Source organism: Hemitrygon akajei, chromosome 2 (genome assembly GCF_048418815.1).
Source record: "Hemitrygon akajei chromosome 2, sHemAka1.3, whole genome shotgun sequence".
NCBI classification, from domain to species: Eukaryota; Metazoa; Chordata; class Chondrichthyes; order Myliobatiformes; family Dasyatidae; genus Hemitrygon; species Hemitrygon akajei.
This window is the reverse complement of record NC_133125.1, coordinates 187,678,317-187,750,405: the sequence shown is the minus strand read 5'-3', so window position 1 is coordinate 187,750,405 and position 72,089 is coordinate 187,678,317. Positions and strand designations below refer to the sequence as shown.

General features: G+C 46.1%; 1 protein-coding gene across 1 annotated transcript; it reads right to left on the bottom strand.

Annotated features, from left to right (window-relative positions):
- Positions 1-16,532: 16,532 nt before the first annotated feature.
- Positions 16,533-39,898, bottom strand: LOC140719181 (zinc-binding protein A33-like). The gene is made up of 6 exons (XM_073033611.1): positions 39,488-39,898; positions 39,314-39,409; positions 38,662-38,895; positions 37,111-37,133; positions 36,896-37,014; positions 16,533-17,160 (listed from the first exon to the last, which is right to left on the bottom strand). The coding sequence occupies exons 1-6, from the start codon at positions 39,896-39,898 to the stop codon at positions 16,628-16,630; spliced, it is 1,416 nt and encodes a 471-aa protein (XP_072889712.1). The 3' UTR covers positions 16,533-16,627.
- Positions 39,899-72,089: the final 32,191 nt, after the last annotated feature.

Below are 72,089 nucleotides of genomic sequence, written 5' to 3'. Positions count from 1 at the left end.
TTATATTCTGTCGTCAAATATGACCAACTGAAATGAACCACTTCACACTTAGCCGGGTCAAACTCCAACTGCCATTTCTCAGCCAGGTTCTGTATCCTACTGCTGTCTCAATGTAACCTCAGACAATCCATAACACCCCCAACCATTGTGTCATCAGCAAACTTACTAATCCACCCTTCTACTTCTTCATCCAGGTCATGTATAAAAATCAAAAGATGAGGAGTCCCAGAACAGATATTGCAGAATATCAATGGTCAGCGACCTCCATGTTGAATATGAACCATCTACAACCACTTGTGGGCAAGTCAGTTCTGGATCCCATGTCTCCTTACTTTCTGAATGAGCCCTGCATGGGGAACATTATTAAATGTCTTACTGAAATCCATATACACTACATCCACTGCTCTTCCTTCATCAATGTGTTTTGTATCTACCACAAAGTATTCAATCAGGTTCGTATGGTATGACCTGTCCTTGACAATGCCAAGCTGACTATCCCTAATCAGATGATGTCTCTCCAAATGCTCATAAATCCTACCCCTCAGAATCTTCTCCAACAATTTGCCCACGACTGAAGTAAGACTCACTGGTGTATAATTTCCTGGGTTTTCTCTACTTCCTTTCTTGAACGGGGAACGACATTTGTAATGCTCCCATCCACTGATAATTCTCCCGTCCCTTATGATAATGGAAAAATCATCACCAGAGGCTCAGCAATCTCCTCCCTCACTTCCCACAGTAGTCTGTGGTATATCTCATCCGGACCCAGCGACCTATTTAACTTAATGCTTTTCAAAAGCTCCAGCACACAATCTTTCTTAATGTCTATATCTTCAAGTGTTTCAATCCACCGTAAGTCATCCCCACAATTGCCGAGGTCCTTTTCCCTGGTGAATACTGAAGCAAAGTGTTCATTAGTACTTCCGCTACCTCCTCCAGCTCCATGCACCTGATTGGTCTTATTCTCACATGGTTCATGCTCTTTCTCTTCACGTACTTGTAGAATGCCTTCTGGTTTTCCTTAATCCTGCTCACCAAGCCCTTCTCATGGCCGCTTCTCGCTGTCCGAGTTTCAATAAATTTCTTCCTAGCAACTGTGTAATTTTCTAGAGCTCTAATGGTACCTAGTTTCTTGAACCTTTCGTAAGCTTTTCTATTCTTCTTAACTAGATTTTCTACATCCTTTGTACAGCATATTTTTGTTTTACTCTACCTCAATGGAACATACCTGTGCAGAATGCCAACATTTGCCACATTTGTGCCATGCATTTCCCTGAGAACATCTGCTCCCAATATATGCACCCATGTTTTTGCTTAATAGCACCATATTTCCCCCAGCCCAATGAAATGTTTTCCCAAATAGTCTGCTCCTATCCCACTCCAGCGTATGGTAAAGGAGATAGAACTGTGATCACTACCTCCAAAGTTCTCTCCCACTGAGAGATCAGACACCTGACCAGGTTCATTTCCCAATACCAGATCAAGTGCAGCCTCTCCTCCAGTTGGCTAATCTACACATTGTGTCAAGAAACCTTCCTGAGCACACCTGACAAACTGCACCACGTCTAAACCCCTCGCTCGAAGGAGATAACCATATAACTGGAAACAATTACAGCGCTGAAACAGGCCATCTCGGCCCTTCTAGTCGGTGCCCAACGCTTACTCTCACCTAGTCCCGCTGACCTGCACTCAGCCTATAACCCTCCATTCCTTTCCTGTCCATATACCTATCCAACTTTTTTTAAATGACAATATCGAACCTGCCTCTACCACTTCGACTGGAAGCACATTCCATACAGCTACCACACTCTGAGTAAAGATGTTCCTACTCGTGTTACCCCTAAACTCTTGCCCCCTAACTCTCAAGTCTTGTCCTCTTGTCTGAATCTCTCCTACTCTCAATGGAAAAAGCCTATCCACGTCAACTCTATCTATCCCCCTCATAATTTTAAATACCTCTATCATGTCTCCCCTCAACCTTCTACGCTCCAGATGCCAGTCAATATTAGAAAAGTTAAAATCACCCATCAAAACAACCCTATTATAATTGCACCGTTCCATAATTTGCCTCTCTGTCTGCTCCTCGATGTCTCTGTTACAATTGTGGGGTTTATAAAAAACACCCTGTGGAGTTATTGCCCCCTTCCTGTTTCTGACTTTCATCCACAATGACTCAGTAGACAATCCCTCCATGACTTCTTCCTTTTCTGCAGCCGTGACACTATCCCTGATTAGCAATGCCACACTCCCACCTCCTTTTGCCTCCCTCTCTGTTCTTTTTGAAACATCTAAAGCCGAGCACACTCAGTAGACTTTCCTGCCCCTGAGACATCCAAGTCTCTGTAATGGCCACAACGTCATAGTTCCACATATTGATTCATGCTCTAAATTCATCTGTCTTGTTTATGATACTCCTTGCATTAAATTAGACATATCTCAATCCATCTGGCTGAGCATATCTTTGCTCTATCTTCTGTCTCTCCTTCCTCACAGACTCCCTACAGACTGTCTCTACTTGTGTGCTAACCGTCCCATCCTCTGCCTCTTCACTTCAGTTCCCAAACCTCTGCGAATCTACGTTTGTAGTTTAAACCCCCACTAATGGCATTAGCAAACCTCCCTCGCAGGATATTGGTTCCCGTCCAGTTCATGTGCAACCTGTCCCACTTGTACAGGTCACCCCTTCCCCAGAAATGGTTCCAATGATCCAAGAACTTGAAATCCTGCCCCCTGCATCATCTCCTCAGCCAGTCATTCGTCTGCGCTATCTTCTTGTTCTAGCTCGGCGCACCGGGAGTAATCACCTTGGAAGTCCTGCTCTGCAGCATCCTTTCTAATTCCCTAAACTAAATGCACAGGACCTCTACCCCTCTCCTGCCTATGCCTTCAGTAGCTATATTACTATGACCTCTGGCTTCTCACCCCCTCTTCCAAGAATAATCTGCAGCCGCTCAGAGACATGCTCGACCCCAGCACCCGGGAGGCAACACACTATCCTGGTGTCTCTTTCTCTGCTGCAGAATCTCCTATCAGTCCCCCGAACTATCGAGTCCCCATGACTATTGCTCCATCTGACTTCACCCTGCACTCCTGAGTCTCAAAGCTGACCACTGTGCTATTGGTCTGGCTGCTGCTGCCACACCCAGATAGGTTCCCCCTCAGCAGTATCCAAAGGGGTAGACCTGTCGCTGAGGGGAATGGCCACAGGGGGACCCTGCACTGACTTCCTTCTCCCTTTACCTCTCTCCGTGTTCACCCATCTACTCCCTGAATTTTGTACTCTGGGTGTAACCACCTGCTCAAAAGTCTTATCTATCAATTGTTCTGCCTCCCGGATGTTCCTTCATTCATCTAACTCCAGCTCCAGCTCCTTAATGTGGTCTTTCAGGAGCTGGAGGTGGCTGCACTTCCTGCAAGTGTAGTCATCAGGGAGACAATCAGGTGCCATGGATTCCCACATCCCACAGGGGGTACATTCCACTCTGCCATCCACCCTGCAGTGTACTACGGGCAACCAAGACCAAATCAGCAATAACCAAAGGAAAATTCTGCCCTACTTACCTGTTTCTTTGGCCTCAGCCTCTTCTCATCGAAGCCTTTTGAGTCAAAGTATCTAAGTTCCCACTCTGACACGAGTCCCCAATCCAACGATGGCCGCTCTGCTAGACCCTCTCTCTCTTTTATGGTTGGAGATAAGAAAAATTCCAATGCAAGGAGAGATAGCTCACTGTGTTTGGTGGTGCTCACCCTTTCCACTGGAGAGGGAGTGTTCAATTTTTTTCAGAAGCCCAGCTTTATTCAGAAGCTCCCAGCCCCTCTCCCAATCACAACCTCGCAAATGATCCGCCACTGTCGACCGCTTCAACACAGAAGGGAAATTTTTGATTCTTTGCAGCTTGTTGTGCACGAACAGAAGAGATTCTGCAGATACTGGAAATCCCGAGTAACACTCACAAAATGCTGGAGGAAATCAACAGGTCAGGTAGCATCTACGGAGACAAATAAAGAGTCGACTTTTCAGTCCAAGACCCTTCATCTGGATTCTAGATTCTTTATTCCTCTCCATAGATGCTGCCTGATCTTGTTATGCATGCAGAGGTTGGTTGTCATGTATGTGTCTAAATATCTTTTAACTAGAACACACAACATTGAATGTACATATCAGCCAGTGATGAGGTGCTGACCTTTTAACCTGCTCCAAGATCAACATAACTCTTCCCTCCCACATAGCTCTCCATTTCTCTCTCAACCACGTGCTTGTCTGAGTGTCTTAAGTGCCCCGAATGTATCCGCCTCTACCACCACCATTGCAGAGTGTTCCGTGCACTCACCAACCTCTGTGTAAAAATCTACATCTGACATCTCCACTAGACTTTCTGCCAATCTCCTTAAAATGATGCCGCCTGGTATTAGCCATTGCTGCCCTGGGAAATACTTCCAATGGCTTCTGCTGACCACCCTCTGTGTGAAAAATTTATCCCTCAGATTCCTGTTAGATCTTTCCCCTCCCACTTTATACCGATTATTTCTTCAGTCCCCAGTCCTGGGGAAAAAGAGGTCTGGTCAATTAATCCAGATACAAGCCTTCATACATAATCACAGCTGACTCTGGATGTAACTTCAAATGTCATGTAAATGTAGCCTTAAAGTAAATATTTGCAAATTTAGGTCAATTGGTTTCATTGGAGGGCAAGATTATGAATGGGAAGGCAATGGGATAGAATCACAGTCACGTGTTACCAGACTAAACCCACACAAGAAGCTGTAATGATTAACTAGAATGACAAGTTATTAGGTGAGGCAGAAGACAAGAGAAGAATAGATCAGCACTATGCGTGGGGGTGGGGGAGACTGGTGAGTCATATCGCTTCTGAAAGAGACTACTGACGAACAAGGAAGCCCAGCTGAGAGCAAAAGCTATAAACAGAACCTATGGCAGGTCGCCCCCGGAGGGGAGATTACAAACTACAGGAACATCTCTGCAGCGGAGCGATAGAGGCTCGGCTCCAATTCTAGGCGCTGCACTTCAGGAAGACAGGATTTCCCAGCGTGGGTCAAGAATTAGAATCAGAATTAGGTTTATTATCACTGACATATGTTGTGAAATTTGTTGTGCGTGGCAGGACAGTGCAGTAACTAACTTTACTGTCTGTTACAATAAGAAAATAAACACGTGGTGCACAATAGTGAGGGATTGTTGATGGTCCATTCAGAAATCTGATGACGCATTGACAGATCCAAACCAGACAGTGATGCAACGATTTTGAACGCTGTCTACGGTACAACTGTAGAAGTTGGCTTGAGACCGCCTCTGTCTGTCGATAGAGTAGCAGTAATTTTGTGCTGCTCTTAGCTTTCTCTCGCCCCACACCCAGTTAAAATTTTGAATTTAAAACTTTTAGTTGCTGATTCTTGAAGGGGAGTAATATGTCTATGTCTAGGAGAAGTGGGAAGAATCTGCATGAACCTACTGACAAAGGTAATGAAAAAGGAAAGATGCCGAAGGAAAGATCTGATGAAAGAAATGCCATCATGGGCTGAAGATATCGTTTGGACACTGAATTCAATTCAAGATCAGAATAGGGCAATTAAAGATCAACTGGAAAAGAATAATAATGAAATGAAGTTATTTCCGGGAAAACTTAAAGATGTGGAAACTCAAATTACTAAACATGAAGAGGAATTGAAGTTAACTAAGCAAAAATTGTCTGAAATTACAACCCGTTTGGAAAAATATTAAAATAAGATTATGGACCTGGAAACTAGGTCTCGCCGAAACGATATACTAATTGTTGGATTGCAGGATTGAAAATTGTTGGATTTTCAAGCTGAAAATGGAGATTTAACGGTTTACTTTGGTAAGCTCTTTCATACTCTATTTCCGACTATTTTATCACAGCCCCCTGCTATTGAAAGAGCACCTAGAGCGTTTACTTCGAAATTTAAGGATTCAGGCAGACCAAGATCTATTCTAGTTTGTTTTCATCACTTTAAAATTAAAGGTCAAATAATGCGACAGGCAAGAAAACGGAGAGTTTTCGGATTCAATGAGTCTGAGCTCCGTTTTTATGAAGAATATCCGAAAGAAGTAATGGAACAAAGATCATGAAACAAGCATACGATAAGAAACTATTTCCCTCTTTGAGTTACCCAAAAAGAATGAAAGTTTTTCCTCCTAATTCTTCTCCATGCATTTTCTTTAACCCAAAAGCCGCACTGGATTTTGTTCAGGCTATACCTGTCACTGTCACTGATGTTACTACCGAATGAACTATCTGAAAAGCTGTTTGATTATCTGTATATTATTCACATTTCGAAAAGAAGATATATGAAGGCTATTTGGATATTTCATTGAGAGATTAATAAAAGAAGATAAGAAAACCTGCTCATTATTGCATCCTATTGGATTTTATTTTTGGAAAGAAGATTTACAGTTTAAGTTTGTTTAAATGGCTAATTAGATACTTGACTGAGAAAAGAGGATAAAAGGATTTGTTCCTTTTATCTAATATTTGGTTTAATGTTTCTTTTTGTTGTTTCTTAATTTACTAATTGATAGTTTTTTCCTACTAATAGGGTTTCTTTTTATATATACATCCGGGAGGGTTTAGTTACTTATGATAATACTAATTAATATTTTTGTAAATTTAGTTTGGTTAAATATATGTACAATGTCCTGTGTATGTTACTAAAAAGGGCTTCTTTGGTTTGTTACGAGTAGGAATGCTTCTTTGTCTGTTAAAAGTTTCTCTCGCCATTGTTTCACTTTAGAATGGCTGATATGGTAATTGTATTCACTTGTTAATCAATGGGGAATGTTATTGTGTTTTGTGAGGCTGGGACCTTGGGGGAGGGGTTGCGCGGGCTTGAGGAGTCCGGAGGGAGACGCCGAGGAAGCAGGACGTGCGCTCGGGAGACCACCGGGGAGTCCGAAGTGGGAGTTTCGGGAGGACGACCACCTAGGAGTCGAATGGTTCGCTGGATGAGCTCCACCGATGTGCACTAAACTGACTGAACTTTGATAAGTTGGCGCCTTTTGTTTTTTTCTTGTATATATATATTGTACTGCCTAATACTCTTTTAATTTTAGTAAACTCTTTAAAGTGTATGTCATACCGGTATTTGTTGTGAGTTTGATACTGCCGGCGGGGGCGCGAGGCATAAACTCGATTCTCACAGCACCTGCGTGAACGGGAAGTGGGGTGGTGAGTGGCTGGATTTCTTTTTCCCCTAGACATATACCAGCCTGTTGGGTAAGTGTTACATATACTATTAACCTCCTTTTTTATTAAAGTTATTAATTCTTTTTTGCGTTTATTTAAAGAAGGCAGATTGATGTCTTTTGAACAATTAGTCGATAAATATTCTCTCTCATATTCACACTTTTTACAATCGCTTGAAGTTAGACTTTTTTTACAAAAGTATTTAAGTAATTTTCCTTGTATATTGGAGGCTGACTTGTTAGATACTATTATGAATATGAACCCTTTGATGAAAAGTTCTATTGGAAGAATTTATAATTTATTATTACAATGGGATAAGCGTCCTTTACTTAAGATTAAACAGGATAGGGAGAAAGAACTCAATTTGACTTTTATATGGGAGGATTAGACACGGATTCTGAAGTTGGTTAACTCTTCTTCGATCTGTGCTCGTCATTCACTGATTCAATTTAAAATTGTACATTGTTACCATTTGATGAAGGCGTGACTTCCCAAAATATTTCCCAATTTTGACAAGTATTGTGATAGATGTAAAACTGAGATAGCTACACTGACACATATGTTCTGGTCATGTTCTATATTAAAACAGTTTTGGAAGTCAGTTTTTTTTGACAATTTCTAAAGCACTACGAATCAAATTACAACTTAATAAATTGAGTGTGCTTTTTGGAATAATTCCTCAAAATATCCATGGTATTTCTGTGTCTGACCAACATGTTATTGCGTTTGTTACATTGATAGCTAGGAAGGCCATCTTGTTGAAATGGAAAGATATACCAGCTCCTACTTTGTCACAATGGTTCTCTCAAGTGATGCTGTGCCTTAGCGTGGAGAAAATTAGAAGTCGAACCTTTGAACCTTTATCTGATTTTGAGAGATGAGGTTCATTTGCTCTTTATTATCATTTCAGTTAACTGATAGATCTCCTCCACGGTCTAAGTTTAAATCTTTTTTTTGATATATCTTTCTTTCTTGTTGGCAGTTTAATGTTTACTTTTTTAAGCTTTCTGTATGACGCATGGCCCCAGGGTTGTACCCCCAATCGGTTTCTTCTTTTTTTCTCACTTTTCTTGCTTAGTAGGGCTTTTTTTATTCACAAAAAATTTCGATTTTTAAGATAATTTCTTTTTTTTGAGGGATTGTAAGTGTTGTTACTTCGATGTACCTGTGTTATTTTTGAATAATAATAATAAAAATAAAGATTTGAAAAGAAAAGAAAGAAGTTGGCTTGAGTGAGGGATTTTGATTGTATATAAAGATAAGGGGGAGAAGGGGACAGAAGGGAAGAGAGGTGCCCTACAAGCGAAGAAAGATCAAATGAAGTTGTACCGAATTTATTGTCGTGTGTACAAGGCACCATTACAGTCTGGAGACACGAGAGACTGCAGATGCAGGAATACAGAGCAACACACAAAATGCTGGAGGAAAGTCTGAGGGTCAGGCAGTATCTGTGGAGGGAAACAGACAGTCCAGTTCTGTTCAGAGGAAGGGTCTCGGGGGGATATGTCGACGCTCCATCTCCCTCCATAGATGCTGCCTGATCACTGCCCAGTCAGAACGCAGACACCTTTCCCCACCTCCTTCCCACCATCCCTCTCCAGCAGCTCAGGTGTTGCAATGAAAATCTTACCTTCAGCAGCATCACAGGAACAGACAATGGCAGAAAACTTAAATCATACAAGGCAGTGAAGAAAGTGCACTAGGACGGGTGAGGGGAGAGTGAACGGAGGAGTTCCATATCATGAGCGGTTTAACAGAGGATAGTTTCCAATAGAAGATCAGGCAGTAAACAGTTTAATGGGGGGGATGATGCTGGAAGCAAAACAAATGGTTTCTGTGTCTGTAATTCTCGATCAGATGGAACTCTGTCAAAGGGATCTGATCAGGTAACTCTTGTAGGGCTGTGGGTAAACCAAAGGGTGGTGTGGGAGAGGCTGGTGACTGTAACAGTAATCAGTATCTTCCCGATTGGGTGGGAGAGAAGGTTGGTTCTCAGCACACTCCCGGACAGTATTCCTGTCTCAGTTGGAAATGCTCGGTGTCACACTGCAGTTAGCGGGATCTTCTTCAGCAGCAAAAATTAAATTGCTGGGAGAACTCAGTGGGTCAGGCAGTATCAGTGGAGACAAGGAGGTGGCCAAGATCATGATTCGGGAAGAAATTAGGCTGCATTGCTGGATTCCAGCATCAAAGTACATTTCTCATCAAAGTATGTTGCAGTGTACGACCCTGGGGTCCAACTTCCCGCAGGCAGCCAGGAAACTAAACAACAACATGAAACATGTTCAAAGAAAACAAACAACCAAAGTGCGAAACAAAGAAGTTGTGGAAACAGCAAAAAAAAGATCAAATAACTCACTGAATTTTAAACATCAAACCACAGAGTCCTTCAAACGGTCCAGGAATGTTCAGTGTGGCTCAATTTAGCACACTGCCATCATTGACTGCAGGCCACAGAGACAGTCCACATCAAAGTGCCCTTGTGAAAATCTTAACCCTGACATCCCCTCGGTACCCATTTAGATAGATAGATAGATACTTTATTCATCCCCATGGGGAAATTCAACTTTTTTCCAATGTCCCATACACTTGTTGTAGAAAAACTAATTACATACAATACTTAACTCAGTAAAAAATATGATATGCATCTAAATCACTATCTCAAAAAGCATTAATAATAGCTTTTAAAAAGTTCTTAAGTCCTGGCGGTTGAGTTGTAAAGCCTAATGGCATTGGGGAGTATTGACCTCTTCATCCTGTCTGAGGAGCATTGCATCGATAATAACCTGTCGCTGAAACTGCTTCTCTGTCTCTGGATGGTGCTATGTAGAGGATGTTCAGAGTTTTCCATAATTGACCGTAGCCTACTCAGCGCCCTTCGCTCAGCTACCGATGTTAAACTCTCCAGTACTTTGCCCACGACAGAGCCCGCCTTCCTTACCAGCTTATTAAGACGTGAGGCGTCCCTCTTCTTAATGCTTCCTCCCCAACACGCCACCACAAAGAAGAGGGCGCTCTCCACAACTGACCTATAGAACATCTTCAGTATCTCACTACAGACATTGAATGATGCCAACCTTCTAAGGAAGTACAGTCGACTCTGTGCCTTCCTGCACAAGGCATCTGTGTTGGCAGTCCAGTCTAGCTTCTCGTCTAACTGTACTCCCAGATACTTGTAGGTCTTAACCTGCTCCACACATTCTCCATTAATGATCACTGGCTCCATATGAGGCCTAGATCTCCTAAAGTCCACCACCATCTCCTTGGTCTTGGTGATATTGAGACGCAGGTAGTTTGAGTTGCACCATATCACAAAGTCCTGTATCACTTTCCTATACTCCTCCTCCTGTCCATTCCTGACACACCCCACTATGGCCGTGTCATCAGCGAACTTCTGCACATGGCAGGACTCCGAGTTATATTGGAAGTCTGATGTGTACAGGGTGAACTGGACCGGAGAGAGTACGGTTCCCTGCGGCGCTCCTGTGCTGCTGACCACCGTGTCAGACCTACAGTCTCCCAACCGCACATACTGAGGTCTATCTGTCAAGTAGTCCACTATCCAATCCACCATGTGAGAGTCTACTCCCATCTCCATAAGTTTGTGCCTTAAGATCTTGGGCTGGATGGTGTTAAAGGCACTAGAGAAGTCAAGGAATGTAATCCTCACAGCACAACTGACCCCATCTAGGTGAGAGAGTGATTTGTGCAGCAAATACGTGATAGCATCCTCCACTCCCACCTTCTCCTTATACGCAAACTGAAGAGGATCCTGGGCGTGCCTGGTTTGTGGCCTCAGATTCTGTATTATCAGCCGCTCCATGGTCTTCATCACGTGCGACGTCAAGGCAACAGGTCTGAAGTCATTCAACTCCTTTGGTTGTGGTTTCTTCGGTACTGGGACAATACAGGATGTTTTCCACTGTCTGGGTACTCTTCTCTGCTCCAGGCTCATGTTGAAGATGCGCTGTAGTGGTTCTCCCAGCTCAGTCGCACAGGCCCTCAGTAATCGTGGGGAAACTCCATCCGGTCCAGCCGCCTTGCTGGTACAGATCTTCCTCAATTGACCTTCCACCTGTGCAGCCGTAATCCTGGGCGTGGGCAAGGTCTCCTGTGAGTGTCTATTTTCCTGTGAGGGAAGTAAGCCTGGTGTGGAGTTCTGCGGTGAGGATGAGATTGAGCTGTCGAACCTGTTGAAGAAGTTGTTCAGCTGGTTCGCTTTCTCCACATCTCCACTATTTCCAAGCACCTTAAAACTGTGCCCTCTTTTGTTAGCCATTTCAGCCCTGGGAAAAAGTCTCTGGCTCTCCCCACGATCAATGCCCCTCATTGTGCCCACAGCAGCTAGAAAGAGAGAGAGAGAGACCAGCCAAACGCAGGTAGATGGCGCTGAACACCCACTCACCTTCCACTCTTGTCCTGGACGATTTCAATCTTGCTTGAGGCTTTTATTGGCGACATCAGCAAATAATGGAGCTAAACATGGGTTCGGGCTCCGTCATTCAGCCACAGACTCCATTCTCAACCTTGCTCTCAACACTTGGATTCAGGGCATTAACAACATTGAAAAAGAGAAAGAATTTTTTTTAAAAACATAGCTCTGTTTATCACGTGTACATGACATGTGGAAACATTCAGTGAAAGGCGTTGTTTTGTATCAATGACCAACACAGTGTTACGGTAGGTCTCTGGCATTAATGAATATAGAATTGAGTCAGTTTTTTTTATAAACAAGCATAAACATTTATTAAACTCTGCTCAATAAAAATGAAAAATAAACAAACGACTAACTTAACCGGAAGTTAACAGCTATTTGGCACTTTAACAAACAGACAACTGGAACAGTTCTTAAAGCGGTAAATTCGAATACAGTCTTAAAGTGGTAAATTAGAAATGACAAAGAGTTTTATTCAGTCAGTTAGGAGAGACTTTCCTGAAGTAAAGAATTCCTCAAAGTAACGACGATCTGCCGATCCCAGTCGAAAGACGCCTTGTCCGAAGGATTCACAACGGAGGAAATAAAACAGAACTGACCTTTTTATTCTGGATGGTGAACACTGCACAAAACCTTCCTGCTCTTGCAGGGGTTATCTCAGATGCCGGCCACTATTCTCGAACGAAGACTCAATAAGTTCGATCCTTAACAAAGCCGCCGGCGACACCAACTTTACTCAATTCTTCAGGCTCCCGTCTACAGTAAAGTCTTCACTCTCTGACTAGACGTTAAAAATAGAATGGACCAAAAACCTGGCAGCGTTTGGCGAAAGGGCCGGCAAAAATCTCAGCACTTTAAAATAGGAAGTAATACTCCATTCTAAAACAAAACTGCGTCATGAAACAAATACGCAGCATGACAGAGTAACTGACCAACACCAAACTCCCTGTGTCACAGCAGGGCTTTCCCGTTTTAAACCTGTAGGCACAGGCCATCACATGACCTCACACCGGTGGGAAAATTACATCATATGACCTCACACTGGCAGGAAAATTACGTCACAGAACAATTACATCGTGCTCACAAGATACTCAATTACATCATGGTCATAAGACAGTCACAAGATACCCACGGCGTACGTAACACACAGTCTGTCCAAGGATTGTGCTGGGATCAGCCTGCATGTGTTGCCACACTTCCAGCTCCAAAATATCATGTCCCCGTCTCTCTCACCTTCACCGTATCTCTCCGGGTAGTTCCAACCTGAGCATCGATTTCTCTAATGGTGCACTCTCCTTTACTATCACATTCCTTCTTCTGTATCCCCTGTCAGGAGGAAATTTGGCTGCACTCCCATTTCTTTTTGAATCAGATGCTTGAAGAACCAAAACAAAAGTGAAAATACTTGAAATCTGCAGCAGGACAGGCAGCGTTTGAATCAATTCCAGGAGAGATCATCGATGTGGAACGCAAACCGTTCCTCTCTCCACCGATCCTGACTGACCTGTTGTGTTTCTCATGCATCTCCTGGGTATAAACTGGGTCAAAAACTGAGCAGGCATTTATAGAATAGGCAGTTAGAGCAGAGCACCCTGTGACTATTCCTCTCAAAAACAAGTATACCGCTTTTGTGGGGGATGACCTCCTGGGAGAATGCTACAGCGACCGGGTTACAGACACTGGTCATGGGTCCGTGGTGCAGAAGGGAAAGAGAGAGAAGAAGGGAGCGGTAGTGATAGGGGACTCAGAAGGGAGGGGAAGAGACAGGAGATTCTGTGGATGTGAACGGGACACCCAGATGGTATGTTGCCTTCCAGGTACCAGGGTCAGGGATGTCACAGATTGTGTCCACAACATTTTGGAGAGGGAGGGGGTGCAGCCAGATGTCTTGGTACATGTTGGTACCAATGACTTAGGGAGGAAAAGCAATGAGGTCCTGAAAAGAGAATTTAGAGAGCTAGGTAGAAAGCTGAGAAGCAGGACTTCCCGGGTAGTAATTTCTGGATTGTTGCCTGTGCCACACACCCGTGAGGGTAGAAACAAGATGATTTGGCAGATAAATGTGTGGCTGAGAAACTGGTGCATGGCGCAGGTCTTCAGGTTCTTGGATCATTGGGATCGCTTCTGGGTGAGGTATGACCTGTTCAAAAGTGACAGGTTACACCTGATCCTGAGGGGGACCAACATTCTCGCAGGCAGGTTTGTTAGAGCTGCTGGGGAAAGTTTAAACTAATTTGGCAGGGGGGTAGGAACCAGAGTGAAGGGATTCAGGATAGGACGGATGGTAAAAAAGTAAAGATAGCATACAGTCAGACTGTCAGGAAGGTCAGGCAGGTGATGGGACTTAGTTGTAGCCAACGGGTGAAGTATCAGATCATTAGGGATGCAGAATCAAAAAGGATAACAAATACGGAACTCAAGGTGTTGTATCTAAATGCACGTAGTGTAAGAAATAAAGTGGATGATGTTGCAGTATTACAGATTGCCAGGTATGATGTTGTGGCCATCACTGAATCGTGGTTGAAGGATGGTTGTAGTTGGCAGCTGAATATCCAAGGTTACAATTTATATCAGAGAAATAGGAACATATGCAGATGGTGTGGTGTGGCTCTTCTGGTAAATAATGGCATCAAATCAGTAGAAAGATGTGACATAGGATCGGAAGATGAATCCTTGTGGGTTGAGTTAAGAAACTGCAAGGGTGAAAGGATGTTGATGGCAGTTATATGCAGACCTCCCAACAGTGGCTGGGAGGTGGACCACAGATTACAACAGGAAATAGAAAAGGAGAGTCAAAAGGATAATGTCACGGTAGTCATGGGATATTTTAACATGCAGGTTGATTGGGAAAATCAGGTTGGTAATGGATCTCAAGAGAGTGAGTTTGTTGAATGCCTGAGAGTAGCTTTTGAGAGCAGTTTGTCATTGAGCCTGCGAGGGGATCAGCTATACTGGATTGGCTGTCATGTAATGAACTGGAGGCGATCAGGGTGCTGAAGGTACAAGAACGCTTAGGAATCAATGATCACAATATTACTGAGTTCAACATGAAAGTGAAGTCTGACGTAGCCGTATTTCAGTGGAGTAAGGGAAATTACAGTGGTATGAGAGAGGAGTTGGCCAAAGTAAATTGGAAGGAGCTGCTGGCAGGGATGTCAGCAGAGCAGCAATGGTGTGTGTTTCTGGGGAAATGAGGAAGGTGCAGGTCGTGAGTATTCCAAAAATGAAGAAATACTCAAATAGTAAAACAGTACAACCATGGCTGACAAGGGAAGTCAAAGCCATTGTAAAAGCAAAAGAAAGGGCACACAAGAAAGCAAAAATTAGTGGGAAGATGGAGGATCGGTAAGTTTTTAAAAACCTACTGAGAGCAAGTAAAAAAATCATTAGAAGGGAAAAGATGAAATATGAAAGCAAGCTAGAAAATAGTATCAAAATAGATATTAAATGTTTTTTCAAGTATGTTAAAAATAGAAGAGAGATGAGAGTGGATATAGGACCACTAGAAAGTGAGGCAGGAGAAATACTAATGGGGGACAAGGAGATGGCTGATGAAGTAAATGACTATTTTGCATCAGTCTTCACTGTAGAAGACACTAGCAGTATGCCTGATGTAGTGTGTGAAGGAAGAGAATTGGGTGCAGTTTCTGCTACAAGAGAGAAGGTGCTCAAAAAAGCTGAAAGACCTGAGGGTGCATAAGTCACCCAGATGATGAGCTGCACCCTTGGGTTCTGAAAGAGGTCACATTACAGATTGTGGTGGCATTAAAAATGACCTCTCAGAAATCATTGGTGCCAGAGGACTGGAAAATTGCCAATGTCACTCCTCTCTTTAAGAAAGGAGGAAGGTAGCAGAAAGGAAATTATAGACCTGTTAGCCTGACCTCAGTGGTTGGGAAGATGTTTGAGTCAATTGTTAAGTACGCGATGATGGAGTACTTGGTGACACAGGACAAGATAGGACAAAGTCAGCATAGTTTCCTTCAGGGAAAATCCTGCCTGGCGAACCTGTTGGAATTCTTTGAGATTACAAGTAGGATAGATAAAGGGGATGCAGTGGATGTTGTATATTTGGACTTTGACAAGGAGCCACACCTGAGGCTGCTTACCAAGTTAAGAGCCCATGGTATTACAGGAAAGATATTAGCATGGGCTTATGGTTAGAACATTGGCTGATTGGTAGGAGGCTGCAAGTGGGAATAAAAGGATCCTTTTCTGCTTGGCTGACAGTGACTAGTGGTGTTCCGCAGGGTTGGTGTTGGGACCACTTGTTTTTATGCTGTGTATCAATGATCTAGATGATGGAATAAGTGGCTTTGTTGCAAAGTTTGCAGATAATATGAAGATTGGTGGAGGGGCAGGTAGTGTTGAGGAAACAGGTAGGATGCTGAAGGACTTAGACAGTTTACAAGAATGGGGAAGAAAGTGGCAAATGAAATACAATGTTGGAAAATATCTGGTCATGCACTTTGGTGGTAATAGAAATAAATGTGCAGACTATTTTCTAAATCATCAGCTCTTTATCACTGACGCCTCTCACCTCGCAGTATCTGACACATTTCCACACTCCACCCCGTCCCTCATCTACCTATCACACCCTCACCTGCCCATATCCCTCCATAGATGTTACCGGACACGGTGGGAGTCTCTGGTGCTTTGTGTGTTACCACCACCACATGTCCCATGTTACCAAGATTCATCCTGACCTCCCTCTGCCAGTCAGCACCACCACCACTTGCCCCAGTTACCCTGTCAGTCCCGGTGGATTTAGCACCCGGGGGAGCCGGGGAGCTCAGGACCCGCCGCCCGCGGCTGCTGCTGAATCCGCAGTGTTTCTGTTCCGTTGACGGATGCGGTGAACGAGTTAAAATTAATTGATCGATAATTCTCACATCGTGTTTATTTCACTCTCCGTACATTTATATTTACACTGACTTACTCCTAACGCTGGTCCCGGGACCCGACCCGTTTACAGACCCGGAGCGGAACCGGAGCAGATTCTCAGCCACTCTTTCATATATCCAATCCCAAATGAAGGATAAAGTTTCTCCGTGAATTTATTCCCAGTGAAGGTGTGGAGATGGGACTTGGTCTCTGCGTTGTAAAATGAAACTGTCCCGGACTCGTAACTGAGATAAACTCCCACCCTCCCGGGGATGGGACCGGCAGGGAGACGGGACACAGGGGAGGTGAAAACCCACATCACGTCATCTTCCCGCTCGATGATCCAGAATCCGGTCTCCGGACTCGGTCTGACCAATCCCTTCCTCTCCACAGACTCTGTGGCGACTCCCAGCCACCAGCGCCGATTCCCCGTCACCTCCACCTCCCAGTAATGTCTCCCCGATGTGAATCCCTCCGATCCCAGCACACAAGGCCGGTCTGTGAACCTCTTCCCGGTGTCAGGGAGATCCCACCGGGTCCCGGTCAATCTCACACTCTTTCGATCCTCAGACACCTCGAGCCACGGATTCGCCGTTTCCACATCCAGGGTGACAGAGACTGGGGGGAGAAGCAGAGAATTAGAGAGTCCCCGGGATCGGGGGGAGACTCGGGCAGCGCGTCCCCGGGGATCGGGGGGAGACTCGGGCAGCGCGGCCCCGGGGATCGTGGGAAGACTCGGGCAGCGCGGCCCCGGGGATCGGGGGGGGGGGGGGGGGGAGACTCGGGCAGCGCGGCCCCGGGGATCGGGGGGAGACTCGGGCAGCGCGGCCCCGGGGATCGGGGGGGAGACTCGGGCAGCGCGGCCCCGGGGATCGTGGGAAGACTCGGGCAGCGCGGCCCCGGGGATCGGGGGGGGGGGGGGAGACTCGGGCAGCGCGGCCCCGGGGATCGGGGGGAGACTCGGGCAGCGCGGCCCCGGGGATCGGGGGGGGGGGGTGGGGAGACTCGGGCAGCGCGGCCCCGGGACCGGGGGGCGGGGGAGACTCGGGCAGCGCGGCCCCGGGATCGGGGGGGAGACTCGGGCAGCGTGGCCCCGGGGATCGGGGGGAGACTCGGGCAGCGCGGCCCCGGGGATCGGGGGAGGGGGGGGGGAGACTCGGGCAGCGCGGTCCCGGGACCGGGGGGCGGGGGAGACTCGGGCAGCGCGGCCCCGGGACCGGGGGAGGGGGGGGGGGAGACTCGGGCAGCGCGGTCCCGGGACCGGGGGGCGGGGGAGACTCGGGCAGCGCGGCCCCGGGACCGGGGGAGGGGGGGGGGGGGGAGACTCGGGCAGCGCGGCCCCGGGACCGGGGGAGGGGGGGGGGGGGAGACTCGGGCAGCGCGGCCCCGGGACCGGGGGTGGGGGGGAGCCGCTGGGCCTCAGGCACAGTCGGGTGGGCGACAGGACCCTTTCCCGGGGTTTTACCCAAACGCAGCGTGTAAGATTCAAAATTAAGATGTGCGTTTCTGACAGGTCCGGGTTAAAGTCAAAGGACAAATGTGATTTAATTATGTCTAGGGACAAATGTGATTTAATTATGTCTGGGTTAAAGTCTGTAAACAAGTGTGATCTAATTATGAATGCAGAAGCCTTGACAAAATTAACTGTTTGTGGAATCATTGAAGTCCTGAGATATGGACTATTGTTATACAGAAACGTGTAAAAAAACAACTCCAAATATGGAATGGGAAAACACTGTGTACCTCCCGAGTCAGGGAGGAGGGGTGGTAAGGAAGAAGGATAAAACCTGCTGCCCTGTTGTGGTGAACTAGATATACCTGTCTGACTGCTCCTGTGGCTCCTCCCAAGACCCTGCTGACTGCCCCTGTGGCTCCTCCCACAGACCCCTGTATAAAGGCGACTGTGGCCTGCTGCTCTCCCTCATTTTCCCCAGGATGTAGTGTTGTTCTTCAGTCAATAAAAGCCGATATCTCACTTCCTAAGTCTCGGCGTGAGTTATTGATGGTGCATCAATTTTATTGACTGAAAGTTACAACATGGAAACCGCTTTACGCCCAGAACGCCTAGACTTGGACCCCCGAGACCCTGGAGCAGCTCTTGCCTTTGAACACTGGCTGGTGTGCTTCCAATCGTACTTAGAGGAGGTTCGTGCCACCGACTCGGCTGTTCGGCACAAACTTCTCCTCTCGAGGGTCGCCCCAAAAGTTTATTCGTTCATCAGGGACATATCCACCTACGAGGAGGCGCTTGCCGCCCTCCGAAGACAGTACCTGCGGCCAGTAAATCCAGTTTATGCACGGCACCGCTTGGCAACACGAAAACAGCGGCCTACGGAGTCGACTGCTGAATTTCTCGAGCTACAGACACTCGCGCGGGCTTGTGACTGCCAAGCGCTCACAGCGGAACAGCATGGTCCGAGACGCTTTTGTGACTGGGGTCCGGTCAGTGTGTATACGCCAGCGGCTGCTGGAAAAAGCTGATCTGACCTTACGCTCCGCGATAGAGACGGCCGATACGATAGAGGCTGCGCAGCTGTACGCCGAAGAGGTCCAGCCGCGCGATTCCCCGGTTCCGAGCGAATTCGCCAACGCCGCTGCCAGTCGCGGTATCTCAAACCCCACGAATTTGCCAGGTATGAAACTCTGTTACTTTTGTGGGCTTCTGAAACATTCCAGAAACAGCTGCCCGGCACGCGAAGCGACTTGTTCCAGCTGTGGGAAGAAGGGCCATTTCGCCAAAGTATGTAAGTCTAAACCGCGCCCGGGGTCGAGCAGCGCTGCGTCTGAGACCTGGGGGCCGCCATTTTGCATGACCGGATGTGGACAACCATCTTTGCCGGCGTCACCAGGCCCCGCCCCCGACTCGCCATCTTGCATGACCGGATGTGGACAACCATCTTTGCCGGCGTCACCAGGCCCCGCCCCCGACTCGCCATCTTGCATGCCCGGATGTGAGCGGCCAACTTTGCCGGCGTCACCAGGCCCCGCCCCCGACACGCCCCGTTCAACGCTGGCTTCCGTGACCCTCGATCAAAGCGCTCCGCACCAGCTCGCAAGGTCGGTGATGGACATCCTGGTGGAGGGGCACAGGACTAGCTGCCTGTTTGACACGGGCAGCACTGAGAGTTTTATTGACCCGGCCACAGTGAAACGCTGTGGACTCGTGACACGGCCGGTACGTCAGAAGATCACCTTGGCTTCTGGGTCGCATTCCACAGACATCCGGGTGGGTTGTGTAGCGACTTTGGTGGTGCAGGGCACAGAATATCGGAACTTTGCGTTCCTGGTCATGCCTCGGCTGTGCGCACCTGTGCTATTGGGGCTGGACTTCCAGAGCCATCTCGAAAGTGTGACTATGGCATATGACGGGCCCCACCCACCACTCACGGTCAGGAATCCTCAGTTTGGTGGGACTTCGCCATATACTCCGTTACCACACGCACATACACCCCGAACCCCACATCCCGCCCAGCACCATGCCGATAGCTGTGCTGCTGACACTATTTGCAACCTCTCCACCCTCAAGATCCCTCCCCCATCGCTGTTCACCAACCTGACCCCCGACTGTAAACCTGTGGCAACTAAAAGTAGGAGGTACAGTGCGGGGGACAGGGCCTTTATTCATTCAGAGGTGCAGCGGCTGCTCAGGGAGGGGATCATTGAGCCAAGCACAAGCCCATGGCGGTCCCAGGTGGTCGTTGTTCGGACTGGGCAGAAAAATAGGATGGTTGTGGACTACAGCCAGACCATCAATAGATTCACGCAGCTTGACGCGTACCCCCTACCCCGCATCGCGGATATGGTCAACCAGATAGCTCAGTACAAGGTGTACTCGACAATTGATCTGAAATCCGCTTATCACCAGCTCCCCATCCGCCCAGAGGACCGCCCCTACACCGCCTTCGAGGCGGGTGGCAGGCTCTATCACTTTCTGCGCGTCCCATTTGGTGTCACAAATGGGGTCTCAGTCTTCCAGAGGGAGATGGACCGGATGGTGGACCAGTACAAACTGACGGCCACATTTCCCTATCTAGATAACATCACCATCTGTGGTCGCGACTGGTCGGACCATGACGCCAACCTCCAACGTTTTTTCCAGGTGGCCGATGCTTTGAACCTCACTTATAACAAGGACAAGTGTGTGTTCAGAACCACACGACTCGCTATCCTTGGGTATGTCGTGGAGAACGGGGTCATTGGCCCTGACCCCGACCGTATGCGCCCCCTGTTAGAACTCCCTCTTCCCACCACTCTCAAAGCCCTCCGGCGGTGCCTGGGTTTTTTTTCCTATTACGCCCAATGGGTTCCCCATTACGCAGACAAGGCCCACCCCCTGGTCAAGTCTACCACCTTTCCCCTCTCTGCCGAGGCCCGCGCGGCCTTCAGCTGCATTAAAGGGGACATTGCCAAAGCAACGATGCATGCGGTAGACGAGACCATTCCCTTCCAAGTAGAGAGTGACGCCTCTGACGTCGCGCTGGCTGCTACCCTCAATCAGGAAGGCAGGCCAGTGGCGTTTTTTTCTCGTACCCTTCAAGGCTCTGAACTTCGGCACTCCACGGTGGAGAAAGAAGCCCAAGCCATAGTGGAAGCTATTCGGCACTGGAGGCACTATCTCGCCGGCAGAAGGTTCACCTTGCTGACCGACCAGCGCTCGGTTGCGTTCATGTTCAGCAACCAACAGCGGGGCAAAATCAAAAATGATAAAATTTTGCGATGGAGAATAGAACTCTCCACCTATACTTACGATATCCTGTACCGGCCTGGCAGGCTCAATGAACCGTCTGATGCCCTATCCCGGGGACCGTGTGCTAGTGCCCAGCTCGACCAGCTGTATGCCCTTCATGCCCAACTTTGCCACCCGGGGGTCACCCGGTTTTATCATTTCATTAAAGCCCGGAACCTGCCGTACTCCCTGGAGGACATCAGGACGATGACCAGGGACTGCCAGATCTGCGCTGAGTGCAAACCGCACTTCTACCGTCCTAACACTGCGCAGCTTGTCAAGGCCACCCGCCCTTCTGAGCGACTGAGTATTGACTTTAAGGGCCCCCTTCCCTCCACCGACCGCAATGTCTACTTTCTCAGTATTATTGACGAGTACTCGCGATTCCCCTTTGCCGTTCCCTGCCCCGACACTACTACCACGTCGGTCATAAAAGTCCTGCGCCAGCTCTTCACTCTGTTCGGATATCCCTGCTATGTCCACAGTGATAGAGGGTCCTCCTTTATGAGTGACGAGTTGCGCCGGTTCCTGCTTGCTAGGGGCATAGCTACTAGTCGCACCACGAGTTATAATCCCCGGGGGAATGGCCAGGTGGAGAGGGAGAATGCCACAGTGTGGAAGGCCATACTTTTAGCCCTTAAGTCACAAGGGTTGCCGGTCTCCCGATGGCAGGAGGTCCTCCCTGAGGCACTCCACTCTATCCGCTCCCTGTTGTGTACGTCCACTAATGCCACCCCTCACGAACGCTTATTCTCTTTTCCCAGGAAGTCTGTCACTGGGACCACCCTGCCAGTTTGGCTGACGTCCCCGGGGCCAGTGCTGCTGCGTAAACATGCGAGGAGTAATAAGTACTCACCGCTGGTCGAGAGAGTTCACCTCCTGCATGCTAATCCCCAGTATGCCTACGTGGTCTTGCCTGATGGGCGGGAGGACACGGTCTCTGTCCGCGACCTGGCGCCCGCCGGAGCAGCAGACCACTACCCCGAGCACTCCACGGTAACTATGCACCCTGTACCCGAGGTGACTCCGTGCGCACCGTGCCCCACACAGACTCCGTATGCGTCTGTTCCAGGGACCTCGCTCACACGCGAGGGATCCCTGACACCTCCTGTTGGGACAGAATTAACCCACTCTCCGCCTCCGGAGCACACACCACCTCCGGCACCTGTGCCGTCATCACCTCCGGCTCCTGTGCAATTGCAGCCGGAGCTACGTAGATCGCAGCGAAGGATTCGACCACCTGATCGACTTAACCTGTAAATATGCTTGGGAATTTTTTTTAAACAAAGGGGGGGTGAATGTGGTGAACTAGATATACCTGTCTGACTGCTCCTGTGGCTCCTCCCAAGACCCTGCTGACTGCCCCTGTGGCTCCTCCCACAGACCCCTGTATAAAGGCGACTGTGGCCTGCTGCTCTCCCTCATTTCCCAGGATGTAGTGTTGTTCTTCAGTCAATAAAAGCCGATATCTCACTTCCTAAGTCTCGGCGTGAGTTATTGATGGTGCATCACCTGTAAGGTTCAGGGTTCCCTTCTCTGAAGGGGCCCAGCTCTGCAGAACTGTTAATAAACTTTGTTTCCTTGAATTTGTCTTGAAGCCATTATTCGGGAGCGTGGCTCATTTCTGACACAGCGGATGGACAACCGGCATCTTCCCGAGGTTTTTCCTGATCAACACACACAAAATTCTGGAGGATGTCAGTGGGTCAAGCAGCATTTCTTCAGGGAGGTATTCAGTCGATATTTCAAGCCGAGACCTTTCCTCAAAAATGGAAAGACGGGGGAAACGGATGTGAGGAAGGGGTGGAGCAACAACTAGATGAGATGAGTAAACACTGGAGGCATTTAAAATGGAGGTAAGGCCAAATTCATCTGTGCTGACCAACTCATTTTAATCATCTGGTTCCATTTGCCCGTATTTGCCCAGTACTCCTTTTAACCTTTCCTACCTATGTAGCTGTCCAAACAACACTCACAAAACGCTGGAGGAAATCAGCAGTCCAGGCAGCATCTATGGAAAAAAGTAAAGTCGACGTTTTGGGCGGAAACCCTTCATCAGAACAGGAGAAAAAAACCTGAAGAATAGATTTAAAAGGTGGGGTGGGGAGGGAGAGAGAAACACGTGGTGATAGGTGAAACCTGGAGGGGGAGGGATGAAGTAACGAGCTGGGTAGTTGATTGGTAAGATGAGCTCAGAGAGGGAAAAGGGGATGGGAAATGGAGAAGGGGAGGGGCGGTTTGGGGGTATTACGGGAAGTTTAAAAATGATGTCCTTGCCCTCAGGTTGAAGGCTCCCCAAACAGAATATAAGGTGGATAAACTGTCTCTGGAGATAAAGACAGTGAGAGCAAGAAAGGGAAGTGTGGTGTTGGAAATGAACCAGGTGAATTTGAGGGCAGGGTGGAAGTTGGAGGCAAAGTGGATGAAGTCGACGAGTTCAGCATGGGTGCAGGAAGCAGCACCAATGTAGTCATCAGTGTAGTGTAGGAAAAGTGTGGGTGGTCACCAGTGTGGGCTTGGAACATAGACTGTTCCATGTAGCCGACAAACAGGCAGGCATAGCCGGGACCCACGCGAGTGCCCATGACTACACATTTTGTCTAAAGGAAGTGGGGCGGGGAGCCAAAGGAGAAATTATTGAGAGTGAGGACAAGTTCCGCTAAGCGGAGGAGAGTGGTGGTGGAGAGGAACTGGTTAGTTCCGGTGTCCAGAAAAAGAAACAGTGAGCTTTGAGGCCTTTCCTGTCCTGATGTCTTTTAAATCGCTGTAACCGTACCCACCTCTATGGCTTTCCTGGAGCCTCCTGAGCTAATGGAAAAAGTCCCATAATATCCAGCCTCTCCTTATAACCCAAACCCTCCAGTCCCAGTAACATCCTTGTCAATCTGTTTCATACCCTCTCAGTTTAATGAGACTCTTCCTGTAGATACGTAACCAGAATTGTACAGAGTGATCCAAATATAAAAGTCTGCTGATGGTGGAACTCCAAAACAACACACACAAAATCTCAGACCAAAACATCAACTCATTTCCAATTCATTTCCATAGATGCTGCCTGACCTACTGAGTCCCTCCAATATTTTGTGTGTGTTGCTTGGATTTCCAGCATCTGCAGATGTTTTCTCTTGTTTAGGGTTGTAAAGAAAGCTTCTGGCACATTGGCCTTCATAAATAAAAGTATGAATGGGGAGCGGGAGTAAGGGGTGCTCGAGGTCGACAGACGACTGGAGATCGGAGGATCAGCTGTTGTAGGTAGGCCGAGACAGTCGGACCTACCTGGACAGTACCTGAGGAGGTAGGTAAAACTGCGCAGGCGTGGGTGACGTTTAAAAAGAGGCCCACTTTTAGGAGCGGGCACTGTCGGTGCGGGCAGCGGAGTGCGTGGGAGCAGAGTGAGCAGAGTGCTGGGCTTTGGCTCAGCGGGCTTCGGCGCAAGGGGACTTTGGTGAGAGGAAATCAGTGAGCCTGAGTACGTGCTTGCTGAGGTATAAAAAGGTAAGGTTGGTAGGTACTTTGTTCATTTATTCTGACTAATCTGGGATCAGGTAATGGGGGAGACAGTTAGAGCAGTGGTGTGCTCCGTATGCAGTATGTGGGAGGTCAGGGTCAACACAGTTGTTCCTGATGACTACACCTGCAATAGGTGCATCCAGCTGCAGCTCCTATCAGACCGAGTTAGGGAATTGGAGCAGGAGCTGGATGAACTACAGATCATTCGGGAGGCAGAGGCAGAGATAGATAAGAGTTATCGGGAGGTAGTCACACCGAAAAGACAGGAGGTAGACAAATGGGTGACAGTCAAGAGAGGCAGAAGGAGCAGACAGAGAGAGCAGAGCACCCCTGTGGCCGTTCCCATCAACAATAAGTATACCGTTTTGGATACTGTTGGTGGGGATGACCTACCAGGAACAAGCTGCAGTGGTCCTGTCTCTGGCACTGAGGTTGGACCCTCGACTAGGAAGGGGAGGAGGGAAGAGAAGAGAGCGGTAGTGATAGGGGATTCTATAGTCAGGGGGGCAGATAGGAGATTTTGTGGGGAAGATCGGGAGTCTCGGATGGTATGTTGCCTCCCTGGTGCCGGGGTCCGGGACATCTCAGATCGGGTGCAGGTTATTCTCGAGAGGGAGGGCAAGAACCCAGATGTTGTGGTCCATGTAGGGACCAATGACGTGGGTAGGATGAGTGAGGTGGTCCTGCGTAGTGAGTTCAGGGAGTTAGGTGCGAAGCTGAAGGGCAGGACCTCCAGGGTAACAATCTCAGGATTGCTACCTGTGCCACGTGTGAGTGAGGCAAGGAACAGAAGGATTATAAAGATTAATAAGTGGCCGAGAGGATGGTGCAGGAGGGAGGGCTTCAGGTTTTTAGATAATTGGGCTTTGTTCCAGGGAAGGTGGGATCTGTTCCGACGGGACGGTTTACACCTGAACTGGAGCGATACTAACATTCTTGCAGGAAAGTTCGCTAGTGCTTCTCGGGGGGTTTAAACTAAATTTGCAGGGGGCAGGGATCCAGAATGTGAGAGAGGATAGCGAGATGAAGAATAAAGGACAGGTGGGGACTACACGGTTCCGGAATATGAAGTGTGTAGTAGAGAAAGGTGAGGCGGAACAAGTGATAAGGAGGACACATGTGCAGAGAGATGTCTGATGGAACATGGAGTTAAATATGCAGAAAGAATAAGTAAATTTAGGAAGGACAACAAAATTCAAGGGGCGTATAGCCTGATGTGAGTTCAGGGAGCTGGGTTAAGCACAATAGGCAGTGATTTAAACAGAGAGAGGAAAATTGGGCTAAAATTTCTATATCTGAATGCACGATGTGTCAGAAGGCGGATGAGCTTGAAGCTCAGGTGCGAATGGGTAACTATAATGTTGTTGGGATAACGGAGACATGGCTGCAGGGAGATCAGACCTGGGAAATGAATGTACAAGGGTATATGTGCTATCGTAGGGACAGAAATGTGGGCAGAGGGGGTGGGGTGGCCCTGTTGGTGAGGGATGAGATTCAGTCATTTGCAAGGGGGGACATAGGATCAGGAGAAGTAGAGTCTGTGTGGATAGAACTGAGGAACAGTAAGGGCAAAAAGACCCTAATGGGTGTTGTTTACAGGCCACCAAACAGTAGAATGCATATTGGGTGCAAGTTGAATAGGGAGTTAACATTGGCATGTGGCAAAGGTAATGTCGCAGTAGTTATGGGGGATTTCAACATGCAGGTGAATTGGGAGAATCAGGTTGGTGCTGGACCCCAGGATAGGGAGTTTGTAGAGTGCCTAAGGGATGCATTCTTGGAACAGCTTGTACGAGAGTCGACCAGGGACAAGGCTATTCTGGATTTAGTCTTGTGTAATGAACAGGATTTGATAAGCGATCTTAAAGTAAAGGAGCCATTAGGAGGTAGTGACCATAATATGATGCTTTTATCTGCAATTTGAGTAGGATAAGGGCAGATCGGAGGTGTCAGTGTTGCAGTTGGACAGGGGAGACTATGGAGCCATGAGGGTGGAGCTGGCCAAAGTTAACTGGATGGATATCCTAGCAGAAAAGACAGTGGAACAGCAATGGCAGGTATTCTTGGGAATAATGCACAAGGTGCAAAATCAGTTCATCACCCGGAGAAGGAAGGATTCAAAGGGGGGAAAGGGGCCACAGTGGTTGACAAAGGAAGTCAGAGATTGCATAGCATTAAAAAAAAGGAAGTATGACAGAGCTAAGGTGAGTGGGAGGACAGATGATTGGGAACTTTTTAAGGAACAACAGAACTTAACTAAAAAGGCAATACGGGGAGAAAAAATGAGGTACGAATGCAAGCTAGCCAGGAATATAAAGGAGGATAGCAAAAGCTTTTTTAGGTATGTGAAGAGAAAGAAGATAGTTAAGAACAATGTTGGGCCCTTGAAGAATAAATTGGGTGAAATTGATATGGGAAACAGAGAAATGGCAGAAGAATTTAATGTACTTTAGATCTGTCTTCACTAAGGAAGACACAAGCAATCTCCCAGATGTATGGATGGGCCAAGGACATAGGGTAACAGAGGAAATGAAACATATTGACATTAGGAAGGAAACGGTGATGAGTAGACTGATGGGACTGAAGGCTGACAAATCCCCAGGTCCAGATGGTCTGCATCCTAGTGTACTACAGGAGGTGGCCCTGGAAATTGCGGATGCATTGGTAATCATTTTCCAATGTTCCTTAGATTCAGGATCAGTTCCTGAGGATTGGAGAATGGCTAATGTTATCTCACTTTTTAAGAAAGGAGGGAGGGAGAAAACAGAGAACTATCGTCCTGTCAGCCTAACATCAGTAGTGGGGAAGATGCTAGAGTCCATTATTGAAGATGAAATAGTGGCATATCTAGATAGCAGTGATAAGATTGGGCCGAGCCAGTATGGATTTACCAAGGGCAAATCATGCTTGACTAATCTATTGGAGTTTTTTGAGGATGTAACCAGGAAGTTAGACAAGGGAGATCCAGTGGATGTAGTGTACCTTGATTTTCAGAAGGCATTTGATAAGGTCCCACATAGGAGATTGGTGGGTAAAATCAGAGCTCATGGCATTGGGGGGAAGACATTGACATGGATAGAAAACTGGTTGGCAGATAGAAAGCAAAGGGTAACGGTGAATGGGTGTTTCTCGGAATGGCAGATGGTGACTAGTGGGGTGCCACAGGGCTCAGTATTGGGACCACAGCTGTTTACGATTTACATCAGCGATTTAGATGAAGGCATTGAGAATAACATCAGCAAGTTTGCTGATGATACTAAGCTGGGTGGCAGTGTGACATGTGATGAGGATGTTAGGAGAATTCAGGGTGACTTGGATAGGCTGAGTGAGTGGGCAGATACTTGGCAGATGACGTTTAATGTGAATAAGTGTGAGGTTATCCACTTTGGGAGTAAGAACAGGAAGGCAGATTATTATCTGAACGGTGTAGAGTTAGGTAAGGGAGAAATACAAAGAGATCTAGGAGTACTTGTTCATCAGTCACTGAAGGTGAATGAGCAAGTGCAGCAGGCAGTGAAGAAGGCTAATGGAATGTTGGCCTTTATTACAAAGGGAATTGAGTACAAGAGCAAGGAAATCCTTTTGCAATTGTACAGGGCCCTGGTGAGACCACACCTGGAGTATTGTGTACAATTTTGGTCTCCAGGGTTAAGGAAGGACATCCTGGCTGTAGAGGAAGTGCAGCGTAGATTCACTAGGTTAATTCCTGGGATGTCCGGACTGTCTTACGCAGAGAGGTTAGAGAGACTGGGCTTGTACACGCTGGAATTAAGGAGATTGAGAGGGGGTCTGATTGCAACATATAAGATTATTAAGGGATTGGACAAGATAGAGGCAGGAAATATGTTCGAGATGCTGGGAGAGTCCAGTACCAGAGGGCATGTTTTGAGAATAAGGGGTAGGTCATTTAGGACAGAGTTAAGGAAAAACTTCTTCTGCCAGAGAGTTGTGGGGGTCTGGAATGCACTGCCTCAGAAGGCAGTGGAGGCCAATTCTCTGGATGCTTTCAAGAAGGAGCTAGATCGGTATCTTATGGATAGGGGAATCAAGGAATATGGGGACAAGGCAGGAACCAGGTATTGATAGCAGATGATCAGCCATGATCTCAGAATGATGGTGCAGGCTCGAAGGGCCGAATGGTCTACTTCTGCACCTATTGTCTATTGTCTATTGAGTACAGCAGTTAGGTTGGAGTTGGAGTTTGGATATTGTGTGCAGTTTTGAATACAGGAGATGGATGTTATGCTGAAGTTGTATGAGATGTTAGTGAGGCATAATTTGGAATGTTGTGTGCAGTTTTGGTCACCTACCCACAGGAAAGATTTAAATAAGGATGAAAGAGAACAGAGAATACTTACAGGGATGTTGCTCAGACTGAAGGACCTGAGTTATAAGGAAAGATTGAACAGGTTAGGACTTTATTCCTTTAAGCTAGAAGACTGAGGGGAGGTGAGAGAGGTACAGTATACAAAATTACGAGGAGAGTAAATGCAAGCCGGCTTTTTCCACGGAGTTTGGGTGGGACTACAACTGGAGGTCATGAGGGAGGGTGAAAGGTGAAAAGTTTAAGGGGAACATGAGGGGAAATTTCTTCACTCAGAGGGTTGTGAGAGTGTGGGAAGACCTGCCAGTGCAAGTGATACATGTAAACTCAATTTCAATGTTTAAGAGAGGTTTGGACAGATACATGGATCGCAGAGGTGTGGACGGCTATGGTAACAGTGAAGACTGAAGGGAGTAGGCAGCTTAAATGTTTCAGCATGAACTAGATGGGCCAAAGGGCCTGTTTCTGTGCTGTACTTTTCTGTCACTCTATGACTCTAGTGCAAAGACCAAGTAGTTAGGAGGTTAACTGGTCAATGTAAATTGTCCTGTGGTTAGACTAGTGTTGAAGAGCTAGTGTTGCTGGGTGGAGCGGGTCATTGGTCTGGGTCGGCCTGTTTCACACTGTCTCTAAATAAATAAATAACCTCTTCACTGTCCATGAAACCACCAGTTTTAGAGTCCTTCAGAAACCTACTAAACCCATCACCTACATTCTCTCCAAATCATTCATATGAATGATGAAAAACAGTGGACCCAGCACCGATCCCTGCAGCACAACCACTGGTCACAGGACTCCACCCAGACAACTCTGTATCCTATTCCAAATCGCACTGTATCCCATGTGATCTAACTCTCTGCTACCTTCTCAAATCCCTCGCTAAACTCCATGGAGACAATGTCTACTGCACTTTCATCAGCTGTAATTTATTTATTGAGATACAGCACGGAATAGGCCCATCCGGCCCTTTGACCCCCACCACCCAGCAACCCCTGATTTAATCCGAGCCTGACCACGGGACAAGTTACAATGACCCCCACCACCCAGCAACCCCTGATTTAATCTGAGCCTGACCATGGGACAAGTTACAATGACCCCCAACACCCAGCTACCCCTGATTTAATCCGAGCCTGACCATGGGACAAGTTACAATGACCCCAACTACCCAGCAACCCCTGATTTAATCTGAGCCTGACCATGGAACAAGTTACAATGACCCCCACCACCCAGCAACCCCTGATTTAATCCGAGCCTGACCATGGGACAAGTTACAATGACCCCAACTACCCAGCAACCCCTGATTTAATCCGAGCCTGACCATGTGACAAGTTACAATGACCCCCCACCACCCAGCAACCCCTGATTTAATCCGAGCCTGACCATGGGACAAGTTACAATGACCCCCACCACCCAGCAACCCCGATTTAATCCGAGCCTGACCATGGGACAAGTTACAATGACCCCCACCACCCAGAAACCCCTGATTTAATCCCTGCCTGACCATGGGACAAGTTACAATGACCCCCACCACCCAGCAACCCCTGATTTAATCCGAGCCTGACCATGGGACAAGTTACAATGACTCCCACCACCCAGCAACCCCTGATTTAATCCGAGACTGACCATGGGACAAGTTACAATGACCCCCACCACCCAGCAACCCCTGATTTAATCCCAGCCTGACCATGGGACAAGTTACAATGACCCCCCACCACCCAGCAACCCCTGATTTAATCCCAGCCTGACCATGGGACAAGTTACAATGACCCCCACCACCCAGAAACCCCTGATGTAATCCCAGCCTGACCATGGGACAAGTTACAATGACCCCCACCACCCAGCAACCCCTGATTTAATCCGAGCCTGACCATGGGACAAGTTACAATGACCCCCACCACCCAGAAACCCCTGATTTAATCCCAGCCTGACCATGGGACAAGTTACAATGACCCCCACCACCCAGCAACCCCTGATTTAATCCGAGCCTGACCATGGGACAAGTTACAATGACCCCCACAACCCAGCAACCCCTGATTTAATCCGAGCCTGACCATGGGACAAGTTACAATGACCCCCACCACCCAGCAACCCCTGATTTAATCCCAGCCTGACCATGGGACAAGTTACAATGACCCCCACCACCCAGCAACCCCTGATTTAATCCGAGCCTGACCATGGGACAAGTTACAATGACCCCCACCACCCAGCAACCCCTGATTTAATCCAAGCCTGACCATGGGACAAGTTACAATGACCCCCAACACCCAGCAACCCCCGATTTAATCCTAGACTAAGAACTGGGTAATTGGATTGTGGGAAGAACCGGAGAACCTGAAGGAAACCCCCACAGTTATGGGAGAACATACAGCCAGTGACGGGACATGAACCCGGGTCACTGGTACTGTAAACCGTTGTCCTAACCACTATGCTACCGTACCGTCCATGCAGAAAACCAAGCTGGGTCTCCCTGATTAGTCCTTGCCTTTCCAAATGAATGTAGATCCTGTCTCTCAGAATCCCCTCCATTAATGTACCCTCCACTGACGTTAGGCTCACCGGTCTGTACTTCCAATGCTTTTCCCAACAGTCTATCTTCTTTTTTTTCTAAATTAAATTTTTATTGAATTTCAATTGATTACATGGAAAGAAAAGAATAATAACAGCCCTCCCCTTCCCCCCATAACATATTCCTGTCGGAAAAAAAAGAAAGAAAGAAAAAGAGGAGAAAGAAAGACTGCCTGGATATCGGAAGGTCTCCACATGCTCCATGGAATTCAAAATAAGTTTAATATATGTATTTATTTCTTTCCCCAAAGGACCAACATCTTTATCTTCAGAGCACCTATATATACCATCCTATCTTTTGTAAATAAGGGCTTGGTTTTCTGCATGGACAGTACGGTAGCATAGTGGTTAGCACAACGCTTTTCAAGTGGAATACAATTAAAAATTTCATTATTCCAACGGTTCATAGTTAAGTATGAATCCGATTTCCAAGTAACTGCAATAGCTTTTTTGGCTACTGCCAATGCAATTTTTATAAATTCTTTCTGATATTTGTTCAATTTAACTTTCGGTTTTATCCCTTCAATGTCACCTAGTAAAAATAATATTGGGTTATGTGGAAGTAGTATTCCAATAACTTGTTCCAATAAAACTCTTAAATTTATCCAAAAAGTTTGAATTTTAGAACAAGACCAAGTAGAATGTAAGAAAGTACCAATTTCTTGATTACATCGAAAACATTGATCAGATAAATTTGTGTTTAATCTATTTATTTTTGTGGTGTAATATATAATTGATGTAAAAAATTATATTGTACTAATCTAAGTCGGACATTTATTGTATTTGTCATACTGTCAAGACATAGTCTTGACCAACTTGTTTCATCAATTTTAATATTCAAGTCTGATTCCCATTTTTGTCTTGACTTATGAATTCCTTGTTTAAGTGTCTGTTTTTGAATCAGATTATACATAAAAGAAGTAATTTTTTAAATTTTTCCTTTTTGAATTAAAGTTTCAATTTCATTAGGTTTTGGCAATAACATTGTTTGACCCAGTTTATCTCTTAAGTAAGCCCTTAATTGAAAATAACAAAAAAAAGTGTTATTTGATATTTTATATTTATTCTTTAATTGTTCAAATAACATTAATATACCTCCTTCATAACAGTCTCCTATACATCTAATCCCTTTTTGGTACCAATTATATAAAAGTTGATTATCCATTGTAAAAGGAATAAGTCTATTTCAAATTAGGGGTCTCTTTGCTAATAAAGATTTCTTTATCTCATCATCAACATTTATCTTATTCCATAAATCAATCAAATGTTTTAATATAAGAGATTCTTTCTTTTCCCGTATCCATTTATATTCCCATTTATATGTAAAATCTTCTGATATATTTTCTCCTATCTTATCTCACTCTATTCTAATCCATGACAGTTTTTCTTCATCAAAAAAAGATGCAATAAATCTAAGTTGATTTGCTTTATAATAATTCTTGAAGTTTGGAAGTTGTAACCCTCCTAAATCATGTTTCCATGTCAGTTTTTCCAACGATATTCTTGACATCTTACCTTTCCAAAGAAATTTTCTCACGTATTTATTTAACTCTTGAAAAAAACTTCTATGGCAATTGTATTGGTAATGTTTGAAATAAACACTGTAGTCTAGGGAATATATTCATTAACTCTACCCACTTATGTTATTGGTAACATCATCCATTTATCAAGATCTTCTTGAATTTTTTTCAATAATGACAAATAATTTAATTGATATAAATTCTTTTTATCATTATTAACTTTTATACCTAAATACTTTATACCATTTATTGGCCATCTAAATTGAGTTACTAATCGACATTGATTATAATCTCCTTTAGTAAGGGGTAAAATTTCACTTTTATCCCAATTTATTTTGTACCCTGATACTTTCCCATATTCTTCCAAGCCTATCTTCAAAAAATGTTCAACATTAGTCTCCCTCCAGTCATCTGGCCCCTCACCCATAGCTATTGATGACACAGATAACTGCAAAATGGGCTCCACACTTTCCTCCTGAGATTCCCACAAAGTCCTGGGACACACTTGATCAGGACCTGGGGATTTATCGACCTTTCTGCATTTTAGGACCTGCAGCACATTTGCTTCTGTAATGTGGTAGAAAATGAGGTCGATCATCTTCTGTAACACGGGGGAATTGAGGATCCTGTGGAACTGGCACAGAAGAGGAGTTGAGGCCTGGCTCAGAGAAGTGATGACAGGGAAGGTTTTGATTGATACGGGCCAAATGCCAAGGGGTGATCTGACAGAAATATATAAGGTTATGAGGACGTAGACTGAGCAGATGGTTGAAATCTTCTCCCCACAGGTGGGGATCAAATACAAGAGGTCACATGTCTGAGGTGAGAGGAAGGAGTTTAAAGGTGAGTTTATTTGAACAGTGAGTGGTTGATGTTGGAACTTGCTGCCAGAGGAGGTGATGGAATCACATACAATCACTGCGTTTAAGAGACACTGAGGCAGACACTTCATAGACAAGGCACAGAAGGAGACTGACCTAATGCCAGCCAATGGGATGAGTGTAGATGGGTAAATAGGTCAGCACTGAGGCGATGGGTCGAAGGGCACATTTCTGTGCTGTTAGATGATGACACAGTGACTTTAAATGAACTGAATGACTGAGACCCCACAGCCTCCGGTGCAGAGAATTCCAGATACACCATCCTCTGAGGGTTCACCCATCCTGAGGCAGTGACCCCTGACCCTCGACCCCTCAGACAGGGGAAACATCCTCCCTGCATCCTGTCTGTTGAGACCCGAGAGAGTTTTGTGTTTCCCTGAGATCTCCTCTCATTCTTCTAAACATAGAACATGGAACAGTACAGGAACAGGCCCCTCATTCAATGTGACAGTGACTGATCAATGCCAGCATCAATTCCTCTCCTATACCAGTTCCCCAAACTGTAGTCCCTCGACCTTTAAAAATTGTATCTGACTCCACCTTAAATACATCCAATAATCAGTCTTCACACAATCTGCTGGAGGAACTCAGCGTGTCGAGCAGCATCTGTGGGAGGAAAGGGACTGTCGATGTTTCATGTCAAAACCCGACATCAGGACTGAGAGTGGAGTTGGGAGATGGCCAGTATACAGTTCCTCCAGCATTTTGTGTTTGTTGATTTGGATTTCGAGCATCTGCAGACTTTTTCCTGTTTATGACAATGGGAACCATTAGGGGAGAGATGAATGGCAGATGGAACCAGAACCAGATGTGGGAGGGGTGGAAAGCCTGTGGTGAACTGTGTGTGTAGATGGAAACAGAAGGTGAAGGGGGATGAATATGGGTGATAAGGGTCCCTTTGTCCCCTTTCCCACAAACCCACTCCCCACAGCCCCTCATTAGGACAGAGGATGAATTTGCAGAGACTCTGGCAGATATATTTGCTTCACATTTCCCCACAGGTGAGCTGCTGGAAGACTGGAGGGTGGCTCAGTTCGAGCCTTTAGTTACGATGGGCTGGAAGGTCACACCAGGGAAGTCCAGTCCTTAAACCGAACGTCGGTGGTGGGAAAGTTTCTGAGAGACAGGATCGAACAGCATTTGGAAAGACAAGGACTGATCAGGGACAGTCAGCACGGCGTTGTGCATGGAAAATCACGTCTCACAAATTCCAGTTTGTCAAAGAGGTGACAGAGAGGTTTGACCAGGACAGGGTGGTAGACATTGTCCACATGAACTTCACCAAGGTCTTTGATGTTGATCACAGACCACACATGGAGTATTGTGTGCATTTCTGGGTCCCCGACTCTGGGAAGGATGTCACTACAGGAGGATGTTACCAGGACTGGAGGGCCTGGGGTAAAAGGGGAGACTGGATAAGCTGAGGCTATTTCCCTGGAGCATTGGATGTTGAGGGGGGACCCCTTTTCGAGTTATATAAAATCATGAGGGAAGATGTAAAGTGTATACACAGGGTCTTTTCCCCCAGAAGAGCGGAGTCCAAAACCAGAGGGCAGAGATTGAAGAGAAAGTTTTTCAAGGAATCTAAAGGGCAACTTTCTCACTGTGAGGGCTGTGGGTACATGTGAAATTTGCTGCCAGAGGAAGTCTTAGAAAGAGGTATAATTAAAGTATTTTGAAATAAATTTAGACAGGTACATGGATAGGAGATGGTTAAAGTAAAATGGGAAAATCACACGGAAATGTGTCAGTGTCCCACTCTGATGGTGTGTTTGGATATGTGTCATTGCGGATGTGTGTGCGTGTGTCAGTTTTGGTAAATATCAGTGAGTGTGTGTTCACATTGAAGGTGAGGGTCACATTGAAGTATTGTATGTTACAGTGTGTCTTCACATGTCCGGTGTGTGTTGGCAATGTGTGACACGTGTGTGAATTGTTCAAGTAAAATACATTTACTGTGTCTGAAGAGAGAGAATAGTTTCCATGTCACTGAGGGAACGAACAATGTGCGATGCTGAGGCTCAGACTACAGTCTGCCAATCCTTCCTGTGAATGTGTGTGAGGGAGATTTGCCAGACCAGTTATGCTGTGTCCACCAATGTTAATGCTGGTTGGTGTGTCTGGGTTCAGTCTCAATGTGGTGGTTTGATCACAACAGTGAGACTGGCGAGTCCAGCAGGGGGCAGAGCTGAGTCAATCAGACTGCGGTCACGGACAGGTCAGACGGGGGAGTGGCTCGAAGGACTGGTGTATTTTTCTGACAATCCCTGTCACCACAGTGATACCAGATTTTATCCACTTTAATGTAATTAATGAAATATTAATTCCAGAGCTACTGTGGCAGGATTCAAGCGCATGCATTGACATATTTTCCCAGCATGAATGGGATCAGGATGCAGTGGTTCATCTAACAGTCCCGTGAATTGGTTATATTTTGCCCCAGTGTTGGTGTGTTCAGGGGTCTGACATCTCCAGATGATCATGTGACAGTGATGCCTCCCTGCAGGTGGGGTTGGTGCCAGAATAAACTTCACTTCCCTATTATTACAGCCAAATTTTGTGTCCAATTATTAATTAATTGTACGTACACAACGCTGGGAGAACTCAGCAGGTCAGACAGCATCCGTGAGAAAAGAGTAGCCAACGTTTCGGGCCGAGACCCTTCATCTTATAAACGTTGGCTACTCTTTTCTCACGGATGCTGCCTGACCTGCTGAGTTCTTCCAGCGTTGTGTACGTATTCTTTGATCCACAGCATCTGCAGTTGTATTTTTGTGTATTAATTAATTGTGTCTGAAACAAGAACAAATGAATCTGTATGTTTTACCTTGCTTAATGCTGTCAAACGCTTCTCCCAATGCTGTGTCGAACAAGTAGGGGTGATAGAATTTTCCAGCCAGTAGGGCACCGTCTGTCACTGACAATGTCTGGGCATCATCACTGCTCCTGTAAATATTACTCAGCTGGTTATAAACTGAGCATCAGCGATAGTTGAACTGTTTTACAAATCCATACAGAGTTTCAGTAAAGACCATGTCCTACCTTCTCTTCCGACGAGCTTCCTCCTGAAATAAATCAAACACAGATCTCAGCTGACTGAGACTGACCATCGGCATCCCAATAACAGCGATCAGAGACAGGTTATTAAAAGCTGCCGGGAGCTTAGGAGGACGATGGCGCCTAACGGTGACTGCTTTGCTAGCATCTTTGGAAACATCTCTATTTCTATCTTTCGTATCTCTATTTTTCCCTTTCAGGGTTCTTTTGAAGACCCTGACCTGGAGTTACACGCTGCCTTCGGTTCTTTGTGGGAATGAGACCCACTCTCGGGATCTCACAACTGGCCACTGTTCGATATATCGAGGACACGGCCTAGAAGACTAACACGCATTCAGAGATCCAGGATTTTGTGGCTCTGGAGGTGGGTGGACTCGAGGTCGGTGCCTCTGCGGGGAATCGGTGTGTCATGGGAGATGGAAGATCGAAAACAACAAGCTGGCTGCTGGCTGTGTGACTCGAGACCCGAGTTGTTTTGGAACAGAGCTTGAGAAAAACAACGCAACAGACTTTCAACATCGTAAATCAGTGAGTTGTTTGTTATGACTCCCCTCTCGCTGTGAAACGGGTCGCCTCTTCCCTTTTTAGGGAGAGAGAGCCTGTGTTATGTTGAATCACCGGGTGAACGAGTAGTCTTTGGGATACTGCAAGTCTGTGTCTTTATTGATGCTTTGCTGCATGCTTGAGTGCTCGGTGGGGGGTGCTGATGTTTTTTTGCTGGTGGGGGAGAGGGGTCATTGCCTTGCCGCTGAACATGTGTGGGAGGGGGATCTGAGGGGGCTTTGGGGTTTTAACATTTAACTGTCATTTGTTCTTTGGGGCACTCCTTCATTTTCATGGATGTTCGTGTAGAAAAAGAATTTCAGGATGTATATTGTATACATTTCTCTGACATTAAATGTACCTTTGGAACTTTGAAAACTCCCACTAAACTCACTCCTACTGACACAGCTGGAGAAAGAGGGACACCGAACCATGGGAAAAAGTACAAGGAATGTTTATGAAATTTATACCATAACTGAGAGGATGGAACTTACAGGAGAGACTGGACAGGTTGTGTATTTTTATCTGGATAGGATGTCAGGGAGGATCAGATGGAGGAATTTAACATTCCGAATGGATTTGATGGGGTGGGAATGGAGAAAATATTTCCATTTTTATGAGATCAGAAGTCAAAGATAAGACATCATTTGTTGTTAATAAATCCCACAAGAAATGTGGTGAAGAGAATATCAGAAACACACTCATAACCTGTGATGGTAACTTGGTGTGACACTGAGTCTCAGGGGATATTATACGTGGGAATCACAGAAACGATCACCAGCTCAGTGCTCTGATCAGAGTAACTCATTCCCGAGAAGGTTGCAGACTGTCCTGTGACGTACAGATGTTGTGGGAGGCCGGTTTGGGACAATGACAATTCTGAACAGTCAAGACATTTGCATGGTGGAAATCAGTTTCCAACAACAGTATTTGAGGTAAATTACATCATGTTGTGACTGTGCACTTTTACAGAACCAAACTGAAATCTCTCACCATGAGGAATGTGATATTTTCTTGTTGATCCATTCGTTCCTGTAACTTTGAAATTTCCTCCTGGATAGAATTTAAATTCTCTTGAATCTCTCGAAGATTTTTTTCCATTTGATTCAGAATCCTCTCCTCTTCTTCCCTGAGATCTCGGAGTGCACGCTGCTCTTTCTCAGTGAGAACCCGGCGCAGTTCAGCAAAATGGGATGTGATCTGGGACTGAAGGCTGTGTGTCTGTTCCTGTCAAATGAAAGGAGAGGCTAGTTTCCTATTTGAGGCTATTTTTTGTATTTCCTTCTGACATGGAAGGTAACCATTCAGCCCATTAAAGTCTATGCTGGTTCTCAGAACAATCCCTTCCATCACATTCCCCCACGTCTCCCTGAAACATATACTCCGTCTCTGACCCCCTACCTCCGACCTGATTCACAGACCACCCAACGTCACAAGGTTAATTACAGTCGCCAATTTACCGTTCAACCATGCAATGTCGGCTAAAGGAAGGTACTGGTTACGAGGAGAACATGCAAACTCCACGCATATGGCTCCAGGGGTCAGGATAGATCCCAGGTTACTGGAGCTGCGATTCTCTGCTATTCTGCATTAAAGGGAACAAAACTACACAACGATATTGTAACTTCTGCTCTGGAAGCCTCACCCGAACTCCAGAAATCTTCTCTTTCTGTTGTTGCTCCATTTCCTCGAAGTCTGATTTCTTTTCAGTGAGAGAGTCTAAGGAAGATTTAACCCGACCCTGGGAATCAGAGAGTGAAGACATTAGACCAAAATATGCAACTAACTAAACAGCTGATCAAAACCTGGTTAGTTTTACCTTGTAGATTTCAATGGCTTCGTTAACCAGCATGAAGTTGTGAGACTTGTGTTCCCGCGCAGTCGCACAGATCAGGCAGATCAGTGTCTCGTCCATCTCACAAAACAGCTTCAGTTCTTCCCCATGTTTCTCGCAGTAAAGTTTATTTTCCTTCTCTTTCGGATTCAGGTTTAGTTTTCGAGCTTTCTCAGACAGATTTGCTAAGGCCCGACTGGCCCTGAGGGTGCGGTCCGCAAACTCCTCTCTACATTCCGGGCAGGAGTTTCTCTCCTCCCTTTCCCAACACTGTGTGATGCAAGAGCGGCAGAAGTAGTGACCACACTCCAGTGACACCGGATCGGTGAAGAAATCTAGGCAGATGGGACAAATTACCTCCTCGGTTAAACTCTCGACCTGTCCTTTCGAAACCATGTTAACTCCCGGTACTTCCTGGTTCAGGGTCCATTCACTTTCGGGGAGCTGCTGAACGCCTGCAGTACCAGGAATGTCCACCAGGGGCGCTGCAGTCTGGGGAATGAATGTTCCTTTTCAGTGAAGCAGGAATCGTGTTCATTTCCACAGCAGGGATCAGAAACACATTAAACAAGTCTAACATAGATAAAGCCGGAGAGAAGAGCTTGGTTCAGTCTACGGCAGAACTGAAGGGGCAAGTCCTGAAAAGAGAGACACAGAGACTGTAAATGCAGGAATCTGGAAGGAGAAGAGAGCTGCTGGGGAAACTCAGCGGGTCAGACAGCATTTGTGGAGGCAAATAGACAGAAGAAATTCCGGGTTGAGACAGTCCAGATGAAGGTTCTCGAACTGAATTGTAGATTGTCCATTTCTCTGCACAGATGCTGCCTAATCCTCGGTGTTCCTCAATAGGCTCGAGATTTTTTATATCGAGCACTAAAGGGAGTCAGACGGCTGAGGTGTAAAAACGGTGAATAATGTAAATTTATAACAACTGTTAAATCAGTTAATGGTATGGGACACGGGATGTGGAGAGAATCTGCTGTGAGGAGACTGATGCTGTGCCGATGACAAAGATGTGTCTGCAGGAATCACCACAGGACTGGACATTGTACGTCACAGTGTGGAAAACATTCAACTCCTGATTTCCATTTCCCTGCTTGACTTCACCACATACGGCCCGGCTCCAAAGGTCCGGTCTCACTTGTTCTGTACAGGGCCCACATGTGGAAATGATTTCCTTCTCTCTGTCTTCTGAACCCCGTCAGCCCCAGAGAGCAGGGGCACTGGGCTGGAATCTCCACTCACAAACACAAGAGATTCTACAGATGCTGGAATTCCAGAGAAACACACACAATATCCTGGAGGAACTCAGCCGGTCAGGCAGCATATGGAGAGGAATAAACAGCGTTCAAGGGTCTCGGTCTGAAACGACGACTGTTATCCTCTCCACAGCTGCTGCCTGACCCCCTGAGTTCCTCCAGTATTTTGAGTGTGTTGCTCTGCAATCTCCACGTCGCTGAGTCTGACAGTCTTCATCAGGCAGCGTCCACAACAGCAGCTCGAGGGACAGAGGGACTGGGGGTTGGGTTGTGGGTGTGGGGACCCGTCTCCCACTTAAATACGGTTCAGATGGAACAGCACAGAAAGAACCTGCCAGACAGCAGTGGTGAGTTTCGGGAACAAGTCAGTTTATTCAGACCCTGTTACAGTGAACATCGGGGAACACTTCGAGTGTGATCTCAAAGATACTCCACTGAGTCAATGATCTTACGGGTTCCTGTTATACAATGGTGACATGCCGATTTCATAAAAAATCATGAGGAATCTATATTTCTCTGTAGTATTTTGATCTCAAATTATTTGTCTGTGGTCTCTCTCTATCTCACTGACAGTCATTTCCCAATGCTCTCTGTAATTCATTGTCTTCATTTCTGACCCTGTTTTCCTGCCGTGACTCTCCTTATCTGATGATAAACTCTCCTGCCGTGGTCTGCGATCCAACCTCCACCTGTTTACCTTTGATCCAGTGAGCTTCACCTTGCTGACTGAACACGTCCACAGTCTAATCACTGACCTGACTGTCATATCGTCACCTCTCAGTCACCTTCTCCCTTGGTCTAATTAATTTTACCATCATTCCCCAGATTGTAAGGCACCTAGTTTAAATATTTAAGAATTTTCCCAATTCTCATGATTCCCAGAGATCCCTTCCTCAGACATCACTGCCTGACACTGTGTGGTGCGATTGTCACTTGCCACCTATCAGCCCAGGCCTGGATATTGTCCAGGTCTTGCTGCATTTGTGTTGTGGGCTGCTTCATTACCTGAGGGGTGGCAGATGGTGCTGAACATTGTGTCGTCATCAGTGACCATCCCGACCTCTGACCTTACGATGGACAGAAGGTCGTTGAGGAAGCAGCTGAGGGTGTTTGGGCCGAGGACTCTGTCCTGAGGAGTTCCTGCAGAGATGTCCTGTGGCTGAGATGATCGGCTCCAAACACCACAACCATCTTCTTTGTGCCGGGGATGACACACAGATTCCCACTGATTCCCCCATTATTCCTTCACTTGCACTATTTATTTTATAATTCATAGTGATGTTATGTCTCTGCACTGCACTGCTGCTGAAAGCAACACATTTCACATCATATATAACAGAGATAATAAACCCGATTCTGATTCTGTTTCCGCAGATTAGTCAGGCCCAGTGACCTGTCTGATCCGACCTCTTCATATCCTGTGTGTAAACCCTCCCAACATCCCATAATTTCTCTATTCATCCATCGGATCACCCCTCCACGCACACACAACTGTAAACACAACTCCTTCCCTCCACAACAGTGAGATCTTACAGAAGTCAGGACCCTCAAGTCAGGCCAGGGCTCCTGCAGGTTGCAATATTTCATCGTCCCTCTGTAAACAAGAGACATTTGACCTGCCGACCTCAGTGCTGATGTTCCTGTTTCCGGTGATCTCGGTGTCATTGAGTCATTCAGCACGGAAACTGCTGCTGGAAGATCATCAACTCAGTGAGAGACGCTCTTTGGTCGGCCCGAAACCTGTTGGTCTCCCAGCACAGCAAGATGTCCGTCAGGGAATGCTGCCGACATTGAAAAGTTCCATCACCTCTGAGACAACCTGAGTGGCAATGGTTTAAACAATGTGAACATGACCGACTGGATTGACCAAATGGCACTCAGAATGTAAAATATTGTTCACACTGTGTTTCATATTTCGTATATTTTTTATTATGAATAAAATGCATGTTTGAAATGCAAAATGCAGCTCAGATACAGGCTGAATCTCATCAACCATTATCCACTCTCTTACACTAATCCCACACTGCAGATCCCACATTGGTCTCATCGGTCACCTCAGTTCTGGAGTGGAAATGAGTCATCCTCAACTCCGGGAGACACTGGAGAAGGTACATTTCCCTGTGTGAGGAAAGAGTTAATTGTGATTCCTCCTTGGCACATGCCAAAATAAAATGGAAGTTCAAAGACACAATGGTGTCAGGTTGGAATGTGGTAATGGCCTGTTTTCCCTCTGATTCACCAATGTCTTGTCTCTTTTGAGCGCCCATCACGAAGATGAAATGCCGATGAAGAATGTGTTCCTCCTTACAGACAGGTTGTCTCCTTCTTCTGAAATTCTGTGTCTGGGCTGAAGGTCGTAAGAGATGAGACGGTTCAGCTGGAACCACCAATCTATGGAAAAATACTGCAGCGCTGATTATGTTGTGCTTTGATGGAATAATGGTATAAATGGTATAAAAAGGGGCATTTTCTTTGTGCTGTGGGAGAGTTTTTTTTGAGGTGAGATCACTACCGTTGTTCGTGTTGAGATTTAGAGAAGATAGGGACAAGGGGAGAAGGACTAGGGATGGGGAGCTGTGAGAAAAATTGTTGGATCAGTGACGCCGTTCCAACACAGCAGAGATCGGCTCTGTGAATGATAAGTATTATTTTGATTCTGTACTGTAACTACTGTTTCCTCTAGGGTTAGCGAAGATTCAGCCCAACATCTAAAACCTTGACAAACTTATATAGGTGAGTGGTGGAGAGCATATTGACTGGCTGCATCACAGTCTGGTCTGGAATCACCAATACCCCAGCACTGAGCACATCTACACAGACCATTGTTGCAGGAAAGCTGCACACCCCCACCACCCGGCCCATGCTCTCTTCCCACTGCTGCCATCAGGACCCACATGATCCAGTTCAGATTCACCCTAACCCCCACCACCCGGCCCATGCTCTCTTCCCACTGCTGCCATCAGGACCCACATGATCCAGTTCAGATCACTTCAAATTCACTCGCCCCATCACTGAACTGTTCCCACAACCTGTGGACTCACTTTCAAGTACACCTCATTTCATGTTCTTGATATTTATTGCTTGTTTATTTATTTATTTATTACCATTTCTTATTTTTCGTTCTCCTTGTATTGGCAGTTTGTTGTCTTTTGCACACTGGTTGTCTGCCCTGTTTGTGCAATCTTTCATTGATTCTATTGTGATTGTTGGATTTATTGAGTATGCCCACAAGAAAATGATTCTCAGGTTTGTATATGGTGACATATGTAGTTTGACAATAAATTTACTTTGAACTTTGTACTGAATACAGTGAACATGGGGGACAGAGGATGCTCTACACAGAGTGCATTGGTTACCCCTGTGTAATCGAACAGACCGAAGGCCAAAATATTAAATGGCACAAATGTAGATATCTGTATTAAGAAGTTGAGAAATAGCAGCAGATGAGGCCATTTGGCCCCTTGTGCCTACCTTGTCCTTCACTCAGAACATGGCTGACCTTTGACCTCAAAGCCACTTTCCTGCACCATCCCCATCATCACGGAGCCCCAGAAATCCAGAAACCTTGTGGAGCGAATTCCAAAGTGTCACTGCATTCTGGGTGGGGAAATTTCTCATCTCAGTCCTGCAGAGGCAACCTCTGAGTCTGTGATCTCTTGTTCCACACATCAGCCAGGTGAAACATTATTCCTGCCTCTGCTCTGTCAATAGCCTGTGAGATTGTGTCTGTCTCAGTCAGTCCACATCTTATTCTTCTAAATCTGAGACAGGCCCAGTCAGTGTAAGCTCCCTGAGGACACTGCATAGAGGATAACACTTGAAAGTGAGAGGGTCAAAGTTGAATCAGGATGTTATGTTTCAGGACATTACTGTTCTCTTCACTGAATTCCTCATTTTAAATGTCCTTCTCCATAGAAGTATTTATTTCAGACCTCACCCATCTGCTGTATCTCCACACACAGATGAACACACTGATCCTTCAAGGGACATATTCCCTCACTAGTTATTCATTTTTCCCAACAGATTCACAGAATCTGTTCAAGCTATCTCATCTCATCTTTTTGCCCTTCTGATTTCCCTCTTCAGTGTACTCCTACCTTCCTTCTATTCCTCAAGGGAATCGCTTCATCCCTGTTACTTTCACCTGACAAACAACTCTATCATGTTCCTGACCAGATCCTCAATAACCTCATCAGCCAGGGTTCCCTCATCCCACCAGCGTTGCCCTTCACTCTAACAGAACATGCAGATACTGAGCCCTTCCAAACTCTGATAAGGATCCTCACTCACTAGATGTCCTTTACTTGGGAACACCCTCCTGTTCTACACCTCCATCTACTCCCCTGGCCTTTCCGGCCCTTCCTCAGTTCAGTCTGTCCATTGATCTGAAGAGAAATAGGGAGAGAAAAGGTCCCCTTCTGGATCTGTGACTGTGTGATCCTGAGTGAGGTCTGGTTCCCGTCATCTCTGTTTACCGTGGAGAAGGGAATGGAAGCTGGTGTATGTCAGGAAGAGAATAAATGGTATTGTCCTAAAGAATGACAAGTGACGAAGTGCTCAAAGTCTTAAACACGTAAAGCTGGATAAACTCCTAGGGTCTGATCAAGTCCTTCCTCGGACTTTGTGGGGAAACAGGAAAAAAATTGCTGGGAACACACACAAAATGCTGGAGGAACGCAGCAGGCCAGGCAGCATCTATAGGAAAAATCACTGTCAACGTTTCGGGCCGAGACCCTTCGGCAGGACTGGAGAAAAGAAGCTGAGGAGTCAGAGTAAGAAGGTGGGGGAGGGGAGAGAGAACCTCCAGGTGATAGGTGAAACCTGGAGGGGGAGGGGAGAGAGAACCTCCAGGTGATGGGTGAAACCTGGAGGGGGAGGGGAGAGAGAACCTCCAGGTGATGGGTGAAACCTGGAGGGGGAGGGGAGAGAGAACCTCCAGGTGATAGGTGAAACCTGGAGGGGGAGGGGAGAGAGAACCTCCAGGTGATAGGTGAAACCTGGAGGGGGAGGGGAGAGAGAACCTCCAGGTGATGGGTGAAACGTGGAGGGGGAGGGGAGAGAGAACCTCCAGGTGATGGGTGAAACCTGGAGGGGGAGGGGAGAGAGATCCTCCAGGTGATAGGTGAAACCTGGAAGGGGAGGTGAGAGAGAACCTCCAGGTGATAGGTGAAACCTGGAGGGGGAGGGGAGAGAGATCCTCCAGGTGATAGGTGAAACCTGGAAGGGGAGGGGAGAGAGAACCTCCAGGTGATGGGTGAAACCTGGAGGGGGAGGGATGAAGCAAAGAGCTGGGTAGTTCATTGGGAAGATTAGAAGCCTCCCTCTGGTGCTCCTCCCCCTCCCTTTTCTTTCTTCCAGGACCTTCTGTCTCTTTCACCAATCAACGTCCCAGCTCCTTACTTCATCCCTCCCCCTCCAGGTTTCGTCTGTCACCTTGTGGTTTTCTCTCCCCTCGCCACACCTTTTAAATCTACTCCTCAGCTTTTTTCTCAAATCCTGCCAAAGGACTTCAGCCCAAAACATCGATTTTTTTCCCATAGATGCTGCCTGGCCTGCTGAGTTCCTCCAGCATTTTGTGTGTGATGTCCTGGGGGATGGTGGTCCTTAATGTCACCTTGTTGAGGCATCACCTTTTGGAAATGTCCTCGGTGGTGGGGAGATCTGTGCCCATGATGGAGCTGGCTGACTCTGATCCTGTGCAGTGGCCCCTCCATACCAGACAGTGATGTATCCAGTTAGAATGCTCTCCACAGTACATCTGTAGAAATTTAGTGATAGACCAAGTTTCCCCAACTCCTAACGAAATACAGCCACAGTTGTGCCTTCTTTGTATTTGCATCAATAGGTTGGTCCTAGGGTAGATGATCAGAGATGTTGACACCCAGTGACTTGAAAACTGCTCACCCTTTCTTCTGCTGATTCCTCAATGATGGCTGATGTGTGTTTCCTGGAATTCCCCTTCCTGAAGTCCACAATCAAATACTTGGTGTTACTGAACTCAGGACATCCCTCTCGCTTCTTTGTGTGTTTACAATCTTGCCATCAAATCTTCGCCCTTCATTTAGACCACTTATTTCCAGTTTCATTATGATATCCAACCAAGAGTCTTCTGCCCTGGTATTTTCATCAAGTCAAGTCAAGTCACTTTTTATTGTCACTTCGACCATAACTGCTGGTACAGTACACAGTAAAACCGAGACAAAGTTTTTCCAGACCATCGTGCTACAAGAAACAGTACAAAAACTACACTGAACTACGTAAAAACAACACAGAAAAAAAACTACACTAGACTACAGACCTATCCAGGACTGTATAAAGTTCATAAAACAGTGCAGGCATTACAATAAATAATAAACAAGACAATAGGCACAGTAGAGGGCAGTAAGTTGGTGTCAGTCCAGGCTCTGGATATTGAGGAGTCTGATGGCTTGGGGGAAAGAAGAATGTATTTCTCCATCAAGTAATTTTGACAATGGCACGTGTGGGGTGTCCAGTAAGGGGTAGCACCTCTGGTAAAGGCCTTGCTCTGTCCATTCTGGGGCAGCTCGCTCACCTTCGGGACCTCACTAAACACTTTGCTCTCAACTATGGCTCCAAGTTGGTGTTTGCATGTGACAGCAGCTATACCCTGGTGTAAAACTTCAATAGCCAGGCTAAACCAACTTAGGGTAGCTGGTGGATCTCATACCCAGTGAGAGAGGGACATGCTTCTGAAATCAACTCTGGCCAACTTGGTGAATGAGATCAACAGTGAGATCAACCAATGGCCATGAACACTAATGGCTTAGAACAGAAAATCCTACAAAAGTAGTGAATTCAGCCCGATACATCACAACCATTGAACACATCTGCATGAAACACTCTCCTAGGAAAGCAGCAGCCATCATCAAATATCCTCACCATCTGGGCCACGCCCTTTTATCGTGCTGCCATCTGGTGGAAGGAACAAGTGCCTCAGGACTCAGACAACCAGGATCAAGAACAGTTTCTGCCGCTCAAGAATCAGGCTCTTGAACTAAAGAGGATGACTACACTCATCAGTTGAGATGTTCCCACAACCAATGATCTCATTTTAAGGACTCTTTATCTTGTATTTCATGCTCTCGTTATTTATTGCTATTTATTGATATTTGCATTTGCACAGTTTGTTGTCTTATGTGCTGTACTTCATCTTTCATTGATCCTGTTTCTAGTTACTCTTCTATGGATTCGCTGAGTCTGCCCACACAAGAAATAATCTCAGGGTTGTAAGTGGTGACATATGTGTACACTGATAATAAATTTTAATTTGAACTTTGTACTCAGAACTTTGAAGATGGTTCTGCAATGCTCCGTGGAGAGCGAAGGGTTTGACAAGGCATGAAAGAAGTCATGGTCATCCACTGGAACCAAGGAAGACTCCAGTCTGCAACAAATACTCGTACCACTGGACCCAGACTTCCAAGGGTGAGAGAACGGAACGACCTCAGTGCAACAGCTTTCCACTTTAAAATCTCTCCTGCACGGGTTTTCTGTCATTGTTGGATAGATGGAGAACCAGCAACTTTGATAATAACACTTCTGCGAGATACCCAGTCACAGTACACCAAGTACCATGGTGTAGCTTACATGGACGTTATTGTACATGACAAATCAGCAATATGAGTAACTGTCCAAGTCAATGAAATGGAACCATGGCAATGAAACAACCCTTGAACATGAGCATCTATCAGTTTACAACATACGGAACCTAGAAGGAAATGTGGTTCTGCTGTGGCTAGCTGCCATTGCTGTTCTGTCAAACAGAGCAGGAAGCCAGTGGCACACACAAACTGCTGGTGGAACGCAGCAGACCTGGCAGCATCTATAGGAAAAAGCACTGTCGACGTTTCGGGCTGAGACCCTTCGTCAGGACTGACGACAGTGCTTTTTCCTATAGATGCTGCCTGGCCTGCTGTGTACCACCAGCATTTTGTGTGTGTTGGTTGAAGAAATTGCTGGGGCTTTGCCAAGACAATTAGAACAATTTATAGTTATTTTTATGTGTTGTACTATAGTCATGGAGTCCAGCAGCATCAGGGAGGTGGGGGAGTGGTGGGAGGAGCCTTGATCAAAAGGGATATGTTTCCAGGTGCAGGATGTTCAGGAATTAGAATCAGGTTTATTATCTTGAACATGTTGTGAATTATGTTTCTTTGCTGCTGCTGTACAGTGTAATACAGAGAAATCACTGAGGGATATGAAATACGTTTGTACAATTAAAGTCAATAAGTATTGCAATAAGCAAGAAAATCAGTGAGGTAGTGTTCATGAGTTCATGGGCTGTTCAAGAATCTCATTGCAGAGAAGAAGTGGTTGCTAAAATGTTGAGTGTGTGTCTTCAGGCTCCTGTACCTCCTCTCTGATGGTAGTAATGAGAAGATGGCATGTTCTGGATGATGAGGGTCTTTCAAGATGGACGCCGCCTCCTTGTGGCGTCACCTGTTGAAGATGTATTCTCTGGTGGGGAGACTCGTGTCTTTGATGGAACTGGCTGAGTTCACAACCCTCTGCAGAGTTTTCTGATCCTACACACTGGAGCCTCCATACCAGGTGGTGGTGCAACCAGTCAGATATCCGTCGAAATTTGACAGGTCTCTGATGACAAAGCAAATCACCTCCAACTCCTGATGAAATATAATTATGGCATGCTCATCATAATTTCATCAATATGTTGGGCCAAGATAGATCTTCCGAGATGTTGATACCCAGGAACTGGAAACTGCTCACCCTGCCTACTGATCTCTCAATGAGTACTGGTGTGTGTTTCCATGACTTTCCCTTCCTGAAGCCCACAATCAATTCCTTGGTCGTACTGACTTTCGGTGTAAGATTGTTGTTGTGACCCCACTCAAACAGCTGATCCATCTCACTCCTGTACGCCTCCTCTTCACCATCTAAGGTTCTGACAGTCACAGCTCTGTAATCGGCAAATTTGTGTTTGAGCTGTGAATAGCCACTGAGATCTCACTGCTGCTGGGCAAACGTTTGAAGGGTTTATTGTTCAAAGAGGAAACATGAGTGATATTGGTACTTTGTACATGGGCTGTATTAGTGATGACACCACACACCTGACATCATTCTGAATGTACAGACAGGGTGATATTATTAATATACAATCATGCACTGTTTTATTTCTGTCATAACTTTTAATGCGTAAAGTTTAATCCTGAAATAAAAAGAGGAAATGATCTGTTTTATGGGGGTTGAGAGCTTTATGGTCCGAGTGTGAACATCACCAGCCTGTCCTGATTTATCTACATTGATGTCACTGACAAGAAAACTCACCAACATCTCTACTTCCTCAGGAGGCCAGCAAAATTGGGCATGTCCTCATCGATTCCTACCTGTTTTTATCAGTGCACCATAGGAAGCATTCTGTCTGGATACACAACAGCTTCGTATGGCAACTGCTCTGTACGTGACAGCAAGAAGCCGCAGAGAGCTGAGGACACAGTTCAGCACATCGCAGAAAACAGCCTCCCCTCCACAGACTCTGTCCTTACTTCTTGCTGCTTCAGTAAAGCAGCCGGAATAATCACAGACCCTACTCACCCCAGGTATTCCCTCTTCTTCCACAAGACTTTGGAGCAGACTTAAGCCATTCATCCTAGCTAGTCTGCTCTACCATTTGATTATCGTTGATTCATTTCCCTCTCAACCCCATTCTAAATGGACCTCCCTCTATTCTGATGTTCTGCACTCTGGTTTTCGATTCCCCCATAATAGAAAACATCCTCTCCAATCCACTCTGTCAAGGCTTTTCAACATTTGATAGGCATCAATGAGATTCCCCATTCTCCTTCTAAATTTCAGTGCTTACAGGCCTGGAGCCATCAAACACTCGTCTCCTCCCCTCTCTTATCAGAAGCCTGAAAGCACAAACCAACAGCTTCGATCAGACTCTTGAATGACCTCTTCATTGGTTCAATGGTTTCATTTAATATCAGAGAATGTATACAATATACAACCTGAATTTCTTACTCTCCACAGAAATCCTCAAAACATAAAAAACCTAAAGAGTGATTGACAGAAAAAAAGTAAGAACTCAAAAGCTCCTCCCCCTCCCTTGCATAAGCGGCAGCAAGCAGCATTTACTCTCTACTCTCCCCTGCCCCACACTCTAGCACATCCGCATACTCACCTCCCACCATGCGAGCAACAGCAAAGCCCCCAAGGACAGACCATGGTCTACAGTAGATCAAAAACTAATTGTTCACTTCAACAGTTCGACATCCCTCAGGCCCTCTCTCTCACTAACTTGCATGCCATCTATATAGAAGATCATTTCTTTAAAAGAGAGCATTCAGGTGGTTTGAGGGAAAACTATTACAGAATGCAGAAAGCAATGTTCCAGTTACAGAGAAAGTGCAGGCTGACAATAAGGTGCAAGACCATAATCGGGTAGCTTATGAAGTCAAACGTCCAGCTTAATGTACTTGGGCACTGTTCAATAGTCTTGTAACGGTGGGATAGAAACTTCCTGAGCCTGGAGGTACGTGCTTTCGGTGTTTGTATCCACTGTCTGATGGGAGGGGGAGATGAGAAAATGTCTGAAATCTCTTTGATTATGTTGGCTGCTTTACCGAGGCAGTGAGAAGTGTAGAAAGCGTCCAGGGGAGGATGTTGGTTTCTGTGATGTAACAGACTGTTTCCAAAAAATCTCTGCGGGTTCTTGTGATTTCAGGCAAAATACTGCCAAGACGTGATGCATCTGGGCAGAGTGCTTTCTCTTGTGCATCTTCAAAATTGATGAGGGGCAAAGGGAACATGCCCAATTACTTTACCCTCCTGAGAAAGTGGAGGCTTTCATGGTCATGATGCCCAGGTGGTAGGAACAAGAGAGGCTATTTTGATGTTCATTCCCGGTAACTGGGAGCTCTCAACCCTTTCAATGGCAACATCATTGATGTCGTCAGGAACTCAGCAAACACTCCTCACACTGTCTCATAAAGATTCCCAGCGGAGGCACAACACAGATGAGAGTCAGAGCAAACATAAGAACATAAGAAATAACAACAGGAGTCGGGCTTCTGGCCGTCAATTCTACTTCACCATTCAATATGATCATGTCTGATCTGCCAGTGGACAACAACACGATAAGATACAGGATAGCAGAACTGGGATATTCTACTGTTGGATGACTCGGCCCCACAGCTGTCTGTGGACATGAGTTCCACAGATTCTCCACCTTCTGGTTAATTAATTCCTCCTCACCTCTGTTCTAAAGGGACATCCCTCTGCTCTGAGGCTGTGCCCTCTGGTTCTCAACTCACTCACGACTTAGCTCCACCTACCTTAGACCATAGGATATAGAGAGAGGGAAGGAGTAGTGCGGAGGCAGAGAGGCCAGTGATGGAAAGGAAAAGTCTCGGCTGGAGAGTGCCAAGTAGTGCAAGCAGGGTCCAGTAAATAGAGGGGTGTGGAAGTGTTGGAGGTGAGATGTCCGAGGAAGGATAGACTGAGGATAAGCAACAGGGGAAATCCCGAAGGATAGGAAACACACGGATGAGGAGAGAGTTCCAGGTGAGGCTGAGTGGAAGTGAAGAAGAGGCAAATGTCTGAGTTCTCTGTGTGTATTTGTGTATGGTGGAGACAGAGAGAGAGTCTGAGACTTGCTCCAGGCTCCCCAGGTAGATGCAGGGATGATGTTTCTGGTAACGGGAGTGTCAGGATAAGGAGGCTCAGTGAGGGGACAACCATTCAGAGGTGAATAAATGTACTTACCAGCTCATAATCTAATAGGGCTCTGCACATTTACACATTAACTATGTTGAGGAGAGACGTGGATAGAGTTTTGGATACAAAGTGAATCAGTAGAAACAGCATGAGCACAGGGAAGTGGTATTGATCATGTCTAATGGGAAAGCAGGTGTGAGGGGCTGAATGGCCTCCTTGCTTCTGTTTCTGATGTTCTTCAGAGCAGTGTACAGACCAAACAGAGGGAGGATAGAAGGGTCTGGGGAATAAATAGAGGTGTAAAGCAGGAGGGTGAAAAGGTGATTAAATATCAATTATTTAAATTGTCAGTCAAATATCTTTGACACTGAAATGGGGCATCTTGATGCAGCAGAAGATTGTGAGGTGTTGGATACTCTGGGATTACTCAAACACGGATGCAGGAAAACTTCCTGACTTCCCCCCTGTACAGCCCTGCTCTGATGTGAGGTCCCACTCTTCCTAATGAGACTAATGGAGGTGACAGCACGCACACCGGCCCTTCGACGTAACATGTCCCTGACAACCAAGATGGCTTCCTCAGCACGTCCCATTTGACAGCATTTGGCCAGCATTCCTCTAAACGTTTTCAATCAAGAACTTGTCTAAATGTCTTAAAAAAATATTTCATTTCTATCTGCCTCTACCATTTCTTCTGGCAGATCATCCCATTTACTGACCACTGTTTCTGTGGAAAATTTGCCACTCAGGTCCCCTGCTAATCTTTACCCTCTGCGCTTAAGTCTATATCCTCTAATTTTAGACTCCCCTCCCCTGGGGAAAGACTGTGACCATCGACCTCATCACTGCCCTGCAGGATTTCATAAATCATAATAATGTCAACCTTCAGTCTCCTTTGCTTCAGGAAAACAGTCCAGGTCGATCCAGATTCTCCTGAAGCCCTTGAGCCCCGGTAACATTCCTGTGAATCTTGTCTGCACACATTCCAGCTGAACGTCATCCTTTCTACAGCTCGGTGACCAGAACTGCACCCAGTACTCTGAGTGTGGTCTCCCCAATGTCTTGTACAGCTGTAACACGACAAACCATCTCATGTACTTAATCCCCGATCGATGAAGGCCAGTGTACCAGACCCCTTCTTCACTACACTGTCTACCTGTGTCTCTACCCTCAGGAACTATGTACTTGTTCCCCTGGGTATTTCAATTTTACAACACATCCCAGGGTCCTGACATTCCCTGTGTATATTCGGCCATGGTTTTAACTTCGCAAAGTACAACTCTTCGCACATGACTGAGTTAAAGTTATTCTGCCATTCATTTGCCCACATTCCTAGTTGATTGAAGACCTGTTGTAACTTTAGACAATCTTCACTATCCACCACATCACCAATTTCAGTGTCATTCGCAGTTTACTCCTCATGTCACCAGAATTCTCAGTGAAAAAGACACAAAGATACAATTATGTGATTTATTACTGGCTGAATATAATTTCAGTAAGGTATCTATCAATTCCACTTGCAAAAACTACCCACAGACTCTCAAACTTCCCAATTATTACTCTGAGTTTCAGTTTGAAATCTCATTCTGAATGCCTGAATTACATTCATTCACTGTTTTAGGTGTTCTGTGCGTTATCTCATCGGGACATCCATGTATGAGATGATTTTCCTTGGATTAAATTCAACTGCGTTAAAGTTAGCATACTGATTTTTGCCTAATTTTCTTAATCTTCATTGATGTTATTTCAGTAGAAAACTCAGACTGTTTACATGTAAAACTCACCCCTATCCCAATAGTTAAACCAGCTGGTGTTGCAATATTTTAGTTTCCATCCCCGGGTCCAGATCGTGCCTTGCACACAAAACACGAACTATCACACTTGGCAGCCCATGCTACACACACAGTGATGGAGGAACTCAGCAGGCCAGGCAGGATTTCTGAGGAAATAAACAGTCGATGTTTCAGGCTGAAATCCCTCGGCAGGACTGGAGAAAAAGGCTGATGAGTAGAATTGAAAGGTGGGGGGAGGGGAGAGAGAGACACCAGGCAACAGGTGAAATTTGGAGGGGGGGGGATGAAGCAAAGAACTGGGAAGTTGGTGAAAGAGACAGAAGGCCATGAAGAAAGACGGGAGGGAGGAGCACCAGAGGGATGCGATGGGTGGGCAAGGAGGCAACATGAGAGAGGGAAAGGGGATGGGAAATGGTGAAGGGGGGAGGAGGCATTACTGGAAGTTTGAGAAATCGATGTTCATGCCATCAGGTTGGAGGCTACCCAAACGGAATATAAGGTGTTGTTCATCCAGCCAAAGTGTGGCCTTATCATGATAGTGGAGAAGGCCATGGATAGACATTTTGGAATGGGAATGGCAAGAGGAATTAAAATGGGTGGCACTGCGAGATCTCACTTGTTCTGGTGGATGGAGCATAGAAGCTTGGCAAAGCGGTCTCCCATCTACGTCGAGTCTCATCGATACACAGGAGGCCACACCGGGAGGTCAAACACAGTATATGACCTCCAACAAACTCACAGGTGAAGTGTTGCCTCACCTGGAAGGACTGTTTGAGGCCCTGAGTGGTAGCACTTGTTCTGCTTGCAAGGATAAGTGCCAGGAGGGAGATCAGTGGGGAGGAACGAACAGACAAGGGAGTTGCGTAGGAAGCGATCCCTGTGGAAAGGAGGAAGTGGGGGAGAGGGTACATGTGTTTGGTGGTGGGATCCAGTTGGAGGTGGTGGAGGTTTGGAGGATTATATGCTGGACGCGGAGGCTGGTGGGGTTGTAGGTGAGGACAAGAGGAACACTATCCCTGGTAGGGTGGTGGAAGGATGGGGTAAGAGCAGCCGTGCATGAAATGAAAGAGATGCGGTTGAGGGTGGCGTTGATGGTGAAAGGGAGGACATCACCATTATAGAGTGGAAAGCCTCATGATGAGAGCAGATGTGGAGGAGGCAGAGGAATTGAGAGAAGGGGATGGCGTTTTTACAAGTAGCACGGTGGGATGAGGTTTTGTCCAGGTAGCAGTGAGAGTGTGTTGGTTTATAATAGACATTGGTGGATAAGCTGTCTCCGAAGATAGCTTATCCACAGTGAGGTTGAGAAAGGGAAGAGAGATGTTGGAAGTGGACCAGTGAATTTGAGGGCAGGGTGGAAGTTGGATGTAAAGTGGATGAGATTGACGAGCTGAGCACGGGTGCAGGAAGCAGGAAAAGTGCGGGACGGTCACCAGTGTAAGCTTGGAACATAGACTGTTCCACGTAACTGACAAACAGGCAGGCATGGCTACCATTTTTCTTTGAAGGAAGTGAGGGGAGCCAAACAAGAAATTATTAAGAGTGAGGACAAGTTCTGCTAGGCAGAGGAGAGTGATGATGGAGGTCTGGTGGGGTCTGGTGTCCAGAAAGACGTGAAGCACTTTGAGGCCTTCCTGTTGGGGGATGGAGGTGTATAGGAACTGGACATCCATAGTAAAAATAAGATGATGGGAGCCAGGGAACCGGAAAGATCCAGCGCATGTGAGGTGTTGCGGATGTAGGTGGGAAGGGACTGAACCGGGGGATAAAACGGAGTCAAGGTTTTCAGATATGAGTTCAGTGGAGCAGGAACAAGCTGAAACTATGCAGAAGCGGGTTTGCAAAGTTTGGGTAGGAGATAGAAGCGGGAGGCGTGGGCTGCGGGAACTGTGAGGTTCGTGGTGGTGGATGGGAGATCCCCGAAGTCAATAAGGACAGAGATGACATCCTGGTACAAGAGGGAAAGCAATCAGAAGTCGTGATACATGTTGGTACTGTTACGTACCCTGTAACTGAATTGTCAAAACCGCAGAAACAGAAACACTTGTTGGAGTCTGTAATTACTAGAAACTAATAAAGTTTATTAGTAAATTAAATAATATAGTACACTAAATGCAAGGATATAAATGTAACAGGTTAGCAATGATAATATACACATATACACAGAAATATGGGAATAGGAATCCGCCAAGCTCTATTGAAGTCTAGGGGTAAATGATCAGTCTTCACGTGAAGAAGAGTTCAGATCAGTTTTGTGTAGTTCGAGGTAGTTGAGGTGGTACCGTTGGAGAGAGAGAAAGAGAGAGAGATTGAGAGATACAGCTGAAATTTCAGGCAAACCTCCTGTTGTGGTCACCGACTGTGACCCCTCCATTCCAGATGCGACCGTTCTTCCGTGGTGAACTCGTCACGCAGCCAAGGGTGGACACACAACAGGTCCCCACCAGTCGTACCTTTACACCCTGTGAGCCTCTGACCGATTCCAAACTCCCACCAACTTATGGGGGCACAATGCTCTCTCCAGGGTCTCGTGGCGTGTCTCCTGTGTCTTAGCAAACCCGCTATTTTATCCCCCCCTGATGGGGTATCACCTGTCCATCAAACTTCACCACTTCCTGTTGTCTCAGCAGGAGTGTTAACGAGCAGTTCATGTTCAAAGCAAATGTCCGTGGCAGTATCACTGCAGATGCCAAAATACTGAATTATGTGTGTGTCTCTCTCGTTATCTCCCTATTATTAGCATTTTGGATGGCTCTCCTTTACCTCTCTCTTATTAGCAGCAACCATTCTGCAGCTCTGCTTGGCTTCACACATAACACCCCCACCGACACAGGCAGGAAGAGGGATGAGGTCCTGAAGTGTGAGTTTCAGGAACTAGGCAGAAGGCTGAAGAACAGGACCTCAAGGGTGGCGTTCTCAGGATTGCTGCCAGTACTACATGATAGTGATGGTAAGAATTGGAGGAGATGGCAGTTGAATGCGTGGCTGAGGAGTTGCTGCAAGGGGCAGGGTTTTAGATTTTTGGACCTTTGGGATCTCTTCTGGGGAAGGTGGGACCTGTACAGATTGGATGGGTTGCACCTGAACTCGAGGGGGAGCAATATCCTTGCTGGTAGGTTTGCTAGCATGGTTCAGGAGGATTTAAACTAATTTGCAAGGGGGATGGGACCCGGAGCGATAGAGCAGTGAAAGAAGTGCATGGAGTAAAGCCAGATCTAACATATAGAGAGGCTTTGAGGAAAGAGAAGCAGAATAAAGGGTGTAAAGGTAGTAAGGTAGAAGGGCTAAAGTGTGTGTACTTCAATGCAAGAAGCATCAGGAACAAAGGTGATGAACTGAGAGCTTGGATACATACATGGAATTATGATGTAGTGGCCATTACGGAGACTTGGCTGGCACCAGGGCAGGAATGGATTCTCAACATTCCTGCATTTCAGTGCTTTAAAAGGGATAGAGAGGGGAGAAGGGGAGGAGGGGTGGCATTACTGGTCGGGGATACTATTACAGCTACAGAAAGGGTGGGTAATGTAGCAGGATCCTCTTTTGAGTCAGTATGGGTGGAAGTCAGGAACAGGAAGGGAGCAGTTACTCTATTGGGGGTATTCTATAGGCCCCCTGGTAGCAGCAGAAGAGCAGATTGGGAGGCAAATTTTGGAAAGGTGAAAAAATAACAGGGTTGTTATCATGGGTGACTTTAACTTCCCTAATATTGATTGGCATCTGATTAGTTCCAATGGTTTAGATGGGGCAGAGTTTGTTAAGTGTGTCCAGGACGGATTCCTGTCACAGTATGTTGACAGGTCAACCTGGGGGAATGCCATACTAGATATAGTATTAGGTAAGGAACCGGGTCAGGTCACAGATCTGTCAGTGGGTGAGCATCTGGGGACAGTGATCACCACTCCCTGGCCTTTAGCATTATCATAGAAAATGATAGAATCAGAGAGGACAGGAAAATTTTTAATTGGGGAAGGACAGATTATGAGGCTATAAGGCTAGAACCTGCAGGTGTGAATTGGGATGATGTTTTTGCAGGGAAATGTACTATGGACATGAGGTCGATGTTTAAGGATCTCTTGCAGGATGTTAGGGATAAATTTGTCCCGGTGAGGAAGATAAAGAACGGTAGGGTGAAGGAACCATGGGTGACAAGTGAGGTGGAAAATCTAGTCAGGTGGAAGAAGGCAGCATACATGAGGTTTAGGAAGCAAGGATCAGCTGGGTCTATTGAGGAATATAGGGCAGCAAGAAAGGAGCTTAAGAAGGGGCTGAGAAGAGCAAGAAGGGGGCATGAGAAGGCCTTAGCAATTAGGGTAAAGGAAAACCCCAAGGAATTCTTCAACTATGTGAAGAACAAAAGGATGACAGGAGTGAAGGTAGGACCGATTAGAGATAAAAGTGGGAAGATGTGCCTGGAGGCTGTGGAAGTGAGCGAGGTCCTCAATGAATACTTATCTTCGGTATTCACCAATGAGAGGGAACTTGATGACGGTGAGGATGATATGAGTGAGGTTGATGTTAAGTGAGGAGCATGTTGATATTAAGGGAGAGGAGGTGTTGGAGTTGTTAAAGTACATTAGGACGGATAAGCCCCGGGGCCTGATGGAATATTCCCCAGGCTGCTCCACGAGGCGAGGGAAGAGATTGCTGAGCCACTGGCTAGGATCTTTATGTCCTCATTGTCCACGGGAATGGTACTGGAGGATTGGAGGGAGGCGAAAGTTGTCCCCTTGTTCAAAAAAGGTAGTAGGGATAGTCCGGGTAATTATAAACCAGTGAGCCTTACATCTGTGGTGGGAAAGCTGTTGGGAAAGATTCTTAGAGATCGAATCTATGGGAATTTAGAGAATCATGGCCTGATCAGGAACAGTCTGAAGTTCCTGAGCAGGAACAGTCTGCTTTGTGAAGGGCATATCGTGTCTAACAAGCCTGATAGAGTTCTTTGAGGAGGTGACCAGATGAGGGTAGTGCAGTGGATGTGGTCTACATGGATTTTAGTAAGGCATTTGACAAGGTTCCACACAGTAGGCTTATTCAGAAAGTCAGAAGGCATGGGATCCAGGGAAGTTTGGCCAGGTGGATTCAGAATTGGCTTGCCTGAAGAAGGCAGAGGGTTGTGGTGGAGGGAGTACATTCTGATTGGAGGGTTGTGACTAGTGGTGTCCCACAAGGTTCTGTTCTGGGCCTTCTACTTTTCATGATTTTTATTAACGACCTGGATGTGGAGGTAGAAGGGTGGGTTGGCAAGTTTGCAGATGACACAAAGGTTGGTGGTGTTGTAGATAGTGTAGAGGATTGTCGAAGATTGCAGAAAGACATTGATAGGATGCAGAAGTGGGCTGAGAAGTGGCAGATGGAGTTCAACCTGGAGAAGTGTGAGGTGGTACACTTTGGAAGGACAAACTCCAAGGCAAAGTATCCTGCCATTTACAAAGTATGGTAGTATGGAGGAGCAGAGGGATCTGGGGGTACATGTCCACAGATGTCTGAAAGTTGCCTCACAGGTAGATAGGGTAGTTAAGAAAGCTTATGGGGTGTTAGTTTTCATAAGTCGAGGGATAGAGTTTAAGAGTCGCAATGTAATGATGCAGCTCTATAAAACTCTAGTTAGGCCACACTTGGAGTACTGTGTCCAGTTCTGGTCGCCTCACTATCAGAACGATGTGAAAGCATTGGAAAGGGTACAGAGGAGATTTACCAGGATGCTGCCTGGTTTAGAGAGTATGGATTATGATCAGAGATTAAGGGAGCTGGGGCTTTACTCTTTGGAGAGAAGGAGGATGAGAAGAGACATGATAGAGGTGTACAAGATAGTAAGAGGAATAGACAGAGTGGACAGCCAGTGCCTCTTCCCCAGGGCACCACTGCTCAGTACAAGAGGACATGGCTTTAAGGTAAGGGGAGGGAAGTTCAAGGGGGATATTAGAGGAAGTTTTTTCACTCAGAGAGTGGTTGGTGCGTGGAATGCACTGTCTGAGTCAGTGGTGGAGGCAGATACACTAGTGAAGTTTAAGAGACTACTAGACAGGTATATGGAGGAATTTAAGGTGGGGGGTTATATGGGAGGCAGGGTTTGAGGGTCAGCACAACATTGTGGGCCAAAGGGCCTGTAATGTGCTGTACTATTCTATGTTCTATGGTGTGGGAGACAATGGCCTGGAGGGGTCCTGTTCAAGGGGTAAGTAAGAGGAGTTGTCTGACAGTTGGTGCTGAGACTCAGCAAGATAGAGTTCAGTATGCCAGAACACTACAGCAGCTCCCTTATCTGCAGGTTTGATGGTGAGGTTAGGTTTAATGTGGAGGGAGTGGACAGCTCAGCGTTTGGAAGGAGTGAGGTTGGAACAGGAGAGAGGAGTGTTGAAGTCCAGACAGTTCATGTCCTGTCGGCAGTTGGCAATGAAAAGTTCCAGAGTTGGCAATGAAAAGTTCCAGAGTTGGCAATGAAAAGTTCCAGAGCAGGCAGAGACCAGGGCGGGGTGTCCAGGAAGAGGAGGAGGACTGAAGATTGGAGAAAGAGTCATCGGTGCAGGGTGGGGTGTTCTTGCCAAAGAAATAGGCTCGGGGACCTTGCTGTCCTTATTGAGGTGACTGATGTCCCAGTTTCCCAAGTGTCTGATGGAGACTGACAGATTGATTCTGTTTTGTTTGTGTCTGAGATGTACAGCATGGGAACAGGCCCTTCGGCCCCACTTCCTCAAACTAACCAAGATGCTGTTCTGGGCATTGGTCTGTATTTCGCTTGATGCCTGGAAACCAGGGGTTCCCAGCCTGAGGTCTGTGGCATTAAAATGGCTGTGAACCCCTGCTCTAAACCTTTCCTATCCATGTACTGTCGATAGATCTATTAAATGTTGTCATTGTACCTGCCACTACCTCCTCCTCTGACACCTCGTTTGATACACATCCACTGCCTTTGTGTGAGAGTGTTGCCCTTCAGTTCCCTATTAAATAATCTCTTGCACACTGACTAACAATGCCACCTACATTGTCATCCAAATCATTAATAGAAATCACAAACAACGATGGACATCACAGTGCTGAAGTCACGGCTCAGCACTGGTCGCAGCCTTCAATCAGCAAAACAACTCTCCACGGTTTTTTTTTACAAAACTGTAAAAGTTTATCTACAGCACATATACAGAAGGTACAGATATTCAATATTTACAAGACAGAAAGTATACTCAGATTAAAATATGGTTACTACTGTCTGTAAAACAGTCAATACCCTGGAGGGCCCACCACTCTCAGAAGTCCCCCCACTGTACCCATCACACCCGTGTGCTCACTCTCCAAGGACGGCCGGGCATAAACGTATCATCAGAAAAGGGACAGGCAGTCGGCCCGGGCAGCACCCTCTACCTCCTACCATAAACCAGCCTCGACCCATCAATCACCAAGTTCCTGTCTGATCCCATTAACATCAGCCTTAGTCTGGGTAGAGTTTAAGAATAGTAAAGGGAAAACATCACTGGTGGGAGCTGTCTACAGGCCAACTAATAAATATATCACAGTGGCAGAAGAGATGAACCAAGAAATAACTGAGGCTTGTATGAACGGAACGGCAGTTGTCATGGGGGATTTTAACTTCCACAAAGATTGGGTGAATCAGGTTGGTCAAGAAAGTCTTGAAGAGGACTTCATAAAATGCATCCGTGATGGCTTTCTTGAGCAGCATGTTAGTGAACCTACAAGGGTAAATGTTTTCTTAGATCTAGTCCTGTATGATGAGACAGGTAAGATTAACGATCTTGTAGGCAGGGATCCTCTTGGAAAGAGTGATCATAGTGTGATTGAATTTCACATTCAGATGGAGGATGAAATAGTTAGATCTAAAGCTAGTGTATTAGGCTTGAACAAAGGAGACTACAATGGATGAGGGAGGAGTTGGCTAATGTGGATGGGGGCACAGTCTATTTGGTCGGACAGTTGAGGAACAGTGGAATACTTACAGCAACTTTTCACAGTGCTCAACAAAAGTATATTCCAGTCAAAAGTAAGGACAGTAAGTGTGGGGAGAGCCAGCCTTCGATAACTAAGGAAATAAAAGATAGTATCAAATTAAAAGCTCATGTGTACAAAGTCACAGAGTAGTGGGAGACTGGAGGACTGGGAAAACTTTTAAAAGCAACAGAGAATTACTAAACAAGATATAAAGAAAGGGAAGATAGAGTATGAAAGTAAATTAGCACAAAATATAAACACAAAGGCATGGCTTGGACCGGACAAGGATCTTGGACGTGGCGATGACTGGACGTGAGCCCGAAGCCTTGACTTGGTCGAGGAAGAGACAAGAACGCAGAGCCTTGGTCGAGGGAGAGACAGGAACACAGAACACAGAGCCAGGACCCCTCCTTGGAAACAGGACAAAGGGCTGGGACTCGTTACACAGAACATAGAGCCGGGACCCTTCCTTGGGTACAGGACGTAGGGCCAGGACTCATTACACAGAATGCAGAATACAATGAGACTGTTCCCAACACAAGGTAGTGGCAGATGGCCAGACCTACCTAGCGAAGGTGTGGACACAGAGACAGTTCAAAACAGCGAAAGACAGTTCCTTATCTTGCTCCGGTGGTTGAACTTGATAGCGGTGAAGGCAAGGCTCCAGGAGGAAGGCGAAGGGAAGGGATACAGACAGGGGGTTTGGACAGGAACAATCCAGCAGCCAGAGGCTGAACCCTGAAGCTATTTATGAAGCCAGCCCAAACAGAAATCAGCTCCCTCAACAGAAACTGGGGAAAACTGGAAAACCTGGAATAAGGAGCATGGACCGGACTGTGAACCGGAATGTGGATTTCACGGACCAGACCATCCATGACACTACCGCGGCTGACAAGTGAAGTCAGAGCCAAAGTAAAAGCAAAAGAGAGGGCATACATGGAAGCCAGAGCTAGAAGGAAGATGGAGGATTGGGGAGCTTTAAAAACTTGCAGAAGGTCATTCGGAAGGAAAAGATGAATGATGAGAGGAAGCTGGCAATTAATATCAAAGCTTTTTTAAGTATATAAAGGGTAAAGCAGAGTCGAGGGTAGATATAGGACCAATACAAAATAATGCTGGAGATATTGTAATGAGAGATGCAGAGATGGCAGAGGAGCTGAATGCGTATTTTGCATCAGTCTTCACAGTGGAAGATGTCTGCAGTATACCGGATATTCAAGAGTGTCAGGGAAGTGAAGTTTGTGAGTGAAAATTAAGACTGAGAAGGTGCTCAGGAAGCTTAATGGTCTGAGGGTGAAAAAATGTTGGATCTGATGGAATGCACCCTCAGGTTCTGAAGGAAGCAGATTGCAGAGGCATTAACGATGATCTTTCAAGAATCGATAGATTCTGGTATTGTACCAGATGACTGGAAAATTGCAAATGTTACTCCGCTATTTAAGAAGCGTGGAGGGCAGCTGAAAGGAAACTATAGACCTGTTAGCCTGACATCAGTGGTTGGGAAGTTGTTGGAATCGATTATTAGGGATGAGATTACAGAGTACCTGGAGGCACATGACAAGATAGGCCAAAGCCAGCATGGTTTCCTGAAAGGAAAATCCTGCCTGACTAACCTACTGCAATTCTTTGAGGAAATTACAAGCAGGGTAGACAAAGGAGATGCAGTAGACGTGGTGCACTTGGATTTTCAGAAGGCCTTTGACAAGGTGCCGCACATGAGGCTGCTTAGCAAGATAAGAGCACATGGAATTACAGGGAAGTTACTAGCGTGAGTGGAGAATAGGCTGGACAGCAGAAAACAGAGAGTGGGAATAAAGGGATCCTATTCTGGCTGGCTGCTGGTAACCAGTGGAGTTCCACAGGAGTCGATGTCTGGACTATTGCTTTTTACGATCTATGTCAATGATTTGGACTATTAATGAATTTGTGACTAAATCTGCCGATGATACTAAGATAGGTGATGGAGTGTGTTGTGTTGAGGAAACAGAGAGCCTGCAGAGTGACTTAGATGGTTTAGGAGAATGGGCAAAGAAGTGGCAAATGAAATACAATGTTAGAAAGTGTATGGTCATGCACTTTGGTGGAAGAAATAAGCAGGCAGACTATTATTTAGATGGGGAGATCTAAAAGATGCAAAGAGACTTGAGAGTACTTGTACAAGATACCCTAAAGGTTAACCTTCAGGTTGAGCCATTTGCAAAGAAGGCGAATGCAACGTTGGCATTCATTTCTAGAGGTATAGAATATAAGAGCAGGGATGTGATTTTTAGCCTCTATAAGGCACTCGTGAGACCACACTTGGAATACTGTGTGCAGATTTGGGCTCCTTATTTTAGAAAGGATATACTGACATTGGAAAGTGTTCAGAGAAGATTCACGAGAATGATTCCAGGAATGAGGAAAGTCTGGCAGCTCTTGGGCTGTATTCCCCGGAGTTCAGCAGAATGAGGGGGGATCTCATAGAAACATTGCAAATGTTAAAAGGCCTAAACAGATTAGATATGGCAAAGTTATTTCCCATGGTAGGGGATTCTATGATGAGAGGGCAGGACTTCAGGATTGACAGATGTTCTTTTGGAACTGAGATGCAGAGAAATTACTTTAGTCAGAGGATGGTGAATCGGTGGAATTTGTTGCCACGAGTGGCTGTGGAGGCCAAGTCATTGGGTGTGTTTAAGGCAGAGATCGATAGGTTCTTGATTAGTCAGGGCATCAAAGGGTATCGGGAGAAGGCAGGGGATGGGGATGACTGGATGAGGTGGATCAGCCCATGACTGAATGGCAGAGCACACTCGATGGCCAAATGGCCTACTGCTGCTCCTATATCTTATGGTCAAACATATCAGCCAATGATGCAGTGCTGACTTTTTAACCTGCTCTACGATAAATATAACCCTTCCCTTTCACATTGCTCTCCATTTTTTCCATCCCCGTTCTTGTCTGAGTGTATTAAATGTCCCAAATGTATATATCTCTACCACCACCCTTACAGAATATTTCATGCCCCCACCAATCTCTGTGTAAAAATCTACATCTGACATCCCCCCCTAGACTTTTCGACAATCTCCTTAAAATGATGCCGCCTCGTATTAGAGATTGCTGCCCTGGGAAATTCTTCCTATGGATTATGCTGACCTCCCTCAGTGCGAACTATTTATCCCTCAGATTCCTGTTAGATCTCTCCCCTCCAACTTTATACCGATCAGTTCTTTAGTCCCCACTCCTTAGGAAAAACAGGTCTGGTCAATTAATCCAGATGCAAGGGTTCGAACACAATCACAGCTGACTTCAAATGTCACGTATATATAGCCTTAAAATATATACATGTACTTGCAAATTTAGGTCAACAGGTTTTGAAGGAAGTCAAGTTTCAGAATGAGAAGGCAACGGGATAGAATTACAGTCGTGTGTTACCAGACTTAACCCACACAAAAAGGTGTAATGATTAACAACTAGAATGCCAAGTTATTTGGTGAGACAAGAGAAAAATCGATTAGCACTATGCGTGGGGGTGGGGGAGACTGGTGAGTCATATCGCTTCTGAAAGAGACTACTAGCGAATAAGGAAGCGCAGCTGAGAGAAAAACAGAACCTATGGCAGCTCGCCCCCTGGAGGGGAGATCACAAACTACAGGAACATCTCTGCAGTTGAGCGACAGAGACTTGGCTCCAATTCTAGGGACCACACTTTGGGAAGACAGGATTTCCCAGTGTGGGTCAAGAATTACAATCAGAATCAGGTTTATTATCACTGATATTTGTTGTGAAATTTATTGTTCTGCGGCAGCAGGACAGTACAGTAAGTAATTTTACATTACAGTAAGAAAATAAATAGGTGGTACAGGATAGTGTGGGACTGTTGATGGTTCATTCAGAAATCTGACAACACATACATTGACACATCCAAACCAGACAGTGATGCAACGATTATGAATGCTGTCTGTGGTACATCTGTAGAAGGTGGCATGAGTGAGGGATTGTGATTGTGTATAAAGACGGGGGGTGGGGGGAGACGGGAGGGAAGAGCGCTGTCCTCCAAGCGAAGAAAGTTCAAGTGAAGTTGTACCGAATTTATTGTCATGTGTACAAGGCGCCATTACAGTCTGGAGACACGAGAGACTGCAGATGCAGGAATACAGAGCAACACACAAAATGCTGGAGGAAAGTCTGCGGGGCAGGCAGTATCTGTGGAGGGAAACAGACAGTCCAGTTCTGTTCAGAGGAAGGGTCTTGAGGGGAAATGTTGATTGTCCATCTCCCTCCATAGATGCTGCCTGACCAGTCCGCTGGTGAGAACCCAAATGCTGTCGCCCACCAACTCCTCTCCAGCAGCTCAGGTGTTGCAATGGAAAACTTACCTGCAGCAGCATCACAGATGCAGACAACGGCAGAAAACTTAAATCCTACAAAAATTATACACGGCAGTGAAGAAAGTGTTCTCGAAAGGATGAGGGGAGAGTGAACAGAGGAGTTTCACGTCATGAACGGTTTAATGGAGGATAGTTTCCAGCAGAAAATCAGGCAGTAAACGGTTTAATGAGGTGATGACGGTGGTAGCAAAACAAATGGTTTCTGCATCTGTAATTCTTGGTCAGATGGAACTCTGTCAATGGGATCTAATCAGGTAACTCTTGGGCTGTGGGCAAATAAAAGGGATGCGGGGAACAGGCTGGGGACTGTAACTGAGTATTCGGTAACTTCCCGATTGGGTGGGACAGAAGGTTGGTTCTCAGCACACTCCCGGACAGTATTCCTGTCTCAGTTGGAAATGCTCGGTGTCACACAGCAGTTAGCGGGATCTTCTTCAGGAGCAAAAATTAAATTTCTGGGAGAACTCAGTGGGTCAGGCAGTATCAGTGGAGACAAGGAGGTGGCCAAGATCATGATTCGGGAAGAAATTAGGCTGCATTGCTGGATTCCAGCATCAAAGTACATTTCTCATCAAAGTATGTTGCAGTGTACGACCCTGGGGTCCAACTTCCCACAGGCAGCCAGGAAACTAAACAACACCATGAAACATGTTCAAAGAAAACAAACAACCAAAGTGCGACAGACAGAAATTGTAGAAACAGCAAAAAATGATCAAATAACACACAGAATATTAAGCATCAAACTGCAGAGTCCTTCAAATGGTCTAGGAATGTTCGGTGTAATTCCGTGCCGTTCAATTTAGCACAGTGCCATCACTGACTGCAGGCCACAGAGACAGTCCACATCAAAATGCCCTGGACTAAATTGCTCAAAATAACAATTTTTTAAAAAAGAGGAACTATAAACCAGAAACACATGGAACATGAATGCTAGAGTCCTCTATAAATGAGACCAATCAACAAGCTACATCAATCAAACAATGCCTAAGACACAAGATTCTGCAGCTTCATAAAACATAGAAATTTACAGCACATTCCAGGCCCTATGGCCCAAAATGCTGTGTTGACCGTGTAACCTACTTGAGAGAATGCCAAGAATTACTCTCGAGACTGCCTAGAATTTCCCTGGCGCATAGCCCTCTATTTTTCTGAGCTCCATGTACCTGTCTAAGAGGCTCTTAAAAGACCCTATTGTATCCACTTCCACCACCACCGCCAGCACTGCATTCCACGCACCCACCACTCTCGTGTGAAAAAACTTACCCCTAGCATTCTCTCAGTACCCACTTCCAAGCACCTTAAAACTATGTCCCCTTGTGTTAGCCATTTCAGCCCTGGGGAAAAGCCTCTGGCTATCCACACGATCAATATCCGTCATCAGCTAGCAAGAGGGAGAGGGAGACCAGTCAAGTGCAGGCAGACAGCGCTGAACACCTACTCGCCTTCCGCTCTTGTCCTTGACAATTTCAATCTTGCTTGATAGTTTTATCAGCGACATCAGCAAATAACTCGCGCTCTGTCATTAGGCCACAGACTCCGTTCTCAACCTTGCCTTCAACAATTGGATTCAGGGCATTAATAACAGTGAAAAAGAGAAAGAAAAAATGTAAAAGGCTTAGCTCTATTTGTCAACTGCACATGACATATGGAAACATTAACTGAAAGGTGTTGTTTTGTATCAATGACCAACACAGTCTGTCTGAGGATTGTGCTGGGATCAGCCTGCATGTGTTGTCTCACTCTGACACCAAAATAGCATGTCCAAACAGAACATTGATTTCTCTAATGGCCCACTCTCCTTTCCTATCAGATTCCTTCTTCTTAATCCCCCGTCAGGAGGAAATTAGACTGCACTCCCATTCCATTTTGAATCAGATGCTGGAAGAACCAAAACAAGACTGAAAATACTTGAAATCTGCAGCAGAATTGGCAACGTTTGAATCAATTCCTGGACATCAACGTGGAACGCAAACTCTGTTCATCTCTCCACAGATCCTGACTGACCTGTTGTAATTCTCATGCATCCAAAAGTGGGTCCAAAACTGAATATGCAGTTATGGAATAGGCAGTTAGAGTGAGCACCCCCTCAAAAACAAGAATACCGCTTTTGATACTTTTGTGGGGATGACCTCCTGGGAGAATGCCACAGCGACCGGGTTACAGGCACTGAGCATGGGTCTGTGGTGCAGAAGGGAAAGACAGAGAAGAAGGGTGCGGAAGTGATAGGGGACTCGATAGTGAGGGGAACAGGCAGGAGATCCTGTGGATGTGAACAGGACACCCGGATGGTGGGTTGCCTCCGGGACCCAGGGTCAGGGATGTCACATATCCTGTCAACATTTTGGAGAGAGTCCTGAAAAGAAAATTTAGAGAGCTGGGTAGAAAGCTGAGAAACAAGACTGCCCAGGTAGTAATTTCTGGATTGCTGCCTGTGCCACGTGCCAGTGAGGGTAGAAACACGATGATCTGGCAGGTAAATGTGTGGCTGAGAAGCTGGTGCAGGGGGCAGGCTTCAGGTTCTTGGATCATTGGGATCCCCCTGGGGGAGGTATGACCTGTTTTAAAGTGACGGGTTGCACCTGAACCCGAGGCGGACCAATATTCTTGCGGGCAGGTTTGTTAGAGCTATTGGGGAGGGTTTAAACTAATTTGGCAGGGGGTTGGGAACCAAAGTGAAGGGACTCCGGATAGCACAGATGGTAAAGAAGTAAAGATAGTGTGCAGTCAGACTGTCAGGAAGGGCAGGCAGGTGATGGGACTCAGTTGCAGCCAACAGGCTGAGTATCAAAACTTTAGGGATGCAGAATCAGAAAGGACAGCAAATATGGTAAGCAAGGTGTTGTATCTAAATATGCGTAGCACAAGAAATAAAGTGGATGATCTTCTGGCATATTACAGATTGCCAGGTATGATGTTGTGGCCATCACTGAATTGTGGCTGAAGGATGGTTGTAGCTGGGAGCTGAATGTCCAATGTTACACATTATATCGGAGTGATAGGAAGGTAGGCAGAGGGGGTGGTGTGGCTCTGCTGGTAAAGAATGGCATCAAATCAGTAGAAAGATGTGACATAGGATCAGAAGATGTTGAATCCTTGTGGGTGGAGTTAAGAAACAGCAAGCTCTCCTAGCCAGTAATGTTGAAAACGCTATCGCATGTTGAGCGGAAGCAGACACTTTGCTTGCTTCCTCTGGAATAATCCCAAAAATTGCTGTAAGTGAATTGGGTTGAACATCCACATCTATAACTTTAGATAATATTCCAAACACATCCCTCCAAAAATGGTTTAAGCTTACACATGACCAAAATATATGAGTTAGAGTAGCCACTTCTGCATTACATCTGTCACAAATAGGGATAATATTAGGAAAAATATGCGCCAATTTATCTTTGGACATATGGGCCAAAGATATGGTTCTAACTTAAATTGAATTAAGGTATGGCGTGTGCAGATAGATGAATTATTGACTAGTATCTTGCTATACTGGAAAGAATCTAATCCACCTACTGGCAGTGATCACAGTATGATTGAGTTCAACTTGAAATTTGATAGAGGAAAGTGAAGTCTGATGTAGCAGTATTTCAGTGGAGTAAGGGAAATTACAGTGGTATGAGAGAGGAGTTGGCCAAAGTAGATTGGAAAGAGCTGCTGACAGGGATGTCAGCAGAGCAGCAGTGGTGTGTGTTTCTGGGAAAAATTAAGAAGGTGCAGGGCATGTATATTCCAAAAAAGAAGAAATACTCAAATAGAAACATAGAAAACCTACAGCACAAAGTTGCGCCGAACATGTCCCAACCCTAGAAATGACTAGGCTTACCTATAGCCTCTGTTTTACTAAGCTCCATGTATCTATCTAAAAGTCTCTTCAAGACCCTATCGTATCCGCCTCCACCACCTTTGCCGGCAGCCCATTCCACGCACTCACCACTCTCTGTGTAAAAAACCTACCCCTGACATCTCCTCTGTACCTACTCCCCAGCACCTTAAACCTGTGTCCTCTTGTGGCAACCATTTCAGCCCTGGGAAAAAGCCTCTGACTATCCACACAATCAATGCCCCTCAACAACTTATACACCCCTATCAGGTCACCTCTCATTCTTCGTCTCTCCAAGGAGAAAAGGTTGAGTTCACTCAACCTATCCTCATAAGACATGCTCCCCAATCCAGGCAACATTCTTGTAAATTTCCTCTGCACATGTTCTGTGGCTTCCACATCCTTCCTGTAGTGAGGCGACCAGAACTGAGCACAGTACTCCAAGTGGGGTCTGACCAGGGTCCTATATAGCTGCAATATCACCTCTCGACTCCTAAATTCAATTCCAAGATTGATGAAGGCTAATACACTGTACGCCTTCTTAACAACAGAGTCAACCTGCGCAGCTGCTTTGAGTGTCCTATGGACTCGGACCCCAAGATCCCTCTGATCCTCTACACTGCCAAAAGTCTTACCATTAATAATATATTCTGCCAAAATGAACCACTTCACACTTATCTGGGTTGAACTCCATCTGCCACTTCTCAGCCCAGTTTTGCATCCTATCAATGTCCCGCTGTAACGTCTGACAGCCCTCCACACTATCCACAACACCTCCAACCTTAGTGTCATCAGCAAACTTACGAACCCATCCCTCCACTTCCTCATCCCGGTCATTTTTAAAAATCAGGAAGAGTAAGGGTCCCAGAACAGATTCCTGAAGCACACCACTGGTCACCGATCTCCATGCAGAATATGACCCATCTAGAAACACTCGTTGCCTTCTTTCGGCAAGCCAGTTCTCGATTCACAAAGCAATGTCCCCTTGGATCCCATGCCTCCTTACTTTCTCAATAAGCCTTGCATGGGGTACCTTATCAAATGCCTTGTCAAATGCCATATACACTACATCTACGGATCTTCCTTCATCAATATGTTTAGTCACATCCTCAAAAAATTCAATCAGGCTCGTAAGGCATGACCTGCCTTTGACAAAGCCATGCTGACTATTCCTAATCACATTATACCTCTCCAAATGTTCATAAATCCTTCCTCTCAGGATCTTCTCATCAACTTACCAACCACTGAGGTAAGACTCACTGGTCTATAATTTCCTGGTCTATCTCTACTCCCTTTCTTGAATAAAGGAACAACATTCACAACCCTCCAGTCCTCTGGAACCTGTCCCGTCCCTATTGATGATGCAAAGATCATCGCCAAAGGCTCACCAATCTCCTCCCTCACCTCCCAAAGTAGCCTGGGTTACATCTCATCCAGGCCTTCTCATGGCCCCTTCTGGCTCTCCTAATTTCCTTCTTAAGCTCCTTCCTAATAACCTTATAATCTTCTAGATCTCTAACATTACCTAGCTCTCTGAACCTTTTGTAAGCTTTTCTTTTCTTCTTGACCAGATTTATTACAGCCTTTGTACATCACGGTTCCTGCATCCTACCATAACTTCCTGGTCTCATTGGAATGTACCTATGCAGAACTTCACACAAATATTCCCTGAACGTTTGCCACATTTCTTCCGTGCTTTTCCTTGAGAACATC

Excerpts from the sequence above, each read along its gene's own strand:
- LOC140719181 (XM_073033611.1), bottom strand. The coding sequence starts at position 39,898 with ATGGTTTCGAAAGGACAGGTCGAGAGTTTAACCGAGGAGGTAATTTGT. Across the intron at positions 39,410-39,487 it reads AAGCCATTGAAATCTACAAG|GGTCGGGTTAAATCTTCCTT; the intron begins GTAAAACTAACC and ends TCTGATTCCCAG. Across the intron at positions 38,896-39,313 it reads AGAAGATTTCTGGAGTTCGG|GAACAGACACACAGCCTTCA; the intron begins GTGAGGCTTCCA and ends TTCATTTGACAG.